Raw genomic sequence first — 68,922 nt, 5'->3', positions numbered from 1 at the left:
ATCGCTAGAAAAGCAATATTCATACTCTAGTGTTGTAGTGTTTGCAACTCATGGGGAACTTGTACAGTCTTTTAATTAGTGGAGATTGTCATATAGTTGGCTGAAAGTGATGGTTGACTGTTTCAGCATGAAGCTGGTCGTGCAGCATTTGAGGATGCTCAAAAGCAGATGGACGTTATATTGGGGAAAATAAAAACAAAAACTGCAAGCATAGCAAATATTCACACCGATATAGAAAAGAACAAGCTTGAAGCTTCAGAAGCTCGCATAGTGGAACAAGTTTGTGTTTTCATGATAATTACTTGAATTCATGTTCTCTCACTTGTTGTTTTACTATATTAGGGTACACGATGAGATTACTTGAGCCTTTTGCAGCAATGCATTAAAGAACAAGATGCACTGATTCCTATTGAACAAGCTGCAAGGCAGAAGGTTGCAGAACTTAAGTCTATTATGGATTCTGAGAAGAGTCAGGGATCAGTTCTTAAAGCAATCTTGCAGGCGAAGGAGTCCAACCAAATTGAGGGAATATATGGCCGAATGGGTGATCTTGGGGCAATTGATGGTAATCTTGTGCTTGTGATTCATATATAACTCTCTTTCTTCTTTCCATCTTTCTGAACTTCACACAATAATCTTTTGAAGTCTTTGAATTTCAGTGTGCATCTCAATCAACTGATGTGTAGTTAAATTTTATTGTGGCTTTCATGTATTTGCGTTTCCCAACAGTTCTTGCGGAACAATATGTGTTATTCATATTAGTTTAGTTTGTTTGTTATTTTAGGAAATAGCGATTGGTTTTGCTACTCTTCCACTGTTTTGTTTCCAATTCTTGGTGTGCTTGATGTTTAATGCATCAACAAGATCAATATTTTCTTTGCCCTGTATTATAGTGATATCAATTTCATGAATGTTCTTCATCAGTTTATGTCTCGGTATTCACTTCCTTGTGGTTTTTCTATTTGCAGCAAAATACGATGTTGCTATATCAACAGCATGTTCTGGACTTGATTATATTGTAGTGGAAACAACCAGCGCAGCCCAAGCATGTGTTGAGCTACTCCGGAGGGAGAATCTTGGTGTTGCAACTTTCATGATATTGGTATCAATTTCATATTATATAATCTGCAGGAATTTGTACTGTCCAAACAGTTACCTTAATGTTTTGAGAACTTGAAAGACCTTGTTTACTTGAAAGTTGGGTGCTAGATTGGTCCAGTTGGATCCTAGTAAAGAACTTGATGACAGATCTCTTGGATTGAAGCTTGGACAAAGCTGTGTGCATGATTTTGATCTCTCCAGTTTCTATCACTTCAGTTTTGAATTACCAAAATATAGATTGTTCCTATACAACTGAATCTACCAGCCGGTTTTGAGATGGTAAAAAGAGACATTCTGCAGACTAAAGAAAATCTTTACATATAGTGAGATCTATTCGATTACTCACTCTAGGTTCATGTTGCAAAAGTTTGTTACATTCTGGAGATGTGCACTTATAAAAAAATAAACATTCTGGAGATGTGCAACTAAAACTTTACATCAGCCACAGTGGTTTTGAAATTTTAATGGCATAACTCTTTTAGAAAAATTGTGGAGTAAAAAATTTTAGTAAAGGATGATTCAGATTTAGTGGGCACTTAATTGTTAATCGTAGGCCGTTTGATACTTTTTCCTTCATATACAATACCTTCTATTATCTATATAGTACCGTTTGAAGATTCATAACACCGTGGATTTATTTATTTTTTAAATTTTAATTTCCTGTTGCAGGAGAAGCAAGTTGCTCTTTTAACCAAGTTGAAGGAGATTGTAAGCACTCCAGAGGGAGTTCCACGTCTTTTTGATTTAATTAAAGTTCAGGATGAAAGAATGAAACTTGCTTTTTTCGCAGCATTGGGAAACACTGTTGTCGCTAAGGATCTCGACCAGGTAATTTCCAATTTCTTTGTAACTCTAGGATTATTCTTCTGATTTCAAACTGAAAAAGAATGCAGCATTATATGTTCATAAGTTCTATGTAAAAGCATGCTGGTGTTTTTATGGTTTGGCATTTGTGGCTGATGAGCTGATTTTGTAACTCGTATAAATCTTGGTTTATCTGGATTAGTTCCATGGAATAGCTAAAGTTATAGTTTGTAACTTTTCAGAATCTTTTTCCCTCTCTTTGTACGTGTCCGTTTATAAAATATTTTGCACATTCTGGCTTTTGACGGATTCTTATCAACTGGAAACCAAGTCAGAGGAGAAGAAAATTTTAGCTGGGTTACTGTTGATAGAATCTCAAGTAAGATATGTCGCCATGCAAGAAAATGTATTCTGAGATAAGGAATGGTTTTTTAGGCATTAGTCATCTTAGCGCTGGCCTACTTTGAATCGGAAACTTAATTCTGTTAAAACTAAATGGGACTAGCATTTAATTCCTTATTTGTTGTGTTTTCTTGACGAGGTTAAATCCTCAAGTTCCTTTTTTTTTTTTGGGTGGTTCCCATCATATTGTGTGTAATAGCCTGTTTTAGACGCAAGTAAACGTTGGGAGTCTATATGGTCGATTCTCCCCTAAATATTCATTTCAGCTTAGCAAAATATTTAAATAGCTTCTCTTTTCCAATTTTCAGGCAACACGTATTGCATACAATGGAAACCAAGAATTTCGACGTGTGGTAACACTTGATGGTGCACTTTTTGAAAAATCGGGTACAATGAGTGGTGGGGGAAGTAAGCCTCGTGGTGGCAAAATGGGCACATCTATTCGAGCTGCCAGTGTTTCCGTAGAAGCTGTTGCAAATGCTGAGAAGGAACTCTCTACATTTGTAGAAAAATTAAATAGCATCCGCCAAAGAATCGCCGAGGCAGTGCGGCGTTACCAGGCGGCAGAAAAAAGAGTTGTATCCTTGGAGATGGAATTAGCTAAGAGCCAGAAAGAGGTAACTCCCAGTTGGGAATTTACCAAGGTACCTTTTAACTGATATGCTCAAAGGGAATTTGATGCATTAAGAAATTCTCTTCAACAGATTGACAGTTTGAATTCACAAAATAGTTATCTTGAGAAACAACTTGATTCGCTGGAGGCTGCATCACGGCCAGGGAAGGATGAGCTTGATAGGTTGGAGGAGCTCAGGAAAGTAATTTCTAAAGAAGAAACGGAGATTGATAAACTTATAAAAGGGTCTAAGCAGCTGAAGGAAAAGGTGGGTGACAAACTTTATTAACTTTTGTTTTCTTTGCATGTTGCAGCTCGATCTTCATGTTTACCTGCACAACAAATTTTTTGCTAGTTGCATTTCGCCGTTGGTGGTTTATGTCTGGTTTTCCTCCTAAGTTGCTTTTTCTTTTTTTGGTTTTCTCTGCAGTTGAATATTGCATGTCTAACACGAATAATTATATTGCACTTATTTTGATACCTCAGTTTGTTTGATTTATGCTTACTTTTCACCGCTTTAGGCTTTGGAGCTTCAGAATAATATAGAAAATGCTGGTGGAGAAAGATTGAAAGCACAGAAGTCAAAGGTCACTAAGATTCAATCTGTGAGTATGTGAAAACATTATGAAGCCTTCAAGTTACTCTAATGGAGTCTCTGTACTAATTTATGCTACCCAACTGTCAGGATATTGATAAAAGTAGCACGGAGGTCAACCGTCACAGAGTCCAAATAGAGACTGGCCACAAAATGTTGAAGAAGTTAACTAAGGGAATTGAGGAGTCCAAGAAGGAGAAAGAAAGACTTGTTGAAGAGAAGGAAAAATTAAGAAGTGTTTTCAAGGAAATAGAGCAGAAAGCATTTGCAGTTCATGAAAATTATAAAAAGACAGAGGAGGTTTATTATTTTTATTTTTAATAAAAAAGCAAAATAAGATTTTCTTTTGCTGATATATGATTTTTACCCTCTTGTATAGTTGATTGATAAACATAAAGAAGCGTTAGATACGGAAAAGTCCAATTACGAGAAAGTTAAAAAGACTGTCAATGAATTACGTGCATCCGAGGTACTGTGTTAAATTAATGCATCTTTTTTGTTTCTTGTTAGTTGTTTTTGTCATGTTTTCTGATACCTTGTTTATGATTTCTCTGTAATGGCACAGGTTGATGCTGACTACAAATTACAGGATATGAAGAAGGCATACAAGGAGTTGGAATTGAAGGGGAAGGGTTACAGGAAAAAGCTTGATGACTTGAAAAATGCTCTTATAAAGCACATGGAACAGTATGTACTTTTATGAACAACTCTTTGAATCTACAGTGTCTTAATGATTTTGAAGCATGCTTAACATTGTATACTGGTTGCAGAATTCAGAAGGATTCGGTGAACCCTGAAAAGCTTCAGGCTAACTTGACAGATGGAGCTCTTAATCAGGCTTGTGATCTAAAGAGTGCCCTTGAAATGGTAGCATTGCTGGAAACCCAACTGAAAGAGATGAATCCAAATCTTGATTCTATCTCAGAGTACGAATTTATCTGTTGTCCTTAAAACACATCATCTAACTTGAGTAGACTTTTCAACATAACACTACTAAATATACATAATATAATTAATAGGTATCGGAGAAAGGTATCATTATACAATGAACGAGTTGGGGAACTAAACAATGTCACTCAACAACGCGATAACATAAAGAAGCAGTATGATGAATGGAGGAAGAAGAGGCATGCATATCCTTCTTTATTTCTATTTCCGATTTGTGTTCTTTACAATCCTCCGCTGTTTTGTCAGTTTTTTCTCAACTGCATCTGGTATGATAGCAGGTTGGATGAGTTCATGGCAGGGTTCAATGCAATATCTTTGAAGCTAAAGGAGATGTATCAGGTTGGTGAATAGATCCCTCTCAAATTTTAACTGGATTATAAACTTTATGGTCCTTTTTGACTCTTTGATCTTCGTATGAAAATGATTTGAATATGCCTTAAACAGTTTGAATTGCAAGAAATGTGGTCGGTGACATTTGTATTTGGACTCTGAATTATGTTCTCTCATTGAATAACTACACTTTTGGTTGGCCTTTGATGAAGTATGTATGATAGGGGGAGATGCACTAGTTTTTTTTCTTCATAATCGATGCTGCTTGTGTCATCCTCATTTCCTTTTCTTCTTGTCTCATTTGCTTTTGCTTCTTAATGAGCTTGCTACAGATGATCACACTTGGGGGTGATGCTGAACTTGAGCTTGTGGACTCTTTGGATCCTTTCTCTGAAGGTGTAGTTTTCAGTGTCAGGCCACCAAAGAAGAGCTGGAAGAATATTGCCAATTTATCGGGTGGTGAAAAGGTTATCTTTGAACAGTGTAGACTTTTCCTCTTTTTCTATTTGGGCCTCTGATCTCCCTGAATGACTAGCATGTTTATTATCTATGAATCCCTGAATCTTACTCAGTTGAGTAATATACTGTTGTTCATTTTACTGCTTTCAGACTCTGAGTTCATTAGCTCTTGTTTTCGCACTTCATCACTACAAGCCAACCCCGCTTTATGTAATGGATGAAATTGATGCTGCGCTGGGTATTTTTCCTGAATCCTTCAGCATAATTTCATTTTTTCTAATACTGATCGAAAAAAAGAAAAAGAAAAAATCATTTTTTTCAATTCGTTTTATCTATATCTTTTTGGTCAATATGTTGTGCAGACTTCAAAAATGTTTCTATTGTGGGGCACTATGTGAAGGACCGGACAAAGGACGCACAGTTTATAATCATAAGGTAGGCTGGATGACTTATGGAGTTATTGCTAGTTACTGAGATAGTTACTTACGCTGTTCTTTGTCTTTTCTTTAATGGCATATGCAGCCTAAGAAACAACATGTTTGAATTGGCCGATCGACTTGTGGGGATCTACAAAACTGATAATTGCACCAAGAGCATTACAATTAACCCAGGGAGTTTAATGGTGTGTGAAAAAGCTGCTTTGTGATGCACTTTGTTTAAGGTGACATTCCTCAGTTAATGGTGTCCATGATCAGTTATTTATTCGGTTCGTCTGACCCTGCAGGCGGCACATATCACTCATTTTAAGTTTTTAACATACTGATGTGTATTATATATATATATATTAGATAAATATAAGATCTAATTGATGTGTTAATAATGCCTTTGCATATATTCACGTGTTCCTTTAAATTGCATTGATGTTGCCACGAGCCTAGGCTAGCAGGCTTCATATTTATTCCGGATAGAAAATGGTTAGGGCATTGCCCAAAAGTAGGGAGGAGAAAAAGAGTTTCACTCGGTTAGTGCGAGGCAAAGACCAGACTTTTGAAAATTTGGTAAATGAGTGGGTTTTCCAGATTTTGTTTTTTAATAAATTCCACCTTATAAGACCCGTGGGCCGTGGCCGAAGGGGTCTTATTGAGACACTTGAATTGGATTTTGGTATGTGTTCAAGAAAGAGAAAAAGGTTAAAATTTCAATCCTTGCCTCGCATGGAAGGTGTATTTAATAATCCAGGCTTTGGCCAATATAAGGAATGGTTTTGACATTATCTAATGAGTACATTTAACATTTTGAAAAGGTTTGTAAATTTTGGAATGTGAAAGCAATTTTACAGGTCTCGTGTCCGTTGCAACAGCTGAATATATCGGTGAACATCATAGTAAATGTCACTAACTAATATCTCCATGACTTGAGAGCTGCTGCATGAAGTGGGACCTGCAAGAAAATGCGTCATTCCTTTGTTACTTGATCGCATAAGCATTATTTATCCTCCTACGATTTCTTTTTGTTCTACGTAACATAAATGCTATCTAAAGGCATTTAACATTTTTTTTTTTTTTTTTTTGAAGTTAACAATTTGTCTTTAGATTTGAAAAAGTCAACAAAACAAATTTTGTAAAACTAAATGAAAAGAAGAAAAAATATAATCAATAACAATTTTGACAGCACATTGTCCATGGATGGAAGCTAAGAGCACAGTATATAAGGCCTACTTTCGACCCCGGGAATTTTTAGAAGCTCATGTCGTAACATTCTGTCCTAAATTCAAGGGCAGAGTGAAAAATTAAAATTAATTAACCATGAGATACTATTTTTAAATCCTTAAACAATTATCGCAGCAGAATACTTGAATAATTTTTGTCTTATGTCTTTTTTTGCTAGGGATAAGGTTGGGGATAAGATATGCCTCTAAGCCAACCATAGCCAGACACGTGGTAGTGGGTAGGATTTTCTTTTTATTCTAAAGTCTCATCTTTTATAAATTACTGCATTACCTCACCTTATATTAATTCTATCTTTTGTTAATTAATGTCTGACCTCTTATTTAATCAAACTACAGTTTACCGCCTACAATTAATTATTTAACACAATAAGACTTGTTCGTACTAGATTATTATTATTCTAATCTCATCACTTTACCTAAAACCCTTTTTACTTCAATTATATAAATATAATAACTTAAAATATAATATTAGTACGTTCCATCTTACTTAATAAATATAATTTATTGATGCTAAATTTCTTATTTATTTTCTTGACATGGAAAATGTTTGAGAGCTACAAAAGGTAGAGTGACAGCCAGTTCATGTGCGCGCCGGAGATGTGTCCTAAGCGCAGCTGAACCACACGTCACAAACACCAGAAGATAGGTCGCATAATTCTTCAATACTTGTCTTCGTTTCCGTCGAATTACATTTCTCTCTCAAAAAGATAGATGAGTCATGCATGCATGTCGCGGATGTTGGACAAAGATAGGAAGCATGCATATGCATATATGACATGTTGATAGATGTAAGCAGTAGGCCGGAGAGCAGCTGAACCACAAGTCACAAACACCAGAAGATCGATAGCTAGGTCGCTATATATGTTATATATATACTAGACGAAACCGTGCTAGAGTATAACATATGTCGCATATTCTGCCATACTTGTCTTTGTTTCCGTTGAATTACATTTCTCTCAAAAAGATAGTTGTCCTTGTCGCATATATATATATATATATATATATATATATATATGCATGGGAATTGTGTAAGATGAATGTTTTACGCAATGAGATCGACCGACTCATTTGCGTCAGCCAAATTCTTTGGTTTCGGATCTGTCGCCATTGTTGAGTGCTTAATTAATTAAGCTGCGGGAGCTCATGATCAGACCTTTTTATAATCTCACACCTCACTCTCTAATCCCAACTTGTTCGCGCGGGGGAAAAGAATAGAGACATATATAGAGCAAAATAATCCAAATATATATATGTATTTGAAAAATAATAAAAAATTGATTCAAAGACGTACGGTATATATCAGTCATATCGTAGGTAAAGAAATAGTGTAGTGAAACTCTGAAAAAGATTCTTTTGCACCCACCAAAAGTAATCGAGGAGATAGATGTTGATGATTGATTTGCATTAATAGAGATAATGGAGGATGAATGTGCATGCATAATAATTAATAAATGTCATTATTGCTCCTTATTGTTGACGTTTTTGGACTCGTTATAAAAATAAATATGGTCCTTATCCAAGCCGTATATATATCAAGATCGAGAATGGGTCCCAACTTTGGCAAATTCTAATCCGGTAATTAAAAGACTCCAATCCGTCCTTTTGTGTAGCTTTCATTGATACACATCGATCCAATTACGTAACAAAATTGTACTGAACAACTCTGAAACTAGTCTTTCAATTACTTAGCAAAATGCTTAAAGTAATCGGGAGATAGATATTGAAAATAACTTGCAAATTAATTACTCTTTTGCAAAAGAATTTAAAATTAAGACTACTTTTATTATGCAATAACCGATGTGAATTAACTAATTTTCTTCTAAATTATAACTTTGGATATATACTTAGTTTAGTTAGGAACAAATCCTGTTATATATATATATATATATATATATACGCTAATTCACTATGTTAATATTAGGATCAAGGAATATTGTCTTCTTTAAGTTTGAATAAGATCGACTTCAATAGTCCATTTAGTAAATTACTAAGTTTAATATATGTATATATTACTTTTGTTTTATTTTTTATCTACATATTTGTGTGTGTGTGTATATATTTTAAGAAACTTGTCATTGCTCGTAGTTTTATCATAAGTTATATATATATATATATGATCGATAGATGGGTTTTTACCCATGTTTTATCTATTTCATTGCACTCTAATTTGAGCTTGGTTATAAGTTCCTGATTAATTGCTAACTTTTGTACGTAGATACTTATTTAATTAAATAGTTGTTGTACAAGAACATGACTATCCATAGCTATAAAGCCTATTAATTATTGATATACATATTAAGAGCATTTCCAGCAATAATAGTTAAAGTAACTATTGAAAAAGTACAACTCTCTACTTTGGATTATGATCCTCTACAATTATTTGTCTAAATTTAAGAGAATTCGAGCAGGTAATTGTGAGAGATTACTTATAGGACTCACATAATCGGATAAGTTGTTGGGCAATCCAATTTTTATTATGGCAAGTGGGTCTTATAAATGGTCTCTCACAATTACCTGTCCGAATTCTCTCAAATTCGAGCAAATAATTGTAGGATAATCTCTCTACTGTAGTTATTTTTTTTTTATACTCTCTTCAACAGATTCAGAATACTATTCTTTCAATTTCATTTAATGAAACGAATACTATCCATTTCAAATGAAATTTCAATATTTAAAATTGATGCATCTAATGGTGTATATGAAATCAATGCTGGCACGTCTTTTAAAAATTTAAATAATGTGAAATCATGTACATCATTAGATGCATCGACTTTAAATTATGACTATAAAATGGATAGTATCAATTTCATTTGAAATGGAGAATCGGAGATGATCCTATTCCAAAATATTCTCTATTCTACCTTTTATTTTCTTTAAATATTATTTTGTGTGGAAAAGTATGAAAAAAAAAAGGGAGAAAGAGTTTGAAAGAAGAAAAGGAAGAGAGAGAAAACAATAAAAAAGTGTTTGTAGTGTGAATAATAAATAAGCTCTTCTGCTTATTTACTATTCACAATATACAAATGGAAAATTCTATTATCTATTGGAGATGAAAAATAGTTCATAATAGTCATATTTGACTACTATGAGTCATTTATTTATGCCGTTGGAGATGCTCTAACATGGGTAATATTCAAGGTAGAAATCATCTCGTTTAGTTTTTTCTAACTTTTCCTTGTTATCCCATATACCATAATTATGGTAAAAAAATACCAAACAATCACATGTGGAAATATTAGAATTTACGTATTTTTTTCAATGCAAGGATCGAGTATAGATGGGGACGATCACAAAAAACTTGACTAATCAAAAGATGAAATACAAAAATAGTAAATAAAAAATCACTCAAAATTTAAAACTTCAATATACTCAAATCTCAATCTCATACAAAAGAGATATTTTTACCAAAAGAAAAAGAAAAAAAATTATAATCATATCATATCTCGTCAATCTTTATCTTGCGACCCTATTGCCTCTGGCCAAAACACGTGCTACAAAAGACTAAAGAGTGTAATAAGTTGGGTACGAAAGAAAAACCCCAAAACAAGAAAATAATGCTAAATGGGGCCCATGTGACTGATGGGTTTCAACTCACATGTTTATAATCATGAAAAGGTTAAAGAGAGAAGAGAGAAGAATCTATGAAGGACTATGGCCAAACCAACCATTATGTGTCCTCTAAATAATTAATTATAAGAAGTTGGCATATCATCTTGGAACGAAAAAATTAATGACTTTTAAAATATGAACAATATTTATAACTTTTTATTTTTTGTTATTTTTGTATTATTTCAAGAATGGTATAACTTTTAAAATTACTGTTAAATTTTGATTAACTAATACATATTTGTTTTGGAATGCAAAAACACAAAAACGACTTTTAGAATTACTCTTAAAACATTCTAACCAGATTTTTTTCGTCTCTCCGGCATGTAGAATGGCACCAGTACTCACTCTCAATTGCAACAAAAATGAAAATCACCCTCATTGTCATTGTCCTTTCCCTTTGAACCAATAGAAATCCTAAGGCTTAGATCAAAATTGTGTCCGTCTCTCCTGAATCTATGCCAATAGAAAATCATTCTACATATTCAGTAGGATCCGAGCAGGGAACTTATTTAGGTGATTGTGGACAAAAAAAAGGGGTTCACCCAATCAATTGAAATAAACAAAAATCAATGCAGGGGGAGAGAGATTGCCGGTTGTTTTCAATAGAAGAAAATCTGGAGAGGTATCTTAGGTGTCAGATCAGTGTTTTGGATGAATTTGATTTTTTTTGTTCTAAGCTATGTCATGCCAACTCCTTATTGGAGGTACAAAAGATTGATTTATGCGACAATCCCATAAAAGTTATTTTCAAAATAGAAATGTTACTTTTTGAAAATAATAATTATTTTTGTCGCCTTGAGAATAAATGGAACCCAACGCATGCTGTTCCACCACATGCTTATCATATATATATATATATATATATATTAGGCTCATTTGGGGATTTGGACTTTGAAAACGTGATTTAGTGAAATCACAATTTGATTTTTAAAATTTTAGTTTAGTCTTTAAAATTGTGCGTTTTCAAAAAAGTTTTTCATTGCTTGCGATTTGAAAAATCAAATTTTTACATTTTCAAATTGCATTTTTTAAAAACATAATTTCAAACGATTTATTTTTTGCGATTTGGTTTAAAATTGTATTTTTTTTTTTAAAAATCGCAATATCAAATGCACCGAAAAAAATATTTTTATTTTTAATCAGTGCATCAAACACATATTAACTATATATAAGCCGAAGCCTCACACACGGTTTGATATTCTCCATTATAACTTATGAGTTTTTTATTTTAAATAATCAAAACTACATGATGACTTTATTAGATATTTATTTATTTATTCATTTTTTTTCTTTTGTTTCTTTTTTTAAAACAGAAATATCAACAAACGACCTCAAATACAAAACACTCATCCTTTCAAAAAAAAAAAAAAAAAAAAACACTCATAAAATATTTAGAACTATCCTCACATTTATGTCACATTATAATGCTTTTCAATAAAAAAAAAAAAAAAAAAAAAAAAAACCCTCTAAAAGACATTAATAAATATGTCCGCCGTTGGCTTACACTACTTTTTTTTTCTTCTTTTCTTTTTAAGAAAGAATCCTTTTAGGAATTCAAAACACTGCTAATATTATACTACCATTATAAATAAACTACCTTTGTAAAAAAAAAATATTAATGAATTATATTACTTATTCTTTTTAAAACAACTTTAATTATACTATACATGTGTTTTGGTTTTGTTTAATTAAATATATAATTCATCGATTCGCTATCTTTGTGCTAATTTCTAGACATACGACAATACGTTTTCTGGCTACTAGCTAGCTAGGCAAATATTATCCAAACGCATCAAATTGTTTATTTTCAGATTTTTTTTTTTTTGCAATTAGGAATTATTAACTAGATTTTTCTCACATTAATTTTGTTTTATTTAGTATATACTATATAGATGGCCAAAAGATACTAACCAACGCGTCAACACTACTTGATCAATTGGCTAGCTATTTGAAGAGTAATAATTCAGTAGTAGCACTCCCTCAAACGTACAGTTCAACCTCTCCTATCACATGATAATAATTAAAGTAACAAAAAAAAAAAAATCCTAAACTTTTAACAATTTTACAACTTTTGAATTATTATTATTATTATTATTATTATTTTTTTTTGTGTTTCAAGTATCAAAAGTTGTGAAAAATTGTACTATATCATAATTATCATTACTCAAAACCAAGATATCTAGCTACTTTCCCCAGTAAAGAAAATAAAGACGAAAAAAGAGAGTGGTGCGTGTTCCGATAATGGAGTCATCTTTTTGAGTTTTGACTTTTTCCTCCCAGTGTGATTCAAAACAACTGATCCCTAACTTATACAAACTAAACGCACGCCTCCTAGGAAATATATAGTAAAAGACCCCACGTGATAAGAATCCTGCATACAAAGAATAGAATATATAGACGTCGGCCCTTCTCTTGGAGGGATTCCGGCTGGCCTCTTATTAATTCGAGTATCATCATTCTCCAGTGGCTGCCCCCATCGGTTTAGATCTCTCTTTCTGCCGGCCATGGAGGCTGAACATCATCATGGGGTTTCTCTCACCGCACCTCTCATGCATCATGACGAGAAGCAACGTGAGCCCAAGGATGTGGAGGCCCATAACGCTGATCAAAATACTGTCAGCACCACCACCTCCTTTTTCAAGACCTGCTTCAATGGACTCAATGCATTATCAGGTTCATATTTTCCTTGCTGATTTTACTTATATTTGAAACTCATTGATCCGTAGGTTTTTTTTCGACTTAATTTTGTCGATCTGACCTGATCTACGTGTACGTAGCTCTTGTTGAAGGGTTTGAATTTGCAGTAAATATTCCACATCCCGTTTGTATGAAGTTTTTCTTTTCTTTTCCCAAATTATATGAATTACTTAAAAACAGAAAGCGCGCAGCTGATTTTTTTTTTTTCCAAATTATATGTTTTTTTTTTCTTTTGTGGGTGAGGGAGCGGCCGGGAGGGGTTAGAATAAACTCAGTTGATTATATTGAGAATTTTACTATCCCAGAAATACTGCAAATTCATATAATTTGGATTTGTTTAGACCATGATAACCAACACATTTCTCTTTTGTCTTCAATTATATTGACTAGTTTTGGGCCTTTTTGGCAGCCTGCCTTGAATATTTTGGCATCTTGTCCTTAAATTCAATACACATCTTCTTACTATCTAATAAAATTATAAAAAAGATTCTTAAATTATGTCCTCTAGCTACTTTGAAAAGTAGATCAGCATTTAATTAAGTTGTTTTGTACACTACTATATACTATAGAGTACTGATTGGTAGCTTTCTTATTATAGTAGAGGCAATCTTTCCTTCTTGGACAACTAAAATTAACTTTTGTCTTGCGGAAATACCTGACTTTCTTTGACTTCTTTCGACAGCTTCAGCCTTCATGAATCTACTTTTCCTTTGTTAATGGTGTTTTCACTTTTGTTGTGTTGGTTTTTGTCCTATTAATTGACTAAATGGTTTCCACACAGAAGAAAATCAGTGTTATACACAGTAGCCATGAAACCGCTGACAGACTGTTCATCGTCTCATTAGATAAAAGATAAATAATTTTTTTTATATTCTTGTATGACTCTCTTATATATATTTTTAAAAAATTAATTATTGAATTTGTAACACTTATACGTGATTCTACAGATTCAATGATTGATTTATAAAAAAGATGTATGAGAGTTGCACAAAAGATGTACATATAATATGTCTCCTTGGTCTTTGGTCGGGATGTGTTATTTCTACATCATTTTGGTTTACATCAAGTCTACACTAAGACACATTGGGTGTAGAATCTATGTATTTAAGATCCACATGTATGAGATTTACATGCATGAGTTTTACATCCTATGTATCTTGATGTAGAATTGATGTACTAATGTGATGTAAAAATATCATTCTCAAATATTGTAGGGGGATGAAAGAAAGTACGCTGACTTTGGTCCCCGCTGATGAGTTCTCGTTCAACCAATGTGTATGTGGTGCTGGTAGCCTGGTACCACTGTACATGCTTGTCCTCTCAACTCTCAAATTAACCTCCAACTGGCGTCAAGTTGGTGGTGGATTGGTTTTTAAGGATAGATTACCCTCTCTCTCTCTCTCTCTCCATCTACATCTTGGATCATCGACGTGAGAGAAATACTCATCATTCGTGTCAGAAGCCCTATCACAAGAGTATGTAAGGGCGAGATCGACATGCTATGCATCGTTTGCCTATTCTTTTACTTTTCACAATTATTATTATATTTGTGAAGTTTATGTGAGTCCAATACATAGTTTTCGCAGATCTAATAATGATTTTGAAAAATGGTAAGACAAAGAGAAAATAAGAAAGAAAATGAAGCATTTCTTTATATATAATGACTGGCAGATAAATAATTAATGGTTCTTATTTTTACGTTGATGCATGTTTTGAGTGTGTTTGATAACTTTTTTTAGGAGGCGTTTTAGAGAAATGATTCATTTCTTCCTATGGTCCTTTTTTTTTTTTTTTTTTTTTTTAATTTTTATTTTATTACTTTTTAAAATTATCATTAGATTTGTAGGCCTATGTGTGGGATTCAATGGTGATTTTGAAAAGTAGGAGAATGATCAAAGGAGGATGTATAACACGTCCCGGTGTTTTAGTTGAAAAAAATGTTTTGATGTAATATGAAGGTGAATGATGTTGAGTTTTTTTGTGAGTGTATTATGTTGAAAACTGTTTGTTAATGTTTGAGGAAACACATCTAAATTATTATTTTTTTTCTAAGCAAATATTAGACAAACATCTAGCTAGATTATGCTCAGGCCGGTTAGAACTAGGATGAATTCTATGAAAAGGCCATACCGGAATAAGATCCAAAAGTTGACAAGCTTCAATGATAAACTGGAAGCTTAGCTTGTGGTTAATGGAAGAGTTGACAAGCTCTAGATCTATTGAGCCCCTCAGCCACTGCATATCTAATTCCAACAGAGCTGCTCTAGCTTTAACTTGATGGGTTCTCCGGGGAAACTTTCCCTTTCCCGTCCATGCAAAGAAAAATTTCCCATTTGAATCACGCGATGACAAGTCATGACCACTCCCAAAGAGGAGTCAACTCTTTTATTACCGTGTTTTACTTGCATCTCAAACTTACCGTGTAAAAGTCGCTCTGCATAAAGCAGGTGCATGTAGCCCCCAGTGCTGGAAAGTGACTACAGCTGACTAGTGATGAAAATGTGCCCTTGCATTCCAGCCCAACGTTTTCCACCACAAATTAATGTTCATTTGGGAGAGGAAGGAACAAGGAAGGCCAGACTATTTCTTCCGTCCAGATAAATTTTGAGGTCAATGTGACAAGTTTAAGTAAGGTCATTTTTTTTTATAATTAAATATTACTAAAATTAAATTTATTTTTAATATTTATATTATATTTTTTTTTATTTAATATGTCAATTAGAGCATTTTCTTCTATTTGTAAAATGTATTTTAAAACTTTTTTTTAATAACTTATTAGATATAGAATGGCTTATCAATTTATTCAAAGACATAAAATAATAAGATTTAAAGAAAAATACAAAGAAAAATGAAAATAAGTTATATAACGATTGATTTGTAATAGAATATAATGTGGAAAAAAATTGTTGGACATTAAAGACTCACCGATGGTGTAATTCTATCTATTATGCATAACACAAATAATGAGAATTTATGGATGTTGGACTAATTTCATGAATATAAAAATGAGGCTTTTAAAAAGAATAAATAAGTGAGACTTTTCCAGAATTTATTGATGTTTTTTAATTTAGACTTTCAATTTGTAATTACTTTTGCATGATTGAGGGCCTAAATTAGAAACTAGTTATTAAATTTTTACCATATCAGAGTCATAAAATTTGTTTTGCAAATAACCTTTGTTGTACAATTACTAAGTGGGGGCCTTAATTAAAGAGTATTTTATTTACTTTTTACCATATTAGAGTCTTAAAATGTTTTTTTGAGCATTAATTTTACTTTTAAAAAAAATATGTTTATTGTATAATTATTAGTTGGGGACTTTAGGCAACCGACCACCTAAGTCGCGTAAGGCTCGAGCAGCCGATGTGTGCCGCACAAGACTTGATAGATGACATCCATACAATGTGTTTAACGTTGGAGAGTTGCCACGTGCCTTAAAGACTGGGGCTGGCCTATAAAACCCCTCGACTTATGGAAATTTATTAAGATAACTGTCCTAGGATTCTCAACTCTTTCTAGTTTCACCCTGCAATATCTCTCTCCCAAGATGGTGGCCAAGCTCCCAGACGACTCATCTTTATGTGTGCCTCTCATTCTTGATGAGAAGCAGAATGGGCAAGCTCACATGCTAGAGGAAGTGGAATCAAACTGTCATTACTCCAGTACAACCGCTGTCTCTTTCTTCAAGACATGTTTTAATGGACTCAATGCTTTGTCAGGTTGCAACATTTTTTAACCTGGCCATTGATATGTCAAATAAGCTCGGAGACAATTGTTTAAATTCCCATATATATGCATGACTTTTAACAAACCAAAATGTTCAATTGTTCGGTTATTCGTTTATATATTGTGATGAGATTGGTGGGAGTTTACTGCAACGATTTTTCTTTATTAGCAGTAAGGTTTCAGTATTTCTATTTCCTTAATTGTACAGGAATGTTATGCCTAATTCTCTCTCTCTATATGGCTTTCAGGAGTTGGGATTCTGTCAGTTCCATATGCATTAGCGTCAGGAGGATGGTTGAGCTTGATACTTCTATTTGTTATTGCCATTGCAGCATTTTACTCAGGCTTGTTGATTCAAAGGTGTATGGATATGGATTCTGATATCAGAACTTATCCTGATATAGGCTACCGTGCATTTGGGAACAAGGGACGAATGCTGGTATCGGTGGTTATGTATGTAGAGCTCTATCTGGTTGCGACAGGGTTCCTGATTTTAGAAGGTGATAACTTACACAATTTGCTCCCCGGCGCAGGATTTGAAATTGCAGGGATAAGAATTGAAGGGAAACAAATGTTTGTAATACTTGTGGCCCTCATAATTTTGCCTTCGGTTTGGTTGGATAATCTGAGCCTTCTTTCATATATCTCTGCCAGTGGGGTTTTAGCTTCTGCTATCATCCTCTGCTCAATCTATTGGACTGGGGCATTTGATGGAGTTGGATTTCATCAAAAGGGGACTCCTCTTAATTGGAGTGGAATCCCTACAGCTGTTAGCTTATATGCCTTCTGTTATTGTGCCCATCCGGTCTTCCCTACACTCTACACTTCTATGAGAAACAAACGCCAATTCACCAATGTAAGTAAAACACAAATTGCTTGCGTTTTAGAAAAATGAGAAGAAAAGTGCTTTAGCTGTTTAGGTTACTCACTTCCTCTTTGCTGTTTTTTTATTTTTTATTTTTTATTTTTTTTTATTTACTGCAGGTCCTGATTCTGTGCTTTACCTTATGCACCGTTTGTTACGCATCAATGGCGGTTTTCGGTTACTTGATGTTTGGTGAAAACGTTCAATCACAGATAACATTAAACCTCCCAACTGAAAAACTTAGCTCAAAAGTGGCAATATACACCACCTTGGTGAACCCCATAGCCAAATATGCATTGATGGTTACACCTATTGTGAATGCTGCCAAAAGCTGGTTTCCATGTCAATACAACAAAAGGCTCTCTGGCCTCTTAGTCAGTACCTCCCTTGTATTCAGCACTGTTTCTGTAGCCCTGGTTCTCCCCTTTTTTGCATCTCTCATGTCACTGGTTGGAGCATTTTTAAGCGTCACGGGTTCGATTATACTGCCATGCATATGCTACCTGAAGATTTCGGGCACTTACAGGAGATTTGAATGTGAAATGGTGGTTTTATGGGGTGTAATACTAATGGGTTTTGTAGTTGGAATAGTTGGTACTTATACATCTGTCATGGAGATAATAAGGCAATTGTAAGCAGAGGATTCCTCTTTCTTGACGGTAGGGTTCAGTAATTGAGTAGGGAGTGCTTGCTTTCATTAGAAGCTGCTGCTGCTGTTTCATGTAATTTATGAAAGCCAATGTCTATTAGACAAACTGAAGTGTATAATTTATGAAAAGCGGATGTTAGGAATTTGGAAAATTGTCCAACAATTATAAGAATAGTAGCCATTTTAGTAAGACATTGTTGTTTTAGTGAATGAAAAAAAAAAATATTGGCATTTATTTTAATTTTTAGGCGCTTCAACAGTGTACAGGGTCAACATGTCATTCCTGGAATGAAGTGGCAAATTCTCCATTTTCTAGTTCAGGTTGCTTAATAACATGTACAAAAGATTTTTCTAAAGAAAATATTAAAGGTTGTTGAAATCAATGAAGAACTATTTGCTCTATCAAATTCTCCTCCATTTCTGACTACAGGTTACAACCTTATCAGCTTAAATTTTTTTAATGCAAATCTGAATTGGAAAATCATTTTCAAGGTCTGAACTTAATAACAAATCTTAAAAAAAAAAAAACTTTTATTGAAGAGTAATGCTATATATAAGTAAGACTATTATCTTTCAAATGTAATGTGACTTTTAAAATTATTATTGGGCTTGTGATGAAATACTATTAAATTTTGATTCAATAGAAATTTTAAAAGCCACGTCACATTTTGGAGATATATATAAATGTGATGGGGCTTTTAAAATATATATGTATAAAAACCATTATCCAGTAACACCTCATGTACCATTACCGACGACATAATGCTAGTTTACTTAGTGTTTGACAGTTGACACATTGAGTTCACTTGGAAAACTGCTTGATATCTTTAGAGTAAAAAGTCATTGAAAACTAAAGAAAGAAAAGGTCATTTTAATTTGATCGAGGGAGAGGGGAGTATTTTTAGGTTGTAAATTTAAAGCAATTGTCCTTTAACTTGATTTATTTATTGCTGGGTTCAAAATATACTTAAAACCTGTTAAGGGGGCTTTATATGCACCTTCATGCCCAAAAAAAAAAAAAAAAAAAAAAAAAAAAAAAAAAAACCCACAAAATTAACCAAAAAGAATGGAAGAAAGAGCAAAACGAGCTTTATTTGATAATAAAGAAACAGAAACAACCTCCCTCACTCCACCCCCAACCCCAGCCTCCAAGAGGCTGACATTAGTATTTGCAAGAACTCTTTTATCAGTTGCCTTTTGAACTTCGAAAAATTGTCTTGGAAAAAATAGAGAGGGAACTTACATACTAAATTTCCTAACTTGAGTTATCTTTTATGGGGCCAAGAAGGGGAGGACTAAAAATTCAATTTGCGCCTAATTTATTTCCCATCTTGAAATTAAGACAGGTTTGTGCAGAAGGGTGGTGGAGGGGGGGAGTACAGGTACATGATATGTTAAGCTAGAGTAAATTGATGCAGCTGATCTTTGCTCAAGTAACACTTATTTTTTTAATTATATCAAACTTGTTTTGATGATTTTTTGAAGCTACAAGCCTACAAGTGTCTTCTAGAGCCTATGGGACAATATTTTAGTCTCAAGCTTGTTGGAGAAAAACGGTCCTTCCATATAAATTTACGCCAGAGAGCCTCATGGTACAATTTGGGTGGTTAATTGTGGATCAGCCAGTAGTCTAGGAATGAAAATGGCCATCATTACAAGAGAAACTTATCACAAATTCGATCAATATGCAATCACAACTTATTCAATAACTACGCTCTCTAAATCATCAGGTAATTAATCATATAAGAAGACAGAATGTTTTAACATGAAAATAGACATTCTTTTTTTGGTAAGTGAAAATAAATCAAGTTGTCTAGGAACAATTAGAGAAAAAATTTAGGGCACAAAATTAACTGACCGAAGCCAATTTCATGGAAAATCAGAGGTGGTGTGATTCTGCAACAATACAGCATCATGAAACGCAATTTCAACTACAAGAAGTTAGCCATCTTCATGTGCATGCTCAATGCATCCAGTAACTCGTAAATACCCTCACAATCAGCTCGAGAATCATACCCAGAAAAGAACCTATGGATGGACCCACCTAAATCAATACAACTCTCCCCAGCCATTTTCTTCAACCCTCCAGCTTTCATAACCCTTCTCACATTTGCTGCTTTCTCCCACATACCAACTTCAGAATACATGTTTGCAACCACCACAAAATTCCCACCCCTCCTTGGCTCCAATTCAAGCAACTTCTTTCTTACCTTATCCCCTACCCCGTCATGGTCATTAACGTGATGAATGCTGCACGCACATAGCAATGTTCTCCATACAATCGGGTCAGGCTCAGTAGGCATATTCATTATAAAAGTATAAGCGTCATTGATATGGCCTGCACGGCCCAGGATATCTACCATGGCACCATAATGTATCATACGGGGTTTAATCCCATGGACATGCTCCATATCATGAAAGTATTGGTACCCATCACTCACTAGTCCTGCATGGGTACAAGCACAGAGGACCCCAAGAAAGGTGACATAATTTGGACGTATTGATGATGTCTTCATCATTTTCAGGAAAAGATCAAGGGCTTCCTTGGCAAACCCATGTTGGGCTAGCCCCAGAATCATCGCACTCCACGTCCAAACATTTCTCTTGTCCAGCCTATCAAACACCAACTTCGCATAATCTACATTTCCAGACTTCACATACATGTCAACAAGGGAAGTACCCAGTTGATAATTCAAAACCATCCCTTTCACGATCACTAGGGAATGAACCCATCTCCCTAAGCTCAAGTTTCCAAGCTCAGTACAAGCAGAAAGCATAACCACCATGGTGGTCTCATCGGGCTCAAACCCACAATCCCTCATCTTCACAAAATACCCAATCCCATCACCCAACCACGAATTCTCAACACAAGCAGTAATTACCGCATTCCAAGAAACAACAGTCCTAACCAACATTTCATCGAACATCCTACAGGCACACTTAATCCTCCTACAAGACCCATATGCACTGATCAAAGTGTTCTGAACATAAACATCGGAGTCCAAACCACACTTCACAACCTCCGCATGCACCTGTCTGCCCTCTCCAAGCGCCGAAACCGAAGCGCACGCCTTGAGAAGGAACGGAAACGTGAGCTTATTGGGTCTAATTCCTCGCCTCCGCATTTCATAGAACACCCATATGGCCTCTCTCGGGGAGTCGCTCGCAGCATATCCCCTGATGAGAAGGTTCCACGGCAAAGGTAAAAAATCGTCAAAGTGATAGAGAAGCGACCGCGCATAGCTCAGGCTTCTCGAGGGAGATAAAGCGCAGATTCGGACAAGTTCGCTTGCGAGAAAGGTATCTCTGTGGAGGCCAGAGACTTGGATTTGAGCGTGGACTTGAGTGAGGTGTTTTGCTGAGGAGCAGAGCTTGAGGAGAGCAAGGCATTGGTGCTTTTTGGAGAGGAAATTTGAATTGAAGTTGGGGATGTTTGGAGGGAAGATGGGATTGGCGGTTGGGATTGGAAGCCGAACCATGCATTGGACTTCGTGTGGGGAAAAAGAGGGTGTAGGCTGACTAGAATCCAAATACGGAGAATTAAAAACGTCTCCCTGGTTTCTTGTATAAATACCCTTGTGCATATGTAGAAATTCATTTAGAAACTATACATCTTTATTTATTTTCTTTGTTCTATCTTTGATTTTTACAAAAAAAAAAAAAAAAAAAAAATCCTAAAATACATTAACAAACAGATTTTGTGGAAGGAAAAAAAAAAAAAAATTCCTTTTATGATATGTTCCTTAAAAACATGTTATTGACAAGATCCGATGTAGGGATGTCATCGAATCGAGTCGAGTCGAATTTGAAAATTTCAAGACCGGCTTATTTATGAGTCGAACGAACCTAAATAATCGAGCTCGAATTCGAACCAAGCTATAAATTGCATGTTCAAGCTCGGCTCGTTTAAAACTCGAGCGAGCTCGAGCTTAAGCTCGAGTCGTTGAAAATGATATTCAAGCCGAGCCGGGTTATTGGACAAGCTCGGCTCAACTAAAGCTCGATGTAGACTATTAAATTTTTCAATGAGTGATCAAAGCAGAATTCAAGCCCAAGTTTATGAATAACCTCTATGCATTTATTAATAACATAAATATATAATATATAACTATAAGTCATATTATAAAATATAGTACATAACTATAGTTTATAAGTAACAAATTAACAATATTTTATTATATATAACTAGAGAGTATAAACTATGGTATATGTATAATGTGAACAAATAGTAAGTCTAATATATTCTATATAACTAAGTAACTATAATATAAGTATAATATATAACTATTGTTAATCATGTGTGATGTGATATATATGCTAACTATTTAATATTGTTATATTGTTATATACTAATTATTAATAACTTAATATGTTAATTTAACATACTAAACATTGTTATCAAAGTATTATAATTAATATGTAATATTATATATATATATATATATATATATATATATATATATATATATATATATATATTATACTATATTTACTATTTACTAATATATGTGTAAAATATGAATGAGCTAACGAGTCGAACTAACGAGCCGGACGAACGATTCGGTCTAACTTTAAACAAGCTGAACTCGGGAGCTCCTATCGAGTTTTGTTGAGCAAGTCGAATATGTATCACTTACTAATTGAGCAGGTTTCTACAGTAACGATCGAGTTTCTACAGTATCGAGTTCGAGTTCGGATCGGACTAAACCAAACGGGCTGTCGAACGGGCTAATTTACTTACATCCCTAATCCGAAGCAAGTTAGTCAAGGGCCTCAACTGGATTACCCACCACATGATATAAACATTATGTGGCATATGATCGGGATACGCTTTAGAATTCATGAATATATCGGAAAGATACTGGACCAACTCAATTTTTCCAAGTGTATGGTCGGGAACTTGGGGACAAGATGGCTTTTCCATCAGCGGGTCATCAGCATAGAATTTTCCAGGACTCCATTTCCTTTCATACACTCTTTCAGCTCCAAATAAGCTAAGAACATCATTCTAGAGCCTTCATGAATCAAATGGAAAATCAGATGAAGTGGAACGGTGGAAGTGCTGGAAACCTCCCGTATCTCCTATATTTAAACAACTCTTTACATTCCCTCCAAAACAAAATCAACAACCATCTGCTCAAACCAAAGAACAAAGACAACCATTTCAAAACCAAAGAACATGTCACCTGCTCTGTCTTTATCTCTCACAAACCCAATCTGCAAGTCTCAGGCCCTTCCCAAAAGTACTAACAGAGAAAACCCATGTCAGAAAACACCTTCAGACATCAAACTCAGTAGGAGAAAGCTATTAAATTCCACTGGTTTGGGCCTTGTAGGAGGAGGCCTCTCTGTTGCTCAGCCTGCAAGAGCTGAGCCAGAGAGCCCAGTTGAATCCACTTCAAGCAGAATGTCATACTCAAGGTTTTTGCAGTACTTGGATAAAGGTGCGGTAGAGAAGGTAGACCTGTTTGAGAATGGGACCGTTGCGATCGCCAAGATCTTCAATCCAACACTAGACAAAATCCAGAGGGTCAAAATTCAGTTACCCGGATTACCACGAGAATTGCTGAGGAAAATGGAAGAGAAGAATGTAGACTTTGCGGCTCATCCAATGGAAATCAACCAGTGGCCTGCAATACTCGATTTGTTGGGGAATTTCGCTTTTCCATTGATATTGCTTGGCTCTTTTCTGCTTAGAACATCATCAACAAACACTCCAGGAGGCCCCAACTTGCCGTTTGGGCTCGGAAGGTATAGTACTAAAAAAATTACAAATTTAACAAATTTAATGCCCATTTCATTGAACCGAAGACTTGTAGTGCTATAAATGTTCACGACTGTACCATATTCTATCAACAGGAGCAAAGCAAAATTTCAAATGGATCCCGACACCGGAGTGACATTCGACGATGTTGCTGGCGTTGATGAAGCAAAGCAAGATTTTCAAGAGATTGTTGAGTTCTTAAAAACCCCGGAGAAGTTTGCTGCAGTCGGAGCCAGAATTCCGAAAGGAGTTCTTTTGGTTGGGCCACCTGGGACCGGAAAGACGTTGTTGGCGAAGGCAATTGCTGGAGAAGCAGGGGTTCCTTTCTTTTCTCTATCTGGGTCAGAGTTCATTGAGATATTTGTTGGTGTAGGGGCTTCAAGAGTGAGGGACTTATTCAACAAGGCAAAGGCCAATTCCCCATGTTTGGTTTTCATTGATGAGATAGATGCTGTAGGGAGGCAGAGAGGAACAGGTATTGGTGGAGGGAACGATGAGAGGGAACAAACACTGAATCAGTTGCTTACCGAAATGGATGGCTTTAGTGGGAACAGTGGAGTGATTGTCATCGCCGCCACAAACCAACCGGAAATTCTTGATTCGGCTTTGCTTAGGCCGGGGAGGTTTGACAGACAGGTAAGCTATAGTTTCTTTCTCGATCTGCTTCTCAACTTTGAAATGTTCACTTTCATGTTCTCCACATGAATTGATGGAGATATCATTTGCTGCTTGTATAGGTCACTGTTGGATTACCGGACGTGAGAGGGAGAGAAGAAATATTAAAGGTGCATGGCAAGAACAAGAAACTTGATAAGGGTGTCTCTCTTAGTGTTATTGCCATGCGAACGCCAGGGTTCAGCGGGGCAGACCTTGCAAATCTTATGAATGAAGCTGCCATTCTAGCAGGTAGGAGAGGCAAGGAGGAAATTACAATGAAAGAGATTGACGACTCTATTGATCGGATTGTGGCAGGAATGGAGGGAACCAAAATGACAGATGGGAAGAGTAAAATTCTAGTGGCTTATCATGAAATTGGACACGCTGTGTGCGCGTAAGTACCTCAGATCCTTCTTCTTTCTGTATAGTTCTAAACCATTTTTACCTCCCATTTTCTTTCTCGGAAATCCAATGATAAAATTCTCTCACAAATATACTCAAATAAGGTTACTAATAAAGGCTCTGGTAGGTCTAGAAGTTCACTCTATATGGGTACATATATATGAGTCCAATCTGTCTTCAGCTAATGTAAGTCTCACCGAAGTGATCTACTAAGCATTACGTTTGTTTGTAGCACCTAAAGTCTAATTAAGCTTCTGCGTGTTCTATATGGTTGAAGTATAATTTTAACAACGTGTATATAAATTTTTGGGCTTTAACAACATGCATATAAATTTTTGGGCTTTCTCCCCTTATAACCCGAGTTTTAAGGATAAGTTTTACTCTATAATTTGGTATCAGAGCTGGCCCCCACATCGAGTATAGGATCGAATGTGTTACGGCTTTGTGATCGAGTCACAAAGGAGGCGACCTATAGGTTTTGATTAAAATGTCTTGGTATTATGTATAGATATAGTATTAAGTCATTGAATAATGATTATAGATGAGTGGAACAAAAAAAAAATGGCTACCATCCAGTCAAGTGTTGATAGAATACGCGGCTATGAACATCGACTACAGAATGTAGTGACATGTTACGATCTTTTTTTATTAGGGTATCCCAGGATGCCTATTTTTTGTGGACAACACTGCGAGTCCAGACCCCCTCCCCCCTTTGTTGGGGCCCCTTCCGCGTGCAGAGGTCCATTGACAGCCCTAGACTAATCCTTGGCCCCAAATCTATGGCCACTTAGAATCATAGCGTTGAATAGCAGGCTTCGCTCGGGTGGCTGGTCCCAAGAAGGAAGTAGCACCGAAGAATTTCAAACTAGAGACATCATAGAGATTATTTCCTAGAAGCCCCCCGCCTTGACCACTCGGCCAACACCTTGGGATTATGTTACAATCTTAAATGTCTCATATATGTTAAATAAAGCCTTTTTTAAAAATGAATTATATCCAAAATTTGTATCCTAAGCCATAGTCCACTGGCAAGATGGAGCTAAGCCCAATTGTTTTTCTTGGTTCTTTCAAGCCCAAGAGGGAAATAGCACCAAAGAATTTCAAACTAGAGACCTCATGGAGATTATCTCCTAGAAGCCCCCAGCCTTGACCACTCAGCCAACACTTTGGAATTATGTTACGATCTTAAATAAAGCCTTTTTTAAAAATGAATTATATCCAAAATTTGTATCCTAAGCCATAGTCCACTGGCAAGATGGAGCTAAGCCCAATTGTTTTTCTTGATTCTTTCAAGCCCAAGAAGGAAATAACTCCGAAGAATTTCAAACTAGAGACCTCATAGAGATTATCTCCTAGAAGCCCCCAACCTTGACCACTCAGCCAACACCTTGAAATTATGTTACGATCTTAAATAAAGCCTTTTTTAAAAATGAATTATATCCAAAATTTGTATCCTAAGCCATAGTTCACGGGCAAGATGGAGCTAAGCCCAACTGTTTTTCTTGATTCTTTCAAGCCTCATGGCCGCTAAGTTTTTCCAAAATTCTTTGCAACCTCTAGGACGTTGACTCCAGGCCATGACCCAGTACAGAAAGTCACTCTGATCCCGAGGAGTCGAGCCCGTGGTCTGACTTGGTCCATACCAGGTGAAGACCCTGCTCTCATCTCTAAGCAACAACTTTTTGCTAGAATAGTTGGAGGTCTTGGAGGTCGTGCGGCTGAGGAGGTCGTCTTTGGACAATCGGAAATTACTACAGGTGCAGCTGGAGACTTGCAACAAGTTACTCAGATAGCACGACAGGTATATGTTTCCCAAAAAAAAGAACTGTTTTTTTTTTTTTTTTTTTTTTTTTTTCTTTTACATAAATAATAAACTTCACAAAACCTCCATAATTTTTACTCAATTTAAACTAACTCATTTAAAATTTAAAAGCTCTCAATTTAAGCTATTGAACTTTTAATTTTTTACAATATTCTCATTCTTTAGGGTTTAAATTATAGGACAATGTTAGAGAATATATTCTTTATATAATTGTGATTGATATGGTAGGAGAATATATGATCTTTATGTTGCTGAAACTTTTATAAAATTTTAAATTAAAAATTTTAAGAAAATAAAACAAAACAAAGGTGACCCACAATTTATTTATTTTATATATGAAGAGCATTTTGGTCATTTTCAAGGCATCTGTTAGGATTTTTTGTAATGGAAGATGGACATTGCAAAAGATTTAAAATTTTCAATGGTTTAAATTAAGAAATTTTTAAGTTTAAAAGGGTAATTGTAAATGTGATAAAAAAAAAAAATGAGAGTATTTTGGTTATTTTCAAAGCATTTGTTAGGATTTTGTGTAATGGAGGAGAGACATTATAAAAAAAATTAGAAATTCGATGATTTAAATTGAAAATTTTAAAAATATAAGAATACGATGAAATTCCACGGTGAAGTAAAGTTTTTCCTAAGTAATAAACCAACTGTTATATTATTATTATATATACGTAACTGAAGCGTATTGTTTTCCAAAACAGATGGTGACAATGTTTGGCATGTCCGATATCGGGCCATGGGCATTGACTGATCCAGCAGCGCAAAGCAGCGATGTGGTACTAAGGATGCTAGCTAGGAACTCTGTGTCGGAAAAGCTTTCAGAAGACATAGATTTGTCGGTACGAGATATAATAGGAAATGCCTACGAGATTGCAAAGAACCATATAAGGAACAACCGTGAGGCTATGGATAAGCTAGTGGACGTTCTGTTGGAGAAGGAAACCCTCACAGGAGATGAGTTCAGGGCAATCCTGTCCGAATTCATCGAAATTTCTGCAATTAAGATTGGAACAACTCCTGTACGGGAGATTAGTACAATTGTACAGTTATTATTGTCTCATTAAAATCAATGAGATGCGGGAGAATAAAGTCTAGGTAGATTGATGGGTGCAAAAGCTTTTATGGTGGAGAATTGATAGAGGTTAGACGTTTATTCGTCTCCTTTTCTTTTTTTAATATTAAAAAAAAATCAATTTCAATTAAAAGAAAACAACATAACAGTATACTTTTGTTTTTAAAATTATTATTATTATTATTTATTTATTTTTATTTTTTTATATTAAAAGGGAGAGAGGGAATAGTTAAACGTCCCTCTCTATCAATTCTCTTTATGGTAGTTGGTCCAAAATAACTTTTATTTACCGTAAAAACCCACAATTTTACCAAGATTCATAAAGGATCTATATATATGGGAAAATTATGTATTATTCTCTTAAATTACTATTTTATATAGGAATGTATTATTTTTACATTATTTTGATTTCTATCAAGTTTATATCAAGATATATTGAGTGTTGGATTCCTACATAAAACCTATATGTATATGTCTCACATTTTATGTGTCTTGGTGTAGAGTTGATGTACATAATATGATGTAAAATTATTACCCTATCTTCAACAAAAAAAAAAAAAATCAAAAAAATCAAAAAATTATTAAAATAATCTAAATATTCAAAAAAATTAACAAATAAAGGAGAGGAGGATATTCAAGGGTGGCTCCCAACCTTAGCTAAATGGAGCAGCTAGCTCATGCTCAACCACCTCCTCATTTGAGAAAAAAAGAAGAGAGAAAGAAAGAAAACAAGAAAACAAAAAAGCCTGTGCAATTCAGACCAAATCTAACGAGAAAGGCATGAGAACATTCTCAATGGCTTAGTTCAATTATGGTCTGTTTGGCATTAGAAAAGAATAATTATTCCATTCGAATTTTTTCTAAAACCTACTCACCCGCCTAAAATCTGAATTTGACCCGAATTGAATTAAAAATTCAATTCTGACATTCTGATTAATGACTGGGACCCACGCGCAGGAGAAGTTGTCTCAAAAAAACGCGTGGGTCCCATATTTAAATAATAAAATTAAAAAAAACTTAAATTAAAAAAAATTAAAAAAAAAAAAAGCACCCCTTGGGGGTGGCCGCGCGGCCTCCCCCGACCACTGGTCCAAAGGTCTAAAACTCATTTATGCCATAGAAATATGGTAATATATCTCTAAATTTGGAAAATTGTATTTTAGAGTAAATCTATATGATAAAATCTATGTTTGTCATTTTAAGGTCACACTCATGAGAACCACCTCAAGTGAGGAAAAAATTTTTTTTGCTTACTTTAATTAATAGCAAATAATTATCCAAAAAAAAAAAAAAAAAATTATCATGTTAAAAAAAATGACTTATCGATGAAAAAATATTTTAAAATTAAAATAAAGAAAGAATAATAAAAAAAAGGAACATTTAAATGATATAGTAAATTAATAGATAATCGGATGTATTGTACATTTTGAAACCCATTAGATAAAGTAGATTTTGATTAGCTATTTTGCATATAAAAATGCATAAGTCATTGGGAGTGCTCTAAGGCACCACCTTGAAAGCAAAGCCAGCTAACTGCATGATTCTGGGGCTGTAATATATCATAAAATTGAGTTTTTTTCCTTCAAAAAATAATGGCATTTATGAAATGTAGATTTTGCCTCTTAAAATGTAGCAACGTTAATTCTTTAGCGAAACTTTTTTAACAAAATGATCATCATTGGATTTATTTCTTAAATTAGTGCCAACTCATTTTCGACTCTCTCTTCCTTCCCACAATCCATATCCTTAATTTGTTTGCAAGTCTATCGTGATCTTATGTCAGAGTTTTAATTTTATTTCATTTATTTCTTATAACATTGGCTAACCAATCGAAGGTAAATCTATTTCACGAGGTAGAGGGGGTTTAATTCTTGTTCCTCCGACAACGACAACAACAATTGTTCGGGATTAAACACCTCCAAGTAATCGTAAAAGCAGTTGGCTTTAATTTGCAAGCAGCGTCAGTACAAGGATCAATATGGTCATTAGATGAGTTTTTAGACTGACGAGTTTTCAATCATTCACTCATACATAAATGAGGTATTTTTCAACAACATTTGAAGGCATAAAAGATTTCCTTACTTGAAAATCCCCACTTCTTCAAGCTCATAAAGAAATTCTAGAATTATTTATTGGGGCAAAGACTTTTATACAGATCTCTTTTGGTTGATCTATACGTAGGATCACATACACTAGCTAACAGTCCACCTGGTGATACATCATAGGCGCATTGGGAACGTAGATAGTTATAACCATATACAAATAAAATGACAACAATTGAATGTCAATCCTCCAGCTTTATTTGTAAAGTCTCTATTTCTTGGTAATCGAATCCCAAAGAGCTATGAACTAACCCATGTTTAACGAGCCAAGTTGACAAGCCACCTTGCATCTTTTTTTTTTATTTCTCCCGCATTTTTATTTGTATAAAATTTTTGTTTGTTTATTTAAGTATTCCACATTTTTCGATAAAATTTATGAAAATTATTAACCCGTTGTTTGTTATTATGTAAAACTAAAATGTAAATAATAATAATAATAAAAAAATCCTGCCTAATTCACTAATTTGTGGGAAGAGACTGAACTCTTGTTATATTTGAAAAATGTTTCAAGAGAGATCTCCGAAGTAGATGCTTGTTGATAGAATAATCATCGATCATAATTTACAGTATGAGTACTTCACCCAATATGAACTTGTGGCTGATAGTAAAACACCAACTCCCCTGTTGAGACTTAATTCGATCTTCATAGATTTCTTGAAATAGTTTTTTTACGAAGTGTTAGTTTGTGTTGGGTGCATTCTATTTTACAAAATCATTATCTTGTAAAGTTGTTGTTTTAATCAGGAATGTCGTTTATTCAGAGTCTTCATTTCATAAAAGTGTTTCAAGATGTTCAAGGAAGATTCTGTACAGATTCTAACTCAGAGAAGTCAAATCCAAAGTTTCCGTCTGGACGGCCCAGTCTTGTGTTTGGATGCCCATCACTGTCTAAAAGATTCTCAGTGCTCCAACGTACATCCGTCCAGATGCCATGGCAACACGTCCAGACACACATAAGAGTTCAAGAAGAATTAGGTTTTCCTTCACAGACATGTATATGGAAAGACAGCTGCATCCGTCCGGACGACAGGGCAACACCGTCCGAACCCGATCCTTATTATGAAAGTTACGTGCAGCAGAGTTGCAACCATCCAGACAATAGGGCAACACAGTCTGGATGCAGCCTTAATATGGAAACGCGTGGAGTGCGTTATGGAAAGCCGATTGCATAAAAGATCGTCCGAACGCTCAATGCTTCCGTCCGGATGTCGCCTAGAGAATTCAGAGATAGACTCAATTTAGGTCTTCTTCGCCTATAAATAGAGGTCTTTAGGCATGTATTCGGTATTGAATTCTTTATAACTTAGAAATGGTGTTTAGGGAGAAATTGTGAAGATCTGCTAGCTCTCAAGCTTTTGTCGTTGTACTGTTGTTGTGCTCATGATTGAAGTCTATCTTAAGAAAGAACCATAAGGTAAAGGAATCTATAGAAGACCCCTTTAAGTAGGAGACTTGGTTGAGAAACGTTCACGTTGGGTAACGTGTCAAAGTGCAAGATACGATCGCTACATTGAATATATGAGTGTTATTGTCTTTGTATTAGCTTTGTCTTTTGATAGTAGATTTTTTGGGTTTGGCTGCTCCGGAGTGGTTTTTCTCTTAATTGAGTTTCTCTTAATTGAGTTTCTACTTCGTTAACAAAATATCTGTCTCTTTTAATTCTGCATTTTTGATATTTTATTACACGTTGCACACGCACGCAGTAAATTAAAAGTCAATTTAATTTTTACTAAGTTTTGTTGTAGCATCTATAATTGCTTCCAATATAGGTGGACAGCCTGGCAAGTAGACATCACATGAATTATTATCTTATTAATTTGTTAAGCTGCCCAACGTAGCCATTATTTTGATAGGTAGTGGTGAAGGACAGTTATTTATTATTAACGAAAGGAAAATAAACTTTTTTCATGAGAAGACATCAGCCGTCTCAGCGTCTCTTTGAAATTAAACATCTCCATTTAATTTCTGCACTGAGCAAAAGCAATAATGCAATTGCTTGTCTCCGACACTCAAGGTATTCAGCTGTCAGCGACTTTACCCACGAAACATTTTGGTTAGTTGATTCCGCATTAATTTGAAATTGTAACTCTATTTGCTTATATATATGCAGCATATTCTCAGGAAAACATACTTTGTGTGCTTGAGAGAGAGATGAAAGGATCACATTGGATGCTAATCACCTTCTTCACATTCCAACTTTTTCAAGCAGCATTTTGTCGTGTTCACTTGCATAACACCTCTGCATTTGATCAAAAGGTGCTTAACTAAGACAAGAAATCGATCTTCTCTACATGTGGTCTCTGACTTTTCTAAACTCAACATTTTTTTGTTTACATACAAATATGTTTATCAGTGCCAGGAGCCAGCTCTCCCACCAGGAACCCCTCTTGCAAGAGAATATGATTTCATTTACTTTGTTCAACAGGTGCTGCACAAAGAAAATAACTTGTCCTTATATATATATATATATCCTATGAACTCAATTCTGCTTCATATACTCTAATGGGTTGCATACATATATAGCTCACTCACTTGGTCTCTTTAATCAGTGGCAGATTTCTCTGTGTTACATCAAGTCTTGCATAAAACCAGCAAGGCCAATTTTCAGCATTCATGGGCTCAGGCCATCTAGTTATTCCGGGACAACTCCTTCAAACTGTGGTACTGGTAGTAAATTTGATCCGCAAAAGGTACTTCATCATTTCTTCCTTTTTCATACAAATACCGTAGCAAGGCCTCAACAAAAAGATATACCGGACATGTTTCAGACGACATATAAATGTTAGATTGAAAACGTATGCTTTTTATGTCCTCCCTAAATGTCTTGGGACAGATTTCAGACCTTATAGATAGATTGAACGTGGAATGGCCATCGCTCGTGCTGGAGGATAATTATGAACTCTGGAAATATGAGTTGGAAAAACATGGAATTTGCTCCCAAGCCTTACTCCCTCAGCATGCATTTTTTGAGGCAGCACTCAAACTGAAGGAGAAATATAGACTCGTGGATATGCTAGCAGAGAAAGGTTTGTCACCAATTTCTGTTCGCTTGTATTCAAATTATGCTTGCCTCTGCAATCACTAATCAACAACGTTGTTATTAATGCTACAGATATCTATCCATTTGGTGAACTCTACAGAGTTGACAGCGTTACTGATGCTATTAGAACAGCTACGGGGCACAATCCTCAAATACAGTGCAACTTGTACAAGAAAATACCTCTGCTCTCACAGATTTTCCTCTGCTTTGACACCAATGCAACCAATATCATCGACTGCCCCCTAAAAAAGAGATGCCACTATGATGAAATAATGATTCCTTTCTCTGTTTGGTTCTAGAAAAAACAAGCGAGGTAAAGAAAATGGGAGAGGAAAAAGAAAAGGACATAGACTCTTTTCCTTCAGTTTGCAAGCTTGGGAAAATAAGAGCGAAGAGAAATTTGCCAGGGAAGTATTTTCCTCTGTTTTTGTCTGTATGAAGAAATGGAGGGAAAAAAACAGAATGTTTAAACGCTCATGAAAGCAAAAAATGCTGAAAGGAAAATAAAATGGCAAACGCTTTCCATTTCAAAGGTTTCTCGTACATTGCTAACACTGTTAAATCTCAATTAATCTTCTCTTCCTTTCTGTGACGCGTGAATTCAAGTTGGTGGACCGCAGTATTTTGTTTTTCTACTTCTCGTACTCCAAGTGTTGGTATTGGATTGCAAGTCTTCCCTTAACCAACTTTCACATTCTTTTTACAGAGCTTCCTTCGGCTCTTTCGTGCATAGTGTGAAACAGAACGACAGGCAGCGTGAGTTAGAGAGATCGTGCGATCTCACTTCGGTGCCTGGTGGTGGAGTCCCGTTGTTTGAAAAGGAAAATCTCAAACTCAAAAAATGGTTAACAAAATTTAAAAAAAACGGAAACTATTTTCTGAAAGTAAAGAAGTTTTTTTGGTTTTGGTTTGGCTATTATTTTCGGTTGCAGCAAATATTGAAATACGGAAAATATTTTACACTAATGCTCCGTTTGTTTTGGCGTAAAATGATTTCTGGAAAATGATTTTGGCATTTTCCGGTGTTTGGTTGGGACGAAAATAATGGTGAACGAAAATCATTTTCGGTTTGACCGTAAAAGCTTCTTTAATTTTCGGAAAACGATTTACGATTTTTAAAACCGTAAATCGTTTTTCGAAATTAAGCTCTTCTTCCTTACACGCATGTTTGATATCCGATCATCAGAATTTAACAATTGTCGGTCGTCGGGATCCAGTTGGCGCCGGAGTCCGACAACATCCGGTCGCCGGAAATCTGCCGGCGCCGGAATCAGGCCGCCGAAATTCTGCCGGTGCTGGAATCCGGCGGCCGAAATTCTGCCGGCGCCGGATTCCGTCACCGGCAGACCAAATTCCAGCCGGATCCGGAAGATTCCGGCCTGAATCCGGCCATTTTGGCCGGATCCGGTCAAACTTTCTCGCCGGAATCCGGCAACGGCGACCGGACGTTGCCGGATTCCTGCGACAATTACCAAACTCTTATTTTTGCATTTCGAAATTTTTTCGTACGAACCAAACACCAAAAAATATTTTCGAAAAAATCATTTTTTTCTGAAAATGATTTCGTCGAAATCATTTTACAACGGAAATCATTTTACGTCGAAACAAACGGAGCATAAATCAAATGGAGCCTAAGAAAAAGAGAAGTTTTCTTCTTTTGTTATTTATATTGCAAAAAGTATATGGCATTACAAAGCGAGTGTTCAAAGCTAAAAAACAAAGAAGAAAATGATAAGCCAAGTTCCTCTTCTGTAGCTATTGTTGTCGAAGAAAAATACGAGGGTTTAAAACAAACATGTCCTTACAACAACCGTGCACTAGATTATGAAAAAAAAAAATCTGCTCCGGCAGAACCCAGGCGTAAAGGGCATGTGGTCTCAAAGGGAGTCCAGAAAACCATATCCAAAACTTCAATACTCATGAACTTCCTCCCCATGGGCACCCTCCTCACTTTTTAGATGGTCCTTCCCTCCGTCTACGACGACGGTGAATGCGCCCAAGTGAACACCATTATGATTCACATACTCTTGGTGTTATGCATTCTCTTCTGATTCTTCTTTTACTTCACCAATAGCTTTCGGGGCCCCGACGGGAAGGTCTACAATGGCTTTGTGACTCATTATGGGTTGGCGGTGTTCAAGCCAAGCCTCACGGTGGACGTTCCAAAAGATGACAAGTACAAGGTTGGGCCTAATGACTTTGTGCATGCAATCATGTCGGTTTCTCGTGTTTGTAATTGTAGCGCTCGCGTTCTCGGATCATGGAGTTATAAATTGTCTGTTTCGGGGCCACGAAAAGGACGTGGAGGAAACGATGCAGAGCTTTCCTTTTTTTTTGAACAAATAGCACGTGCTATTATCAAATCTGCAAAGTACATCATGAGTAAAAGGACAAGACTCCTTAAACTCTAAGCCAGAAAGATCTTACTTAAAAACAGCTGATTGTAGGGATTGTTTGTAGTGGTTTGTTCCTTGTGTTTCCCAGTTTTCGGGCATGGGAATCGGGTGCGTGGCTGCTTGATTATAGATAGAAATGCAAAAAAAATCATGCATACGATAGAAATCATATACCCAAAATCATTTCATTTTCTTTCTGTATTCATTTAGCAACCAACTTTTTTCAATGTAATATCCAAAACAAAAACAAAAAAACATTTGTTGTTTGGTGGATGCAAGATTTTCCAGTTTTTATTATTTTTTAAGGACTCTGGTTTTTTCGAAATTTATTATTGTATGTCACTAAGTTGGAGACGATAAAACAGTATTATTTTTTTTTTTTTGGTGTGTTTTGTGTATAATAGATATGACATGCTTGTATAACATTGGAGGATATGGATTTCAAAATTGATCAGCAGGGTCACAGTTGAATATAAGAAACACCATGAGCCTAAAAACATGTGTGACAATTAATCATTGACTAGATCTTTACATTTTCAAATGAATGGATATTGCTAGGCCACTGTGTGGCCAGGAAGTAATGCGTGAGAAAAATCTGGACCAAAATACTGTGAGAAGAAGAATTAAGAGAATGGAAAAGAGAAGCTCGTGTAGAGAGACATAAACAAGTCTGTCCTTTCCGACAGTATGCCCTGTGTTTGTTTGCTCTCTACTACAGCCCTCTACTTGGCATCAAACATCAACCTCAACAATTGGTATCAGGGCAATTTATAGAAACCAATACACTGATAACTGCGCAGCTCATGATTTATGGCTAAAGGAAGTCCATACCATAGGAAATCCGTTGATTTGATGCGCCATGTGGAAAAAATCTCAGAGACTGACACAGTGACACTGACAGAGTCCACTGGCACTGAGAGCTCAACAAACTCAATTATAATCACCAAAAGTTAAATCCTCGTGTACACAATCTTCACCAAACAAACTGTAATGTTCTTACTCTCAGTGAGCAACACTAATAATGACCCCTGTTAGGAAACCTCATAGTAAAGTAAAAAAAAACTATGTTATCAGATTATTAAAAGTGATTTCAAAATCCAAAATAAACTTGAATTCAAATACACTTTTGCCATTCCATAAAAATGGAATGAATGATGGGTACATCCCCCTGTTCTTAATTCTGTCATGAATTTAAAACCAGCTTCTGTTCAGTGTAGGTGCACACTAACCAGTCTGGTCATCTGTCATTACAATTTGTATTGACAGACAGAACCCGACTTCAAAATGGAAAACAGGCCTTGATAGCTTGACTTTATAAAATGATGCTTTCCTTGACTTCATTCTGTCTCTCCTAAAACCAACAACCAAAGGGTGCTCAAATGATCAAATCGACTGTGTTTTAACACTAAAAAAACATGTCACTTTAACTCTTTAGAACCTCAACAAGAGAGGAAAAACAATCTCTGGACAAGTGTTCTCTCTGAACAATTTGATATTACAACAAGCACTATAATAAATCAATCAAAATGGAATAATACTTTTTTACAATATAAACCCATTAATTGGTCCAAGTCCTAAAGGGAAAAGGCAAAAAAAAAAAAAAATGGGGCCACTGCCGCACTAGTTTAAAGCAAGACCAAAAATATGATAGCTAAATCTTAAATTGCATAAAATACTTATAATGCTACTGGTTGCGGTTGAGCCTTTGTATAGGAAACTCCACTTTCCTGATCAAAGTGATCTGGTAATGAATCGAGAAGAACACCAAAACAGCCCCTAGAACGAAAGTTTCATAGGAAGTGGAAGACTGGGAAAATTTCATACATTGGCATTACCATGGAGGATTTATGAACTACCCCAACTAGTTGGATCAAAGGTGGTTCGTATGGAGTTGGATTTTATGATAGTGATCCAATGTGTAAGATAACCATTCAAGATTACTGAAGTTATAAGCCAATTCTGACTGCTTCAATCAAAAGTTCAGCAGTCCTGCATTCCAAAGATAAGCAGCGCATTCTTACTGCTGAGTGCTTGTAACAAGTAGTGTCCCTTATGCCTAAACGAATCTATACTTAAGGTCCATCATGGAATTGGCACCTGCTGAACTTCACATAATCTATGAAATGTAATTGCTACCTTTGAAATTTAAACCAAATTTACAAGCACCAGCATCATCTCCTTTTGCGGAAATGAAGATGCGGATATTGGAAATCCATGAATTACCTAAATGTAAGGTTCAATTAACATTTTACAGTAACCACATAGACAAAATCATATCACAGTGATATAAAATTGATAAATAAATTTTCATCCTTCTAACAAATAACATGTGTAGAATTAACCACAAGCATTTCAATTGAAAGCCAGCAGAAAGTATTTGTTAATGCGTCAAAGCACTCAACAGATAGTGTACATAGGCACAAAAGGCAAGCAATAAGTATAATAAAATGTAACAGCAAAACCTCTCACCTTCATCATAATTCCAGAAACTCCAAATCCTAGGTTATGGACATCTGAGATTAATCAGAAACAGTATCACTGAAATGGTGTGGAATCTTGTTGTTGTGCCCCAAGAGAGGATTCATAACCATCTCCTGAATTGTCTTGTTGCTGATAGTGTTGATGAAGCACATTCCCCTGATCTGTTTAGTAAAACTAGGGTCTCCGTGAAACTAACAACCTGAAAGGAGTTTCCATAAATTCGAAGATCCCTTTGTTCTGGTTTTTTTGGGTCAAAAAATTCTAACCATCCATTTCCATTTCTTAGTAGAACCAAACCATCCTCTCGAAGTTCTAACAGATTGCTAAGCTGTGGACGGGGTCCGATTTTGAATAGTTTAGACCAAGACCCTTTCACACCACACTCGTTCATCACCCATATATCATACCATTTACTCTCCCCACCATGATACACAGAAACCAAAGCTACAAAGTCATTGATAACAGCAATAGCCTCAAAAAGAGAAGGCCTTTCAGATAAGGGAGGCAACAGTGTCTCTTGGAACACCTCGTTGCTCATATCAAAGGAAAGCAACAATCGGTGGTCCCTGTTACGACGCTCACAAGCCCACCAATGATGAACCCCATTTGAGTATGAGGGGAAACGAGGGGAACTAACACGATAAGCTGGATTAAGAGACGGATTAATCACTCTCCAAGAATCAGTACTCAGGCTGTACACCTCAACTTCGCATTTCAAATTATCGAAGTTGAGAATCCTTACCACCTTGTAGTCATTAGTCTTGGGATCAAAACCGAAGCCAAAAGTGAAAGCAAAGGAATTGGGGACCTCAGGCGGGCGGTGGATTATAGGGAGCGGCTTTGATTCTCTGGTGGCGGGGTTCCATAACACTAGCCCATTGCTACGGTCGCGATCGTCATCGTCGTCGCGATCCTCGAACCCACCAAGGAGACAAAGGATTCCATTGCAGGGACCGAAGACTGCAAGGTCGTCAATGTCCTGAGGAAAGAATTGTGATATATCAACGTACCTGGACACCTCTAGGGTCTCATAAGCGCGGAGGGAGACCCATGGGGTTCGGGTAATCTCGTGCTCGCACGTAAGGAAGACCCCACGGCCGGGATTGTGGGAAGTTGCCGCCCAAGTGAGGTGCTTGGTGATGAAATCAGGGTTTGTGATGAGAGCGTACCAGGATTTACATACGCACTTGAATCGCACCAGGCATTTCACGGGCAGCCTCGACAGGATTTCCATTAGCACATCTTCTGGGAGATCCCTGCTCGACATTTTTGCCTTCTTTTTCTTTCTTTCTTTCTTTTGCCCTCTCTGAGCTGAATCAATATTAGTTCCTTCATTTTACCCTTTTGGGCCTTTTTTATATATATGCTCAAGTGATAAAGGTCCTACCCAGGCACCACCTCAATCATACCTGTAGAGCCCTCGACGTTTTTATGATCGACTTAACGGTGCTTGCTAATTTATGGAAGGTTTGCTGTAAATTTTATTATGGATTTAGCTTTGGTATCTCGTTCTCTTTGTAAACGGTCCAATTTATTATAATCTCTTGAAAATTTTGAAATTATTTCTAAACCGTTTGAAAAAAAAAAAAAAAAAAAATACCAACACCCAAAGTCAAATTCATTGTGTTCCTTCGCCAAATCTAAATAAATAATCCATACTTTATTATTATTATTATTATTGTTATTTTTAAATTTGAAAAATTCTATATACTACACATTTATCCTATTAAGTTGACATGATAAGATGTAGTAGCTATTGGATCAACTCTTGTTAAAAAATATATATATATATATCCAATGACTATTATACCCTATTAAATCAGCATAAATGTGTAGTATATAATTTTACTCTATACATTAGCCTTCAAAATATTTACATAGGTGAATGAAACCGGGATTTCTTGTAATTTTTTGTTCGAATTCGAATAAGGAATAAGAGAAAAGGTGTGTAAGTTTCAGAATGTCCAAATAAAGTCCCCCAAGATGCGGAGCCCACCTATTTGGACACGTCAAGACCCACTCTTCTCTCATCCAAGGGACCTAGATCCTAGATAATGACCACCCTTATTCGTTTTTCCCTTAAATTTTTTTGGTAAATCGTTGTCCCCATAACTACGAAAAGTAACATAATGTCAGCCTTTGCATTTGGCCATTATTCATCCCATCTTTTACCAACAAGAAACATTGAATTTCACTTCCTTTGGTTACACATTAATTGTAGTCAAGGTAAAAAATAGAAGGTCAAGTGGCCCATATAATCCACGCAAGGGAACTCCTTGGCCAGTCCCAAAAACGGTAACAAAGAATATCTTCCAACGATATTTACGCCCAAAACAATTCACAGTTTCTTTTCCAAGCACCGACGAGCCCCAGATGCGTGAGCCGACTTCGATAGAGCTTGCAAGAAGTTAAAATTGTAAATGTCAAAATACAAAACACTCACCATTGGTACTTGGCAGCAACAAGGACCTCCTCGTAATTGTGAGCAGCATTGTCCCAACTCAGGTCTTGCATCATCCCTCGTCTCTGGAGTCCTTCCCAACTCTGCTTGTAGTCTCGGTATGTGTATAAGCAGTTTCCTAATGCATGTATTAGCCTACTTGCATCAGCACTGTCAAATGTCCACCCAAGCCCTGACTCATTGAATGGATCAAAAGGTTGCACGGTATCTCTCAGCCCACCAACAGCATGCACAACTGGAACTGTCCCATAGTTCATAGCATACAGTTGGTTCAGTCCACAAGGCTCAAATCTTGATGGCATGAGCAAAATATCTGAACCAGCAGTTATCCGGTGAGCCGTCTTCACAGAAAAACCGACCCAGCCCCTGATTTTGTCTTGGTGTTGGTTCTCAAACTGCCTGAGCATCTGCTCCAGGTCAGGTCTGCCAGTGCCCAACATGATTAGTTGCACGTCCTGATCCATCATCCATGGGATTGCCTCAGCTATTAGATCAACACCTTTCTGGTGATCCAGTCTCCCAATGAAACCGATCACCGGGACATCCTCCCGGATGGGCAGACCAAGCTCCTTCTGTAAGGCAGCCTTGCACTGAGGCTTGCCAGTTTTAAGTGTTTCAAGGGAGTAGTTTGTGTAACCATCTGATGTCAAGTGAACATCACATTGTGGGTTCCAGTCTTTTGTATCAATCCCATTCACAATACCCCTAAATTTCCAGTCATTCTCGTTTATGATACCATGCAAACCCCAACCACCTTCAGGAGTTTTAAGCTCCCAGGAGTATCCATGGCTAACAGTAACCACGCGGTCTGCTGTCTTTAAACCAGCTGCAAAGATATTGAAGTGCTCACCTCCTACAGGATCATAAAATTTAAAAAGATTCCTGTAGTGTTCCGGCAGATCGACATAGGTGAAATCATCAATAGGCCCCCGGCCCTGGATAAAATATGAAATTCAACACAATTGGTGAAAGTTCCAATTTACCATCTATAAAAAGTAATCTGGATTCAAGAAAATATATTTGAACTTTTATTGTACAACTATAATTTGGATTTTGATAAGGATGCTAGACATTATTAGTAATATTACGAATGCAATCAACCTGAGAACCAGAATAACTGAGTCATCTTTCCATCTCACAAAGTAGTTCTGGCTCGATTGTGTGCAATCCACCCACTCTGGGGGATCAACTTAGGCTTTTACATGTAGTGTAAGATGCAACAGAATGACTCAACTTTATGGGATGATTAAACTTCTTCAGTTTTTTCATTAAATTTCATGAGATATTGCCTTTTCAACCAGATTTTGAATAGCTCCAACAAGATTAGCAAAGCCTTCAGCAGTTCTACTGCCTATGTTTCAAGGGTATCAGATATGAAATGTTACAAATGTAGTAGCCCTTGGTTCAAGTACACAACTACTGGATATCTAGTTCCTAGTTACAATGCAAAGTTTAAATTAATTATCAAAATAACATGATACTCTTTTGCTCGGAATTTGGGGAGGGGGGGAGGGGGGTTGGTTACTGAAATCATTAAAAACTTGATGGTTAGCAATGTGTAAATATAGATGCAGATTATAAAAGTTATTAAGTATATATAGTATAAAAGGAACAGTAATTATGATTGCCCTGTCTGCTCAAAATAACATTATGCATTCTTATCAAAGGTAGTGTTTCCAGTAACCAATGTTGAAGCAGAACATAATAGCATTACTGACTACTTTGAAACAGATACATGCAAACCCTTGACAATATTGTCTTTGCATGCACAAACAAAGGTAAGTGCCAATGTCCACGACTAAAGCCTTTTTTATTTTATTTTTTATTAGTTTTTGTAAATTTTAGTACTCAAGATGAAAATTGGATTGTAGGCAAGCAGGTTCTTTTATGGGCGTTGTAGGCCTCGCCAATTTGCCACAAAGAACAAATAACTTGGCATAAATATAAGACTTTTTCATTTAGGCAATGCCAAGGCATCTTTGAAAATCACTGTAAGCACGATGTTGACGTTCAAGTCATCAATGCAAAGTAAAATGTGTTGTATGAGATACAATAAAGTTAAGCTGCTCAATGTAAATAATATAAAAAGCTTTTTCAAAGTACAGAGCTTGTATATCATATGATTCCAAACGAGTATATTAAACAGAGAACAAACCTGGTGAGCTATGTTATGAATTACAAGGATGGATCTCGTATATTGCATTAAACCATTGTCCCGATAGTACGCCTTCAGATACACTGGCAACAATGCTGTATGCCAATCGTTTGCAATGAAAGCCAAATTTCCATCTCCATAGCAGACACCACCACATGGAACATACCAAGGAACCTGATAATCACCAAAATTTCTACTTTATTACAAATGGATGACTTTCTACCAGCAATGCAGCTCTAAAAAACTGCCACTGGGACATAGATACGAAGCCACTCTTGTATGCAAGAGCCATCTATTGCCATTCACTTTTGGTGGTGCATGCCATTTCTCCAAATTTTGCTTCTAATCAGTAATTCATAAACAACACTCTACATTCTTTGTATTTTATGTAGGGAAAACTGCAAAATCAGTCACTGTAGTTTACCTGATGTACAATTAACTCCTTGTGGTATGAAAATGAACTCAAATGTCCCTGGGGTATGCTAAAAATACAAATCAGTCTCTGTAGTCAAATTCCGTCAAACACTTTACGGATTCCGTTAGTGTGTCACGTCAGCGCCAATAAAATAACAACACGTGTCACTGTTATATATATATATATAAAATAAAAAAAATAATAATAAAAAAAAAAAACTAAAAAGTCAAAAAAATAATTTTTTTTAAGAAAAACCCAAGGGGTGGCTTGGCAACCATCCAGAACCCATGCGGCCACCCCCGACCACCTCTGGGGTGGTTCGCGGGCCACCCCAGTGTCGAGGGTGGCTGCCGAGCCACCCCTTAAGTTCTTCTTCTTCTTCTTCTTCTTTTTAATTAATTTTTTTTTATTTTTTAATTCCTTTAACTTTTTATTTTTAAGTATTTTTTATATATATTTATATTTTTTTTATTAACAATGACACATATCGTCATTTTATTGGCACTGACGTGGCACAACAACGGAATCTATCAAGTGTTTTGACGAAATTTGACTGCAGAGACTAATTTGTATTTTTGGCATACTTCATGGACCTCTGAGTTCATTTTGATACCACATGGAGTTAATTGTAAATCAGGTAAACTACGGGGATTGATTTTGCATTTTTCCTTTTTATGTATCTCAACATTCACATAATTATGATGTAAAATGGTAGGGAACATGTCATGCAGACTATACATATGGCTTACAACAGAGTAGCCACAGTGTGAATGACTGCTATATGGGGTAGCAGCAGCTGTTTCTAGCAGTTGTCAGCAACACATGCAGACATTGAGGATCATCACCAGATCAAATCACATGAGGTTTTCCATAGCACAACCTAGAAGATGATAAACCCATAGCAGAACTTATAAATCATGAAAGATTGAATAATTTGTTCTCTTTGCTTCCAAAGTGAAGAATGGTGGTTTAGATACGGAATAAGTAATTTTCTAATCTAACATCTTTCACTTGTATGTATCTCTATAAGTGCCAAATATGCATTGTATAAAGTAAACTTAAGATATGCTATGCTATAAATTCTGAAAAGAAAATTGCCAGAACACAACTTTAATGGGAAAAAAAAAATCATTAATCATGCCATTCAGGGGTTGCCTAAAAATATACCTCAACAGCTGCCTTGCAAAATAATACCATGCGTTTTAAAATATCCTGCACCGTAAGAAAGCAAAAGGCTCAGAATGCTAACAAATGACAATAGAAGGATTGTATTTCCCAGAAAAGATATGAACAATGTAAATTGTTTATTAATTGAACTGCTATTTCACACACTATGGGGAGGCGCATTCCTAATGTTAAAGAAAGAAATACAAGAAACCATTTTTGGTGAGATGATAAAATGAGAATTCTTAGTTTGTAGTTTTAGATGATCAATCTTAAATGGCATGGTAGTATGTAAATTGTTTATTAATTGGATTGCTATTTCACACACTATGGGGAGGCACACTCCTAATGTTAAAGAAAGAAATACAAGAAACCATTTTTGGTGAGATGATAAAATGAGCATTCTTAGTTTGTAGTTTTAGATGATCAATCTTAAATGGCATGGTAGTACAAATTATCTGATATAGAAGATACCAAGAATAATAAGCCCATCAATTAAACTCTGAGCATCCCTTCTGAGAGTAATTGAAGCTAAAATTATAAGAGATGATAGCATACCATTCGATTTCCTCCATATATATTATGCTCCAAATGGCGAAACATAGGACTCTCAATGAAGACAAAGTCCACACCATCGATATAGGCTTGAAAGTAATTAACTTCCATATCCTGCAAGCTCAAAAGTAGAATTGCACCATGACAAATTGTTTGAGATTCACACTCGGAATGGGAAATAAATTACAGCTAAGCATTGCAGCTGTTGCATACCTGCCGATCCACCTTATAAATCCTCCGAATTCCTGTATTTTGGGGTTCAGCATAATTCCCATACATCGGTGCTACTACCTAAGTGAGGAAGAAACAACAAAAGGGAGAGGATAGAACATAATACATTCATTTGCAATCAAACCAATAAACTCATAGGCTTTTAATGGCCCTGGTTATACATTGAGGAAATCTGTTAAAAAAAAAAAACATTTGTTGCAACACATCCCAGATCCCGTATAAAATTAACCATAAGGCAAAACTCCCATTTTCAGTTAATTACATAGAACCTACAACAATTTTACCATAACCCGATGTCCACGCCGAGCCAAAGCCTTTGGCAAAGAACCAGCAACATCTCCTAGCCCACCTATCAAAACTCGTTAATCAGCCTTTGGGTCACATACAAAAGGAAGGATAAAGACATACAGACACACACATGCACAAAAAGAAGTTTGTTGGAAAGAAAAAATGCAAGTGGGTAGAAGTGGATCATTATAAAGCTGATAATGTAACAAGAAAACAAAGATAACAAGGAGACTTGTATTTTCATGGATAATGTATAAATTGGATTTCCCAGCGTGTGAGACACCCATCCAGTAGTTGAACCTATTGAACAAATGGTATTTGGCCCCTAGATCAACCTGTTACAGAGGCTGGGTAACCAGGAAATAGATAAACGGATAGGTCAATCACTAAAACAAGGAAGTGATTAATACACAATATTACTAAGAATGAAATAACACATGTACATGTAACGCAAAAGAATGCATGACAATGAGACTGTATGTCTTCTCCCACCCCCTTCCCCCCTTGGGTTAAAAAATCACGATCTCCCTTTTGAGCCCTGTGAAGTGTTTAGTTTAGCAAAATGTGAGGTAATACAACCAACTTATACTGAGTTAAATCATACAATTCTAGACTGCATTAACTACTTTTTTTTTTTATAAGTAAAATATATTGAAAAGGCGCAAAGGGGCGCAACCCAAAGTACACAGGATGTATGCAAGGAACCCCTAATGTAAAGAACATAGAGAACATCTATCTAATAAATCAAAATAGGAACATTCATGCATTAACTTAATTCTATCTCTCCACATAAACAACATTTGAAGCATCTTTCTCTTTAGATTCGACAAACCATTCTCACAATCTTCAAAACAGCGTGCATTCTGTTCCCTCCAAATGCACCACATCAAACACAACGGAGCCATGCGCCAAATCTATATCGAAGTCCGATTACCCTTCTGGCCCCTCCAACTCCCCAGCATGTCTTTCACCGACCCCGGCATTACCCACTCCACCCCAAACAATTGCAGAAGCGCCCTCCACAATTCAGTAGCCACCATACAATGCAGAAACAAATGATCAATGGATTCTCCAGCGATCTTACACATAGAGCACCAATCCATCACGATAATGTTTCTCTTTCGAAGATTATTCAAAGTTAAAGATTTCCCTAAAGTTGCGTCCAAACAAAGAAAGCCACTCTCGAGGGAACATTAACTTTCCAAATACTTTTCCACGGAAATGAAGACTGAGTAGGACTAGACAACAACTTATAGTAGGACTTTACCTCAAAAGATTTCTTTCGCACTGGCACCCAACACAACTTATCCTCTCCCTCGGTGCTAACTTTGAGGGTGTACAACATCCCAAAAAACCTACTAACCGCTTCGACCTCCCAATCATGAACTGAACGAGAAAACATAATATTCCATAAGATGGTGCCATTTTGTCTCTGCATAATTTCCTCCACCCAAGCATCCTTTCTTCTAGCAATAAGGAACAAATCTGGAAAGAGGATCTTCAAAGGAATTTCCCCACACCATACATCATGCCAAAACAGAACTTTCGAACCATTCCCGATCTCATATCTCACATGCGCAGCAAAAGCATCCCATCCCCTCCTAATACTTTTCCACACGCCAAACCCATAAGAACCCCCAACCTCCTTAGAACACCAACCACCCCTCAAACTACCATATTTGACATCCACCACCTTTCTCCAAAAAGCATCTCTCTCCATAGCATATCTCCATAACCATTTACCCATCAAGGCTTTGTTGAACATAACCAAATTTCTCACTCCTAGCCCCCCCAAAGCTTTAGAAGAACAAATCGTACGCCAATTAACCAAATGAAATTTAAATTCATCTCCAACACCACCCCAAAGGAAATCTCTCTGAAGTTTCTCCAAACAATTTGCCACTCCCACAGGAATAGGGAAAAGAGATAGAAAGTACGTAGGTAAGCTTGAGAGAGACTGCATTAACTACTTAGATGAGTTCACTGACATTTACCAAGTTACCCCTGAGTTAGCACAACAAATTGTCCAGTAAAAGACTCCCAATGGTTGATTATCAAGTGACTCAGTAACATGCTCCACTGACATGCTGGTCTTGAGTTGACAACTATACATGTGTATTTCTAATTTCTTCCCCACATCGATTTCAATTTTTCAAAACAAGCAATATAATTATGACAAACAATTACATCAAACTTTCATACAAAACAGATATTTTTTCTGTAACTGTCTTATAGTATGTAGATATGAATAATGCTCAAGTTTAGAATTGCAAAAAAGGACAAGCACACAAATATCGAATGAAATCTTTTCCAATTTTTCTTTCTTTTGGTTTTTGGACAGCCATTTCAAAAGATTAGTTGTAAGGTTCAACCCACATATCAAAGGAAATTCTTCTCAATAAAGATTATAGCTAGAAAAGATCATAACACAGTACCTGTTTTAGACCATGGAGCACACTCAGCAGCTACCAATATAATATTCATAACATTGGCCCCAGCCAAAGGAGGGGGTTTGACGTCTTCAGTCACAGGATCATTTGCCTTACCATCCACTGTCAAACTTGTTTTATTTGAAATTTCATTATTTTCATCTGCTACACTGGAAGTCTCAGAGCCAGAGGAACTCGAAAGAAAAGAAGGCAGCCCATCTGACCAAACTTTTTTTGAATTAAAGTCTTTTAATTGTTTGGTGGTGTCTTCATCAGAGGAAGTTTTACTGAGAAGTGCCACTTCTCCAGATTCTTTTTTAACTTCATCAAAACCACTACTATCTGAATCTAGAGTTTCTGGCACCTCATCTACAGCCAAAGGGGCATAGCTGCTGGAAGCAATACTGCTATTATGGTCATCAACAGTACGGTCACTGGCTGAAGCAAGATCCAGATTTGGAGAAGATTTGCCCCTTTCTTCATAAGAAACTTCATTATCCTCTTGATTTATAATGCTACTTTTTATAGATGAAACCAGTTTCCTTCTTTCAGCGATCTGCAGTAAACCAAAAAAAAAAATGGATAAGAGCATTCAATTTTTGAGATAAAAGAAAATAAAGCAGATGAGAAAATTATAGTTCTTTAAAAATTTAGATTTGTTGCAATAGATTATTAACAAGACTAGAGGTGGAAAAAAGATAAACCACATAAATGTAAAGCATGTTTTTTTATAGTACTCCATATTTTTTAATGTACAAACATGGTTTTCACCATACTAAAACATTTCAAAACTGACCTAGGTTTTTCTTTCTAGTTAGGTGATTCCTTTTGTATACTTCTTGTGTACTTAGGGGTGCCTTATGCTTTCAATAAGATTGCTTTATTCCTTATAAAATAAAATAAAATAAAAAACTGAATTCGGTTTTAAAGGGTTCTTTTTATAGGTTTTTGAGTCCTATCTCACATATATTTATGATTCTAAACCATTTTGTCGAAAAGTAAATTGTGTGAGTTTAAACAATTGATATACAACGTAAAGAGCAACTTTGGCTATGATATGTAGAAACAACTTGCTTTCTCTAAATGATTTTCCAAATGTACGGTCTTCTTGATTTAAAGTACTCCAAAATTCTCCATGTCACATAAACAGAAGCCAAAAGGTCTCTATAAGAATGAGGATGCATGAATTAAACTTTGACAAAGCTACTACAGACACAATAACAGTTCTGAGAAGTTCCAAAAAAAATGAGGGCCGGATTTTGTCTGAACAATTGAGGCAATACCACAATACCTCAAGGCAATAACTTCATGACATGATTGCTTCAAGTATATAAATGCAGATAATTGGATCTCATACCACGACAGTAATTAACCTGCCAACTTGACTAACTTTCATAATCTTTTGGGAATTTATTTCTCGTATTATAATTATTTGTAGACTGATATATTAGCACAAAAGCCTTAGAAAGCAAATACCGCTTTCAGCTTCCTGAAACGAAAAGTGTATGCAAAAACTGAACTAAAGGGCAGCTCACATTATCTAATTATTTTTCCCCCCCTAAAAGAGGCCCGCTAAATGACATGTGGCACAGTAAGACCCAAAAAGTATCTTATTGAGCGTGATATATAACGGTTAATTGGCTCCCATTTTTCTTTTAGACGACAACACATTGTAATGAAACCAATAACTTGAGCGATCTACAAAAAAAAGAAAAAAAAAAAAAGAAACCAATAACAACTTCCAAACCAAGCGAGACTAGATTTCAGAATTAAAATCTTAAGCAAGATAAATAATTACCATATGTATGTATGTGTACACACACACACACAAAGAATACCTGTTGAAGTAGGTCCCTTTGCATAGCAAGAACCTTCTTGCTCTTTTCGATCGTGGCCTCAAGCGCATCCTCCACATCATCGCCGCCATCCTCACCTACCACAAAGCCCCCGCCCGTCGCCTTCGGACGCGTAATTCTCCGTTGCTGTCCTCTGCTGCATCCACCTATCAGTCTATCACAGCTTAATGATAAACTGGCATAATTTTCTCCCGCAGCTTTCGAATACCCAAATGATAAACCGGTATTTCCAGAAGAATCAAGCGGCTTTCTCGGCCGGTATGCGAAGAACAGGAACCTGGGTCGGCGAGAGTTTGCACTGTGAAGAAGCATGGAGCTGTCTGACTTTGTCTCAATGGTAAAAGGGAGAGATCCCATAGATGCCATTGTATGTGTTCGAGGTTTCGCCTCAGAGAACTGGCAGTAATTAATATGCTTCACAACAAGTTAGTGATTATTTTAGCGGAAAATAAGGGACGCCCAGTTGAGGAAACTGAGAGAGGTAGAAACCCAGCTGCGTAGAAAATGATTGGAATTATAAGGGGAAGACAGGGAGGGATTGAGAACTGAATTTTGTGACTGAGAACGCAGGAGAAGAAGAGGAAATGGACGAAGTTGGAACAAGAAAATCCCTACAGAAGGTCGTTGAAATGGGTGCCGCAGAATACGGAACTACGGAAGCGTATTTAGGTTCAAATTGGCTGAGAATTTGGGAGCATAAGAACAGTTGTTGCATCAGAGATTCTGTCCATTCTATCTGCTGACCACATATCCTCTACAGAGTAGACAGTGCCTCTGCCAGAACTTGGCTCTGTGGGCCCTCTCTATCTTAGGATTTAGGAAGGCCCTCTTGATTTTTTTATTATTTTTTTTTGGTTTCAAAGATTAGATTATTTTATAAAGGAAAATCACCAATTATTGGTAAGATAATTGACACCTATAAGGCTATAATCCTGTATCTCATCTTATTTTAAATGAATTTAAAACGTGGAGGCAGAGTCGTGACCGTCCAGGTCAGCGTCAGTTCACAGGAAATAATTGGTATTTTTTAATATCTTTTTGAGGAGCCACTTTCTTTTTCCACGAATTTAAAACGTGTAAAGTTCTGATGGATCAATAAGAAAAGTTAAAGCCTATCATGGTCAGTTGATTCAGTTCATAGATTCTCGATTTCAATTTTTCCTACATGTCCAATTCATTGTGTTGTATGGTTACCCTTTTATTGTTCTCTTCTCTCTTTCCTATTTCCTGCCACAAGTGTTATTCTTTTGCTGGGATGCTGCTTTAGGCAGGTACACAAATTCTTTCCTGCCACAAGTTTAAAAATTTACGATCTAGGGTTCTAATCTTTATTTCACTTTCATTTACCTCCCTGTCGGTTTAAATTTTTCGTTAACTTAAACTGCTAACATGTAAAATGTCCATTATACCACCAAAAGATTACAACTTAAATAAAAATGTATGACCCACAGAGTGGCCGTGGGTCACTCAAGTCCCACTACTATACCGTGAGTTTTTTTATTCTCAATTTTTTATTTTACAAATGAGATATTCTGATTATTTTTGCTTCCTAACGAAATGATAAATGAAAGGGGTTCATAGATTATAACCTCACATTACAAATTTTTAAAGTTTAAGAGGGAGATTGAAAATCGTGTGAAAGTTCAAAAAATAAGTGAAGTGTTTTTTTTTTTTTTTTTTTTTTGTAGAAAATTAAAGCTGCTGTAGAGAAGCTACATATCCAAGCCGCAGGACTTAGAAAAAACCCTTCATCCATCTTACAAAAGGCAAAGAAGCCGAGCGCAAATTTGGATTCATCACATCATAAGATGTTCCCACTTGACCTTGCCTCAGGGCGGTAGCGGCCTAGTGAAGTTGACTCAGAAGGCCAGTGCTGGATTTCTGCAACATGAAAGGTAGAAACTAATTCAAAATAATTTTGCAACCATCAACAAAATGGAAACAGGAGCACAAACTCAAACAACACTTGAAGAAAGCATTTAAATTACTTACATGAGATCCCAGTGGCATGGGCCTCTCAAGGGCAAGCTCGATATTCTTCGGCATGCCCTCGATATTCTTTAGCAAACAAGGCTGACATGTAGAGAAAGATCTCTAGGGTCTGCAATAGGCAAATATCTCCGCCAGTCATCCATATAACAGGAAAGTCATCAAGATGTCACTGATACAAACTTCTCAAAAACTAGCTTGCAAGGAGAAGGTGCCCAACAGCTTATATATACATTATTAAGATTGCACTTAAGTCATATAGGACACTTAAAGATCGTAACAGTCACCAGTAATCTGCACAAGAACAGCAACCATCCTGAAAATGATGAAAACGGTTGGCGTCTCTAACAATTATCACCCTGTTTGTGACCTTCGAAATTAATTTGGCGGCACTATGGCAATCATCACACATCCTAAGGTTCTTAATTACACGTATGGGTGCTTCTGAAGGTGTTTTCATGAGGCCATATGCTATGGCCAACTTCTCACTGTGATAACTAAGACAATCTTCTTTCTGCTCATCCTCCATGTCATGCAGTACCGAAGCAATATTAGGCAAATACCCCAATGGTTTAATCTTGGCCAGCAATTCCCCTACCTTCTCATATATCTGACTAGACTCTGGGTGTTTGTTGTCTTCTGAAACAAAGACATGGGTAACATTCCTGATCTCTAACCAGCTCACTCCAGGTTCTTTCTTAATGTTTCTTTCTCTCATCAATTTCCGAATCTTCACAACTCCATCCCATCTCCTTTCCTTAGCATACATATTTGACAACAATACATATGTTCCCGCATCATGAGGGTCCCTGAGCATGACTGATTCTGCAACCTGCTTCCCTAAACCATAATTCCGATGGACATGACAAGCATTAAGCAAAGTACGCCATGCAATGACATCCCACTTTACTGGTGCAGATCTCATAAAATTCTTAGCTTCATCAAGTAGTCCAGCCCTGCTCAGAAGCCCAACAATACAGGTATAGTGCTCCAGTCCAGGTTCAATGCCCATTTGTTTCATTAGTTGATTCAAATAGTATAATCCTTCTCGCACCAGACCCAAATGGGCACAAGCAGCTAAAACCCCAACAAAAGTTACGTAGTTAGGATTCACTCCTGCAGCCAACATGTCTTGAAACACAATTAGAGCTTCTTTACCAAGCCCATGGTGGGAATGACCAGATATCATTGCGTTCCAGGTAACAGAGTCTCGGTATATCATATCAGTGAAGACTTTATTTGCTGCTTTGATGTTGCCAGCCTTGGAATACATTATGACCAAAGCATTCCCGACAATGGTATGGTCCTTGAAACCTGACTTCTCAACACGTGCATGTAATTGATCTCCCAGTCTCAGTGCAGACAAACCTGCACTCGAGTTCAGCAAAACAGCAAAAGTGTATTCATTAGGCATTATATCTTCAACTTCCATTGTTGAAAGTAGATGTAGTGCTTCCTCAAAGTAACCATTTTGGAAGTAAGCAGCCATGAGTGCTGTCCATGTGACCACATTCCTATTTTGCAAACTATCAAAAACTTTCCTTGCATTCAGAATGTTACCACATTTTCCATACATATCGATAATGGCACTACTAACAAAGACATCACACTCAAGGTCACTCTTCAACATCTGACCATGAACGTGCATACCTAACTTCAAATCTTTAAGACGAGCGCTAAGGCCAAAAAGGGTAAGATAAGTGACATTATCCCAGGCGTTACATTCACCTACCATCCTACCCAAAACTTCTAAAGCTTCCCTCAGATACCCAAGTTCCATAAGTCCATTCATGACTGAATTATAAGAAAAAACATTGTATCCAGGCAATGTATTCAAAACCTGCATAGCGCCTTCCACATCCGAACACCTCGAATACATGTGAACAAGTGCATTCTTCACATACTGGTGAAACACCAATCCAGACTTCAACACGTACCCATGACATTGCTTGCCCTCTTCAACCCTTCCACTAACAGAACAAGAAGAAAGAGCAATAGCAAGTGCATATTTGTTCGGACGTAAATTATCCACTGAAACCATTTTCTTAAATAGCCCAAGAACTTCCAAAGCCAACCCATTTTGTAAGTACCCCGCCATCAATGCGCTCCACGAAACTATATTTCTTTCACTCATTTGATCAAACAGTTGGCGGGCAATAGATATTTCATCACATTTCGCGTACATATTAATCAGTGAGTTTGTTTGAAACACGTCGCAGTTTTTGGAGGCTTGATTACTTGTGATCAAGTGGGCATGGATTACTTTTCCTATTTTTAAGTTTTTAGTCTCACCTGATTTTTTCAAGAGCTTAATAGGGTCAGTAGGATGAGAGGAGGGTCTATGACTTGGTTTGAAAAGAAATGGCAGGTGCTGGAGAGGCGCGTGACAGCTCGTTGGCGGTCTTGGAGTGGGCATTGCTTCGGCTCTGATTTTGCAAATCAAATCTCCTAATTTGGTTAATAAAATAAGTTGGGCCTATCCCTCGTCCCTATGCAACAAGAATGCCTTGAAATAGCCTCAATACTTTATAGGTATCTTTCATATTTTCTTTATTTCCTCTTGAAGAAATTCAGGATTGAGAAAATTAGGAAATTAATTTAATTCATTATTTTTTTTTTTTTTTTAACAATGTTGGAACTTCTTCATTAATAGAATAAAATTGATCCTCAAAAAATGATCTAGGGACAAGAATTGTCCCCAAGTAGTGCATGCAAAATACAATGAGGTATATCCTCAAACCAAACTAAATCTACAACCTTACTAGATGCCTCTTTTGCTAAACAATGGGCCACATTATTAGCCTCTCTACCCACATAAACCAAAGTTGCAGACCTGAACCCTTGCATTTCTGAAATGATTCCCTCAATAAAATGGCCAGTCGTTAACAGGTTTAGAGAACCATGATTAACATCATTTACCACTTGCTTGGCATCCCCTTCAAGGAGAACATTGAAGAAACCAGCCTGCTTACAAAATAAAATAGCTTCTAGGGCCGCCATAGCTTCAGCCACACTCCGTGTAGTCACAACCTTTTTTCGTGATAGTCCTTGCACCTAAAAAATTACCATGTTCATCTCTAGCCACAATCTCAACACCAATATAACGCTCCTTAATTAGCAAAGAAGCATCTCAATTCACCTTTATAATTCCAGCAGGCGGAGGTTGCCACCCCTTGAGTAATAAATGAGAACTAGAATCCCCCCCCCATAAATCACAAAAGCCTCCTCTTTTTTATTGTACCTGCGGATATCATCAAGTGATTCCTTGAAAACAGTTTGAGGGGGAGTGAAAATATTATCAAAGATAAAATGATTTCTACGTAACCAAATTCTTCTAGAGATCACTGCCATAAGATCTAAATCTTCAGATGAGAAGCGCTCTATACAGTACTCCATAAGCTGCATAAAATTATCTCCCATGAAAGAACACTTCTGAAATGGCACTAAACTCCCACCCCAGACATCTTGAGCAACTAGACATTTCCAGAGGACATGAGAAACTGTTTCATAGTCACTACTACATCACGGACATAGATTAGAATCCACAATTTTACGCCTAAATAAATTGCTCTTAGTGGGAAGTAAATCATTACGTGCTCGCCACATGAAGAGCTTTACAGGGTTTGGAACTCTCAAATTCCAAATAACAGACCAGACTTGCAATCCGCCCGCCTCCTGTGATGTACTACCCAAATTGCGAGCATTAATTTCCATTCCCAAGTGATATGTACTTCGCACTAAAAAAACTCTATTCCTTGTACCTTGCCACACAATTCGATCCGATGGAAGAGTAGGACTCAAAGGAATAGCAGCAATGACCTTAGCCTCTTCCATACTGAAAAAGCATTAATAAGGCTAGTATTCCACCCCCATAAATCGGAATCAATAAGAGTTGAAACAGTCGAATCTGCAGAAATCACCCTTGGGGAAGACTGTACCAAAAAAGAAGTAGGTGTAGGCAACCACCGATCGTTCGAAATGTGAATACTCTTCCCATCATCAACCCTCCACACCAAACCTTCTTTTAATAAATCTATTGCAGACAACAAACTTCTCCATACAAAGGAAGGTCAAGTTCCCACCACAAATGACAAGAAAGAATCACGAGGGAAATATTTTGCCCTTAGGACCTGAGCTATAAGAGAGTCAGGATTTTGCATAAGTCGCCAGCCTTGTTTAGCAAGCAAGGCTTTGTTGAACATAATAAGATCCTGAAAACCGAGCCCCCCAATAGATTTGGATCTTCCCATTTTTTCTCAGCTCATCCAATGTACATTAGCCTCCTTAGCCATATGTCCCCACCAAAAACGCTACATCAAGCCCTCCAATTCTTTACACAAAGTGGCTGAAAGCTGGAAAACACTCATACTGTAAGTAGGAATTGCTTGCACAACAGCCTTCAATAGTACTTCCTTTCTAGCCTGAGATAGGAATTTAATCTTCCAATTATTTAACCGCTTCTGAACCCAATCTTTGATATTACTAAAAGATTGGATTTTTGATTTGCCGATGTAAGAAGGCAAACCAAGATAAGTATCTATCAGTTGAGCCTCCATAAAACCAGAAACTGTAAGAATCTCCTGTTTTTTCACATCAGTTGTGTTTCTACTAAAAAGGATTGAGGTCTTTTTAAGATTCAATTTCTGCCCCGAACCAGCTTCATAGACTCCCAGAATCCTTATTAATCTCCTCCACTCAACTGAATTTGCTTTAAAGAAAAGCAAACTGTCATCTGCAAAGAACAAAAGACTCAACCGTGGGCCCTTGGGGGAGATAGGAACACCTGTGATAATACCCGTATTCACTGCTCGATAAATTAAAGAATTTAAAGCTTCAGCACAAATTATAAAAAGATAAGGGGAAATTGGGTCACCTTGCCGAATTCCCCTAGTAGGTGAAATGTTGCCCACTAGATTTCCATTAACCACTACTGAATACTGAACCGAACGGACACAACTCATAATCAAATGTATTCATCTCTCATCAAACCCCAAACGTCTCATGACAGCTTCCAAGAAAACTCACTCCACCCGGTCGTAACCCTTACTCATATCAAGCTTCAAACCCATAAAACCGACCTTACTCTACATCCGAGTCTGCATAGAATGCATAGTTTCATAAGCTATTATGACATTATCAGTAATCAACCATCCATGAATGAATGCACTTTGAGAAGGGGATATAATTCATGGCAACACTTCTTAAACGTCAAAAACTGAAAGAAACGACTTGTCATTTTGCAAAGAAAAAAAAGAAAAATCATTGAATGAGTAAAACTTCTTGACCTATGAAATTCATAACACAACAGATAAAATAAAATTTATTTTTTGACAGTAGAATGTTTTTGTGGAATTTGATTATAGGTACTAGAAATATACCTATCAATTTGTTCAATGCTGTAAGGTTTCTGTTTGAAAATGCCTCCATGTTCTGATGGAGATGCATAAATAAAAATCTTCTAAGATGTGATGTGCAAATAAATTGATATTTAAAACACACACTAGACTCTTTTAATGGAGAGGAAAGACAACAAAACATTACCCTTTATTGATTTTCCAATCGAAAAAGGAAACAATTAATATTCACGCGCAAACAATACAACCCCAGAAGGGAAAATACAAATGATTGATTATATATATCCCGAAGCCAGACAGATGTATCCAATCATATCAACTCGCCAAGGAAATATTTCCATATTGCAACTCAGGTTCTCTATGTGAAGGAAACTCTCCTTTCCCGATCCAACTGAAGACAGGCACGTGTTGAAAAAAGCCCTGCAAAGCCCTTTGACAAACAACCTTCAACTGCGCAAGGAGACTTGGAAGAACACAGTGGACTATTATGTCTAACGATTTCCATGCAATCGTCTGTAGTATTCCCTGGCGGATTATCCTCCAGTTTCGCCAATTTGTGAGCAGTCAGCCTAATTCTCTTCAAACTCAGAGCAGGATCCAGGTCTGTAGAGTGAGGGAAGACGGTAGGTGAGGACTCCATTTCATCTTGTTGAAGGTCCTCGGGTAACTTCCTCTTCAAACCAGGAAATTCTTTCAGTCCTACAACAAAGGCACCAAGTTTGTTGGACCCACAACTCATATTTTGTCACATAAAAGCCTGAAATTTTACTTCGGCGAACAATGGAACTCAACCGGTACTTTTGCAATGAATTGACGTACCAGGAAGAGGGTCTTCAAGTACAGAAGACTGGGTTTCTGAATCACCACAGTTACAGAAGAAGTTAGTGTTATCATTAGTTCCGGAAACTCTGCAAGACAAAAGACAAAGTCATGAATTCTCTGAGATGTCAAATTAACAAAAGCAGAAAGTATGGCATTATCTATAAAAAAAATCCAATACAAAAAGCTAGACATGCCTCCAATGGCTTTTAAAACCTATAACCTCCCTCCACTATAAAGAGGATGTAGAGACCGCTCACGCCAACTAATTTCTGACGAATATGTACAGTTCTGGGTTTTCGTTTTCTACGAGGAAATCAAGTTTTTCCCCAAATGTTAAAAGAATACGATGATACGGGCCTCCTCCTTGGACTCTTTTCCTTTTCCATTTTGATCTCAATGCAATATGAAAACACCCGGTACAGATATTTAAAGTGCACCCTTCATCATTCCTTAGGCACAAGGGTTATGGCTGTGGAGTTAATTTCCTTGAGCAACTTCCATTTTGATCTCAATGCAATATGAAAACACCCGGTACAGATATTTAAAAGTGCACCCTTCATCATTCTTTGTGCATTATTACTTAATAAAGTTACTCCCAAGAATGGAGAAAGGAGGGAGCTTGCAGACAACCAACATAAAGTCTCAGTCAGATGACTCAGATGTATTCGAACACTTGTCCCAAACCCAAAAGAAGAGAGCTTCAGGAAGGCTAAGCCCAAATAGTTGGACGAAGGCTTTTATGTGTTGGGTTTCAGAATTGAGATACATGCATGCTCTAAGACTAGTATTTGGAAAGGTAACATTTTGAAGACGAACTACAAACAACAGTTCGGCAATCATTTGTTATTTGACGTATTCACATCTATAGAAAGACTTTTAATAACAACAACAACGACAACTAAGCCATGATGCATTGTGGAGGGTAAATAATCAAACCTGTACATGTGCTCAACGAAGTCATCGATTAAAACAGGCCAAGCACCTGCAAAAAAGATTAAGCATTAATTTAATTACTGGCTCAGAAGAATGTACCATTTTTATTTTTATTTTTCATTTTAAAGATATGGCACTGACTCCCTCTCTACCAAGTAAATAAAGCAAAACACAAAGTCAAAATAAAGAGGAAGTTAAATGATATAAAATAGGATAATGTTACTCCCGCACATATTCACAACTCTGCACATCTCTTGTCTACATTTATATCACATACAATTGTTCCAACTGTCAACTTTAATTCAAAAATATATGAGAGGTGTACAAACAGAGATGTCCATATAAAGTGTGCAAATAACGTTTTCCATAAGAATATCATGTTGTGCATAATGTTCCAGACCTCCTACTAATTGGGGGTAAAAAACATCAACCCGGATTTGCCACACTGATCTTGCTCTCGTCCTACTTCTCGAGAGAAAATGGGGCTTCTTTTGAGAGGGGGGGAGGTTGGTCTACATGAAATAGGAAAATGAAATACATCAATACCATTGCTATCCATTTACAATGGTACAAGACCAAGGAATATTACCACACCCACCCAAGGGAGTTGTAACATGAATTCTGAAAACTTATTGAACAAGCAATTGAAGACCAATGACAGATACAGGAAGAAAGTCCTTCAATGACCCAGCCTTTGAATACGATAAGGAATAAAATCAAGGGCATGCCCAACACCAGCTCCTACGCCTAGGCCAGAACAAGAGCAAAGGGGGAGGAACAGTCTGAGAGATTTAGAATACACAGCTTTGCTCGGCCAGGGCCTCTTCCTTGGCTTTACTTTTATTGCACCTTACTATTTTCACCTAAATATGTCGTTATTCTTTTGATCAAATTCAAGCATGTGCAACCAAAGTAGCCTTATCCTAGAACCATTATGCTCAAAGTTAGATGTAGTAAGCTTTAAATTAATATGCAGCAAAATTGATTCTAACCATATATGGCAAGCCACAAGTTTGAAACCTTATATAATGAAATAATGAAAGTACTAACTTCCTTCTTTTTCGTCTTTTTTTCTTTTCATGCTTAACTAACAAAAGCAGCATCTACTACAAAGACAAAGCATGAATAGATAGATCAAGATTCAATAGCAGGAAATGGAACAAGAAGCACAATACAATTACAACTATAATATACAATATGTTTTACATAAAGATGATGAAAGGTTAGATATACGGTATGACATGACTGCGTCTTGATGTCAGACTAAAGATTAGGTGAATATTAGTACCTTCAGGATCATACCCTTCCAGATTTTCATGTACGCACCGGCTGAAAGCTAAAACTTGCTGCCAAGTATCCTCGGAGATGTTATGTCGTTGATTTTTCTAAATGGAATTTGATAGATTAGTTTTGAAAGAAATGCACAATTATAATATTATTATCTATGAGCAAGCAAAAAAATCTATTATTTAGTAGAATAATTATAGATCTGAACCTATCTATCATCAGCGTAACATATACACTATGCCCTACAAGAGGGGAGAACTACTGTTCCAAATCATAGCATTTGACATCACACAGTATGACAGACAAAGCATTTCTTTGAGCACTCAAAAATAAGTCTAATTTAATATTAATATTGCTGTCAGAAAATAAAACAAAATAGCCATTACATCTGTCTATATAATGCTGGGTGTTTTTTGTTCATCAAATTTATACAAGTAAAAAAACATGGCATACATTGAACATTAGATTTTTTTTACCTCAACAAAGTCAGACCATTGATTAAGTAGTCGAAACCTCCCAGCTAAGACTAACCTCCATGCAGTAACTGCCTTTCTTACAGCTGTAAACCATTCAGGCAAAAAAAAAAAAAGACGACGAAGAAGAAGGTCAACAAGACAAGAAACCTCATTGCAACAATCTGCAACTCATATATCCTGTGCATTTTCTAAATAGATATGCCAGTAAGAACACGGCAGGAAAATCAGAAAAATTTTACTTCATTGAACCAAATAAGAAGAGAAAACTTACTGATGTTCTTTTGACCATTTTCACGACACATGAAGAAAACAAAGTCGTAGAAGCGAGAGAATTCAGAGAAGTCTACCTACATATAAAAGAATGTCAAGGTAGAACCACAATGTTCCACTTACAAAACTAGAAGACACATCCAAGATATCAAAAGCAAAAAATCTGAAAAAGCACTTCATATAAGATGCTAATGCCTATTGAAACCAAAAGAAAAATCACTGAGCAAACAGTGGAAATCTTTATAGTTGAAGAACTTGAAAGAAATGAAATCTCACCACCAAGTCTAGCTGTGAAATGAGCTTGAAAAGTTCATCAAAAATCGAAACCCTGTCAAAGTGGGGGAAAAAAAAACAGCAGAAGAAGTGCTCAATAGTGTGCCTACCATGTTGTTACAGGTTCAGTATTTACAAAATGATGCAGGATAACTACTTCAACGTGCAAAACTGCAGATAACAAGTAGCAAGTGTACAGGGAGGTATCCGCGCATACAATGTTAATAATTTTTTTATGAATAATAATTTATTACGAAAAAATAAAATAAAAAAAGCCTTTGTACACGAAGAGAACATAAGAGAGACAATCTACCTAAAGGCGTCCGAAATCTAGAAGTTAATAAGATCTACAAGATTGAAAGAGGAGAAATTAAGAACATAGAATACAGCCCAGTCTAAGAGAGATCTCAAAAAAGAAGATTTTAAACATAGCACATTAGACTCGCAGTCCTCAAAAATGTGTTGATTTCTTTCCCTCCAAATGCTCTACATTAAAAACGTAAGAATAACTTTCCAAATAGCCTCTTGTTAGTGTCCCCGTCCTTGAGTCTTCCAATAGTGTAGCAGCTTTAGGATATTGTTAGGCATAGCCCACAAAACACCAAATAAGCTGAGAACCAAGTGCCAAAGATCACTAGTGTACTCACAATGGATAAGAAAGTGATTTGCAGTCTCCTCATTCTTTTTGCAAAGGCAACACCAATTTACAAGAGTAAAACCTCGACGTCTAAGATTAATCAATTTTAAGGATTCTACCTAAAGTTGTTGTTCAGGTGAAGAAGGCAATACAGGAAGGGGCCTTGACCCTCAAAACACTTTTCCAGGGGTACAGACAAGGCTCTCCAGACTGCAAGATGATATAATAGCTCTACACTTCAAAGCTGTAATTTTACCACATTCTATTTGAATTTGCCAAGCCCTATGAAAAAACTGTATTCTTATCTCCCTCTCTCAACCAAAGAGCCCTAGATTTCTCTCCAACTCACTTATTCACAAAGAAGCAACCTTTCCAACTCCCTAGAAAAATCCTCTGTTTTCACCCTTTCCTCCCCAATCAAAGCTCTCCCTTCCGCAATGACATCAAGCTCTCAAATACCATCCAATAAAGCTTTTTTCCGCTTTCCCTGCATTACCAAATATTTCTTTATTCCATTTTTTCAAATCAACTTTCAAAGCTTTCAGTTTGCGTGCCAACACGAAACTAGGAAAGCCCTGAAACTGATAAGACTTCCACCATAATTTCACTTGATGCACAAGGCCCTCAGATTTAAGCCACATTTTTTAAAATTTGAAATACCCACTTCTCCTACTCGACACCCCACAATCTAGCAACAAAGGGAAATGATCCTATTTAAAATACAAACCCGCCCCTCCCACACCCCACTCAGCCCCACGAAAAGTAAAAGATTCATTATCCTAGGACCCATGTTCCAATACTTGACTCCAAAAGAAAAGGTGGAATTGTGCTTAGACATGGGAAAAAATACTGAAGTTGATTGAATTATTTTGGGGTGCAAATAACTATAGCCCAAGCAACAGATAATGTTAATGCCTATGCCCCTCTTTAAAACAAGTTTGTCTATTTGTGCAATAATTCTAACATTATTCATGCGGGTTAAAAACTACGCTTAAAACCAAAATTTTCAAATGCTCACTCCCCTGTCTCTGTCTCTTTGCTCCAAACCCTTTATATTTCCCATTTTCCAGACCCTCTATGTTTTTCATTGGTTACAGTTCAAGAGCATGGAAACATAAAGACAAATAGTTGGTTGTCATATTACCTGAAGAAAGTAACTTGAGTTTATTTTTTCCCCCTCTTTTCATATTTTCCAAAAAAATGTTTTAATTAGTTTACCTCCGAAAAAAACCATATCAATATACAGTTTGGAAAGTGACCGAACAGTTTATCCACACATGTAGCACACAGCACATGCGCTTGTACTAGTCTTAAAATAATCTGAAGTAGCCTCTAACCCAACCCAACTTCCTAATGGAACTCCAAGTTTCGAAAAGCTGAATATCCAGCTTACAGAGATTTATACCTTGTATCAACCCTCGACTCCACAAATTTTAAGAGTTGGGTAAATTCGTCCCTTGAAATTTTCGACATTTGCAATTCATCGTCTTGTTTGTAGCCCTCTTTCCCATGAAGAGATGCACATTGTGATCTAATATCTGCAATTAAGTTCACAAATCAACCAAATGAAAATAACTATTATTTTAAGCTAATAATTTGTATAGAACAAATTAAAGAATATAAAACAATAACATTTCTCAATGCCATGCATCACCTTGTATTGGTTTTCACCTAATGATTCCTCAAATATAAAAAAATTCTTATAAATCTTAGCTGAGCTTAGACTTACCTCGTCTTGGGTCCCAAAGAGAAAAGAAACTAAAAATCTAAAATTCAAAACTAGATTTCCCTTTCCCTCAATTCTCAGCAGCCAGAAGCAGAGCCTAGCTATCAATCTCATATTCAAATAAAGCACAAAATCCAAATTTAAAATCTTGAATATCAAACCCAGAAACCCATATCCCACAATTTCTCAGCAACCAAACAGAGCATCACTCTCAACCCAGATAAAGAAGTCGGAAAACATCGATAAAAGCCGAATCGTTTTAAACCAGGTGTTCATGACAGCTGGAAATTTTTTCTTTCTTAGCAATCAGAAAATCATCAAAAAAAATCAAACTTGCAGGGAAAGAATCCTAGAAGGTGAGGAATTACCGGAGTAACGCCGGTAAATCTCGAAGATGTCGAACCGGTTCGACCCCGAGGAATCCATGGACCACGCAGTCGGAGCTCCGCTGAGCTTAGGCTTTGTGGATGGGATTGGCGAAGCGAAACCCTAGAGGGAATTGGAGAAGAATCGCGTAGAGGGAGAATCTCTCTCTCTCTGTCTCTTCTCTCTCTCTCTTCGCTGCGTTTTTCTTTTTCTTGTAAATATCTTCGCTTCGTGCAAGTTAAACATACGATGATACGCAGACATCTGGGATTTTGTTATTAATACAATAGTTGCGTTTTCGAAGGACCGTTATGAAAAATTGGAGCAATTATATATGGCAGAAGTTTTTTTAAAATGTTATTAAAACAATATACGTTTTTAAGATGCCAACAGACACGTGTCAATTATATATGTGGGTTTAAAAAAAAAATTTACAAACCAGTTGGTAAAAAATTTCTATCCATTATATATATATATGAGATAAAATCTATAACTCTTCGTTTGTTTCGACATAAAATGTTTTTCGTCGTAAAATATTTTTAGGGTTAAATACATTTTTGGTACCTAAATTTTTAGCTTTTTTTAAATTCAGTACCTGAGTTTTCATTTATTTCATTTGTTAATATTTTGACGGAAAATATAATAGAAGTACTAAAGTGGTTTTTACCCATAAACTTAAGTATCACCTATAAAACGAATGAAAACTCAGGTACTAAATTTTTAAAAAAAAAACTAAAAAACTCAAGTACTAATAAGGTATTTAACCCATATTTTTAACAAAATTATTTTTTAGAAAAAATAATAATAATAATAATAATAATAATATTTTGAAAATATTTTTCGATGTTTGACTTGTACGAAAAAATCACTAATGACGTAAAATGGAATCAACGACGTCCAGCCGCTGTCGCCAAAATCTAGCCTAGTTTGGCCAGAATTCGGCCAGTGCAACCGGATTCCAACAATTGGATACTAAAATTGGGGGATCTTCGGTTGTAGAGTTAGATTACAAACAAACTCTAATGTTCGGCGATGGTGAATTCCCACAAACGCGTGTGCAAGAATGAAAAATTTAAATCCATAAAACGAATCGTTTTCCAAAAATTCAATAGGCTTTTACGGTCAAACTGAAAATGATTTTCATTTATCATTATTTTCACCTCCACCAAACACCGAAAAAATGTCGAAAACATTTTATGCTGAATTTAGAAAATAATAATAAAATTTTGAAAATATTTTTCGACGTTTTGCTTGTACGAAAAAATCACTAATGACGTAAAATGAAATCAACGACGTCCTGCCTCGTCGCCAGAATCTGGCCTAGTTTGGCCGGAATTCGGCCAATGCAGCCGGATTCCAACAATTGGATACTAAAATTGGGGGATCTTCGATTGTAGAGTTAGATTACAAACAAACTCTAATGTCCTGCGGTGGCGAATTCCCACAAACGTGCGTGCAAGAATGAAGAGTCTAAATCCATAAAACGAATCGTTTTCCAAAAATTCAATAGGCTTTTACGGTCAAACTAAAAATGATTTTCATTTATCATTATTCTCACCCCCACCAAACACCGAAAAATGTCGAAAACATTTTATGCCGAAACAAACGGAGCATTAAATCTATTCCACAATTCAAATTTACATATATTATAATCTCCTATTTTATAATTGTTATTAGTTAATGATTTTGTTAATTTATATTAATTAATTTGTACTTATAATTATCTAATTATTTAAAATATTTCAGACAAATATGGATGATTTATTTTAAAGTAATACTATATACCACATCATTATTTCACTACTATTATACTATGCTGACGTGACATTGTCAATTCACCATTAAATTTTTTATTTCTTTTAACAATGGTTAATTTAAGAGTAAATTTAGGATAGTGTGATAATAATATGATATATAACATTATTCTTTGTTTTATATGGAAGTGTCTTTTAGTAACTCTCAAGTATAGTTATTTGTTGGAAAATAATCCCACCGAGACCAACTCATTCCGAAATTATGGGCTGGTCAAGTATGCAATAATGCATAGGCCGAGGAAGACTTCTTCCTCACTTGAAGCCCGCGAAGACATAGTTATTCATAGACATATTTTGGCTCAGTGTTGACCAGTCTCAGATAGAGGATGTCTCAAGATTATTGTATTTTGGGAACGCTATGAAGAAAACTCGTACTGTCACGCCTCCATTTTGGGATATAAGGGAAAACGCGAACTTGAGTGTTAAAAACTTGTACATTTACAATATATAGATTGTAAATTCCTATTGTATTATTATTGCCTATAATTAATTCTTTACAAAGCCATGAACTCAAAAAAAAATATATATATATACTATACAATGGTCGGTCCACAACGATCCATTTCTCTTAGCGAGGTCTACACCTTTACAAGGAAAACTTCGTCTTACTATGTTATCTGAAAAAAGAAAATTGGGGGAAAATGAGTGAGTTTGACAACTCAGTAAGGAAAACACAACAAACAAAAGTATGATATTTTTCAAAAATTCTAAATAACGTTCAAATTATTTAGCAGGTAAAGAAACAGTTAAACGACATGCAAATAGATAAAATGCAGCATGGTGCTTGAATCATTTATACAGCGTGTCAGTTTTACCCTCCATCGGCCCACCTCCGCTATTTAACCGTGAGCGGGGCACGTTACTTTTGGCACGTCCACGAGGGCCGATCCCAAAGGACCAAATCGCTCATCCTATCGTCACAAGGGAGAGCCGACGGATTAGGAACTTCCCTAGGTGAAGCCCTCCCGACCGATAGCCCACACTTTGGGTGTGGTTGCCATGCTACCCATATGGATCCGGATCAAAACATGATGCAACCGTGGGGTAAAACTATGTGTAATATATGCACATATAATTACGATAATATCATCATTATCCGCTCACATGGAGCACATGCAACATATACGATATGTTGCACAAATACAACTATACAGAATCTCATGAAATCATCATATAGCACATATACATTTTGAGAACCATAGTTTCATTATCTTAATTCACAATTCATACTTTAAAAGCTATAATCATATAATCACATGATTTCCCAATCACATTTGATAATAAGAGTAATATCATGACAGAATTTAAAGTGACAATCAAGATAAAGAAATGAATGAGTTTTAGGAAAATCTCCGACTTTTTCTTTTGAAAAGTTTTATTAAAATTTCGCCGGGGTTTTTAGGTTGTGTTCCATTAACTGGACTAGCCATTATCATCTAGATCGAGCTTTTACCTAAATAAATTGAAAGAAGAAACTTAGAAGAATATTCTAAAATTTGTAGTCTAAAACTTAATTGAAGTATACATAACACGTGAGCCAGCGATTCTCCAAATTGTACGGTCTGTCAACAACCATAAATCCACATTATTACTTAGTGACTAAACTACCAACAAGCGTGACTCTCTCAGCCCCAATCACATAAAATCTTCCAAAAATATTAGCAACCCCCATGAATTACCTAATCCTTAGTCTTAAAAGTCCATGACCCCAGCATCCTAATAATAAACCAAACTCAATCTACGACTCAATTTTTAAGAATAATATTAGTAATCCAAAAATCAATACACACATCACCGACCGGAACAACCGTCCACAAACAGGAACTCCAAAATTACAATGATTTCTCTAAACTAACATCACAGAAACTCCATCACAGTACACACACACACCTCGGCCATTAGTGCACACACACACACACTGCCGACTAGAACAGAGAACACAAAATAGGGAAATAAACATCCAAAATTATCCCATCATTAATCAATAAAAATCCCCTAACCAATCAATAGAAAACCCCACAAAAATCATCAAACTTTAATTCATCAATAATCAACTCAATCTCCAAAATAAATCATCATAGGTTATAAGAAATTACCCCAAGGATTTTCATAACAAATCCACCGAAATTCGCCACTGATTCCACAGGAAAACCGTTGCTAGAGGGTCGGGTTTCACGGGTACGGGTCACGGGTTCTCGGGTCTCTCGGGTTTTATGGGCTTACGGGTCGCAGGTCCAAGCTCCTGGGTTTCGTCGGAGCTCCTCAATCGCCGGATTTCAGTTTCTGGTCACTGAAAATTGCCACTGAGGATCGGGTCACACAGGTTCTCTCAGGTTTGGGTCATGGTCACGGGCCTTGAAAGGCGATCCACCGAGAATCGCGTCGCCGGCGTCACCCACCGGAGGATCGACCTCCCCCGAGTCACGAGCTCGCCGGTTCTCTCCCTCTCCGGCTACCTCTCTCTCCAGATCCCAGCTCTCGGATCCACTGGATCCATGTTGGATCGGGTTTCTCCTTCCTCCGATCTCTATCTCTCCTCTCTCGACATCTCTCTCTCTCTCTCTCGATTTCTGCTTCTCTTTCTCTCTCAATCTCCGGCTCCCACTCTCTCTATCTCACTGTGTTCGTATGAGAAGGAAGAAGAAAGAAGAAATAAAAAGAAGCAGGAAGAAGACGAAGAAAAGAGAGAGAGAGAGAGAAAATAAGAAATTAATAAAAGGAGAAAACAACTTGCACAGCAAGTTGTTAGATTTTTTATTTTTATTTTTGTTATTACAACTTCCTTATTAAGTTAACTTAACTTACTTAATAAGTTTTGTATTATTATTATTATAATATTGTGTCTAATAAAATCTAGGGCATTGCACGTACTGGTTAACCTCAGAGGCAAATACGCCATAAGAGATCATGGCCAATGAGTGTATCGCAAGCCAGTCTCTAAATAGAAACCTAGACAACAAAAAGAACCCAAACAATACGCCTCGATCTAGATAGTCTCAGAACCAGAGTTTTTCGGGATTGCCAAGTCTACCATGAGGTGACTGAGACAAAGGATATGTGGGATCCATATCCCGATATTCTGGAAAGGATTTGCAGGGAGAATCTACCTCGTAATCCACAGGGCTGTAACGAGGTCTTAATCCCAAATTCTTTAAGCAAAAGATCAACCTGAATTCAACTAGGGAACAATCCTTGTGAACAGGAGTCCCTCC

At 36.4% G+C, this 68,922-nt stretch overlaps 9 protein-coding genes across 14 annotated transcripts in view; 4 read left to right on the top strand and 5 right to left on the bottom strand.

Moving 5' to 3' along the window:
- LOC133859701 (structural maintenance of chromosomes protein 4-like) overlaps positions 1-6,084 on the top strand; it is an 11,491-nt gene extending 5,407 nt beyond the window's left edge. Inside the window, exons 12-28 of the mRNA XM_062295212.1 lie at positions 127-279; positions 376-565; positions 969-1,102; positions 1,771-1,929; positions 2,616-2,924; positions 3,012-3,188; positions 3,442-3,525; positions 3,606-3,815; positions 3,895-3,984; positions 4,081-4,202; positions 4,286-4,441; positions 4,535-4,642; positions 4,742-4,802; positions 5,126-5,260; positions 5,403-5,490; positions 5,615-5,687; positions 5,775-6,084. Of these exons, the coding sequence (XP_062151196.1) occupies positions 127-279; positions 376-565; positions 969-1,102; positions 1,771-1,929; positions 2,616-2,924; positions 3,012-3,188; positions 3,442-3,525; positions 3,606-3,815; positions 3,895-3,984; positions 4,081-4,202; positions 4,286-4,441; positions 4,535-4,642; positions 4,742-4,802; positions 5,126-5,260; positions 5,403-5,490; positions 5,615-5,687; positions 5,775-5,898 (2,373 nt within the window). The 3' untranslated portion in view covers positions 5,899-6,084. The remainder of the gene's footprint in view (positions 1-126; positions 280-375; positions 566-968; positions 1,103-1,770; positions 1,930-2,615; positions 2,925-3,011; positions 3,189-3,441; positions 3,526-3,605; positions 3,816-3,894; positions 3,985-4,080; positions 4,203-4,285; positions 4,442-4,534; positions 4,643-4,741; positions 4,803-5,125; positions 5,261-5,402; positions 5,491-5,614; positions 5,688-5,774) is intronic.
- A 6,802-nt stretch (positions 6,085-12,886) lies between these two features.
- LOC133859700 (amino acid transporter AVT1I) lies at positions 12,887-18,657 on the top strand. Of its 4 annotated transcripts, none has more exons than XM_062295210.1 (4): positions 13,065-13,203; positions 14,442-14,702; positions 17,202-17,809; positions 17,938-18,657. In XM_062295210.1, the coding sequence occupies exons 3-4, from the start codon at positions 17,318-17,320 to the stop codon at positions 18,451-18,453; spliced, it is 1,008 nt and encodes a 335-aa protein (XP_062151194.1). In that variant the 5' UTR covers positions 13,065-13,203; positions 14,442-14,702; positions 17,202-17,317; the 3' UTR covers positions 18,454-18,657. The 4 variants fall into 4 exon arrangements, with proteins under 4 accessions (XP_062151193.1, XP_062151194.1, XP_062151195.1 ...); XM_062295211.1 differs by lacking the exon at positions 14,442-14,702 and adding an exon at positions 15,675-15,855 and having other exon boundaries at positions 13,076-13,203; XM_062295209.1 differs by lacking the exon at positions 14,442-14,702 and having other exon boundaries at positions 12,887-13,203.
- Positions 18,658-20,177: 1,520 nt separating this feature from the next.
- Positions 20,178-21,991, bottom strand: LOC133861147 (pentatricopeptide repeat-containing protein At2g36730). The gene has a single exon (XM_062296864.1). The coding sequence runs from the start codon at positions 21,944-21,946 to the stop codon at positions 20,399-20,401; it is 1,548 nt and encodes a 515-aa protein (XP_062152848.1). The 5' UTR covers positions 21,947-21,991; the 3' UTR covers positions 20,178-20,398.
- Positions 21,992-23,585: 1,594 nt separating this feature from the next.
- On the top strand, positions 23,586-28,182 carry LOC133860557 (ATP-dependent zinc metalloprotease FTSH 6, chloroplastic). Its single transcript, XM_062296138.1, has 5 exons — positions 23,586-24,218; positions 24,327-24,867; positions 24,969-25,282; positions 26,851-27,091; positions 27,820-28,182. The coding sequence occupies exons 1-5, from the start codon at positions 23,647-23,649 to the stop codon at positions 28,180-28,182; spliced, it is 2,031 nt and encodes a 676-aa protein (XP_062152122.1). The 5' UTR covers positions 23,586-23,646.
- A 4,232-nt stretch (positions 28,183-32,414) lies between these two features.
- LOC133859439 (extracellular ribonuclease LE-like) lies at positions 32,415-33,746 on the top strand. 2 transcript variants are annotated; one of them, XM_062294846.1, is made up of 5 exons: positions 32,415-32,548; positions 32,646-32,717; positions 32,848-32,982; positions 33,126-33,318; positions 33,405-33,746. In XM_062294846.1, the coding sequence occupies exons 1-5, from the start codon at positions 32,444-32,446 to the stop codon at positions 33,629-33,631; spliced, it is 732 nt and encodes a 243-aa protein (XP_062150830.1). In that variant the 5' UTR covers positions 32,415-32,443; the 3' UTR covers positions 33,632-33,746. The 2 variants fall into 2 exon arrangements, with proteins under 2 accessions (XP_062150830.1, XP_062150829.1); XM_062294845.1 differs by having other exon boundaries at positions 32,842-32,982.
- A 3,121-nt stretch (positions 33,747-36,867) lies between these two features.
- On the bottom strand, positions 36,868-39,703 carry LOC133859699 (F-box/kelch-repeat protein At3g23880-like). Of its 2 annotated transcripts, XR_009898791.1 has the most exons (2): positions 38,198-39,703; positions 36,868-37,079 (listed from the first exon to the last, which is right to left on the bottom strand). XR_009898791.1 is itself a non-coding variant. In XM_062295207.1 (1 exon), exon 1 carries the CDS (start codon positions 39,474-39,476, stop codon positions 38,310-38,312), a length of 1,167 nt encoding a protein of 388 aa, XP_062151191.1. In that variant the 5' UTR covers positions 39,477-39,702; the 3' UTR covers positions 38,003-38,309. The 2 variants fall into 2 exon arrangements, 1 of the variants encoding a protein (XP_062151191.1); XM_062295207.1 differs by lacking the exon at positions 36,868-37,079 and having other exon boundaries at positions 38,003-39,702.
- A 628-nt stretch (positions 39,704-40,331) lies between these two features.
- LOC133859698 (granule-bound starch synthase 2, chloroplastic/amyloplastic) lies at positions 40,332-50,549 on the bottom strand. The gene is made up of 8 exons (XM_062295206.1): positions 49,746-50,549; positions 47,914-48,463; positions 45,475-45,539; positions 45,173-45,250; positions 44,963-45,073; positions 44,408-44,452; positions 42,826-42,999; positions 40,332-41,605 (listed from the first exon to the last, which is right to left on the bottom strand). The coding sequence occupies exons 1-8, from the start codon at positions 50,127-50,129 to the stop codon at positions 40,649-40,651; spliced, it is 2,364 nt and encodes a 787-aa protein (XP_062151190.1). The 5' UTR covers positions 50,130-50,549; the 3' UTR covers positions 40,332-40,648.
- Positions 50,550-51,441: 892 nt separating this feature from the next.
- LOC133861367 (pentatricopeptide repeat-containing protein At5g39680) lies at positions 51,442-54,228 on the bottom strand. Its single transcript, XM_062297150.1, has 2 exons — positions 51,756-54,228; positions 51,442-51,644 (listed from the first exon to the last, which is right to left on the bottom strand). The coding sequence occupies exon 1, from the start codon at positions 54,166-54,168 to the stop codon at positions 52,036-52,038; it is 2,133 nt and encodes a 710-aa protein (XP_062153134.1). The 5' UTR covers positions 54,169-54,228; the 3' UTR covers positions 51,442-51,644; positions 51,756-52,035.
- Positions 54,229-57,277: 3,049 nt separating this feature from the next.
- LOC133859697 (defective in cullin neddylation protein AAR3) lies at positions 57,278-64,144 on the bottom strand. The gene is made up of 9 exons (XM_062295205.1): positions 63,899-64,144; positions 63,210-63,342; positions 61,171-61,222; positions 60,896-60,971; positions 60,625-60,707; positions 60,150-60,246; positions 58,865-58,910; positions 57,926-58,014; positions 57,278-57,805 (listed from the first exon to the last, which is right to left on the bottom strand). The coding sequence occupies exons 1-9, from the start codon at positions 63,954-63,956 to the stop codon at positions 57,465-57,467; spliced, it is 975 nt and encodes a 324-aa protein (XP_062151189.1). The 5' UTR covers positions 63,957-64,144; the 3' UTR covers positions 57,278-57,464.
- Positions 64,145-68,922: the final 4,778 nt, after the last annotated feature.

This window comes from Alnus glutinosa, chromosome 2 (assembly GCF_958979055.1).
Source record: "Alnus glutinosa chromosome 2, dhAlnGlut1.1, whole genome shotgun sequence".
Lineage (NCBI taxonomy): Eukaryota > Viridiplantae > Streptophyta > Magnoliopsida > Fagales > Betulaceae > Alnus > Alnus glutinosa.
Note: the sequence above shows the minus strand (reverse complement) of the source record. Positions and strands in the feature narration are given on the sequence as shown.

Bases quoted from the DNA above. Each gene is read 5' to 3' on its own strand.
- LOC133859698 (XM_062295206.1), bottom strand. From the start codon at position 50,129: ATGGCATCTATGGGATCTCTCCCTTTTACCATTGAGACAAAGTCAGAC. The intron at 45,074-45,172 runs GTATGCAACAGC...TTGAGCTTGCAG, and splicing joins TTTATAAGGTGGATCGGCAG to GATATGGAAGTTAATTACTT. The intron at 41,606-42,825 runs GTTTGTTCTCTG...TATTTTATCCAG, and splicing joins TTCATAACATAGCTCACCAG to GGCCGGGGGCCTATTGATGA.
- LOC133860557 (XM_062296138.1), top strand. From the start codon at position 23,647: ATGTCACCTGCTCTGTCTTTATCTCTCACAAACCCAATCTGCAAGTCT. The intron at 24,219-24,326 runs GTATAGTACTAA...TTCTATCAACAG, and splicing joins TTGCCGTTTGGGCTCGGAAG to GAGCAAAGCAAAATTTCAAA. The intron at 25,283-26,850 runs GTAAGTACCTCA...TGCAACCTCTAG, and splicing joins ATTGGACACGCTGTGTGCGC to GACGTTGACTCCAGGCCATG.
- LOC133861367 (XM_062297150.1), bottom strand. From the start codon at position 54,168: ATGCCCACTCCAAGACCGCCAACGAGCTGTCACGCGCCTCTCCAGCAC.
- LOC133859439 (XM_062294845.1), top strand. From the start codon at position 32,444: ATGAAAGGATCACATTGGATGCTAATCACCTTCTTCACATTCCAACTT. The intron at 32,718-32,841 runs GTGCTGCACAAA...CTCTTTAATCAG, and splicing joins TCATTTACTTTGTTCAACAG to TGGCAGATTTCTCTGTGTTA. The intron at 32,983-33,125 runs GTACTTCATCAT...GTCTTGGGACAG, and splicing joins GTAAATTTGATCCGCAAAAG to ATTTCAGACCTTATAGATAG.
- LOC133861147 (XM_062296864.1), bottom strand. From the start codon at position 21,946: ATGGTTCGGCTTCCAATCCCAACCGCCAATCCCATCTTCCCTCCAAAC.
- LOC133859699 (XM_062295207.1), bottom strand. From the start codon at position 39,476: ATGTCGAGCAGGGATCTCCCAGAAGATGTGCTAATGGAAATCCTGTCG.
- LOC133859700 (XM_062295208.1), top strand. From the start codon at position 16,775: ATGGTGGCCAAGCTCCCAGACGACTCATCTTTATGTGTGCCTCTCATT. The intron at 16,947-17,201 runs GTTGCAACATTT...TATGGCTTTCAG, and splicing joins TGGACTCAATGCTTTGTCAG to GAGTTGGGATTCTGTCAGTT. The intron at 17,810-17,937 runs GTAAGTAAAACA...TATTTACTGCAG, and splicing joins ACAAACGCCAATTCACCAAT to GTCCTGATTCTGTGCTTTAC.
- LOC133859697 (XM_062295205.1), bottom strand. From the start codon at position 63,956: ATGGATTCCTCGGGGTCGAACCGGTTCGACATCTTCGAGATTTACCGG. The intron at 58,911-60,149 runs GTACTAATATTC...TCTTTTTTGCAG, and splicing joins GGAAGGGTATGATCCTGAAG to GTGCTTGGCCTGTTTTAATC. The intron at 57,806-57,925 runs GTACGTCAATTC...CCTTTGTTGTAG, and splicing joins ACTTGAAGACCCTCTTCCTG to GACTGAAAGAATTTCCTGGT.